Source organism: Eucalyptus grandis, chromosome 7 (assembly GCF_016545825.1).
Source record: "Eucalyptus grandis isolate ANBG69807.140 chromosome 7, ASM1654582v1, whole genome shotgun sequence".
NCBI classification, from domain to species: domain Eukaryota; kingdom Viridiplantae; phylum Streptophyta; class Magnoliopsida; order Myrtales; family Myrtaceae; genus Eucalyptus; species Eucalyptus grandis.
In genome coordinates, this window is record NC_052618.1 from 44,874,629 (window position 1) to 44,944,622 (window position 69,994).

The 69,994-nt window shown below is 40.9% G+C and overlaps 6 protein-coding genes and 1 pseudogene across 8 annotated transcripts in view; 5 read left to right on the forward strand and 2 right to left on the reverse strand.

Annotated features, from left to right (window-relative positions):
• LOC104453667 (plant UBX domain-containing protein 2) overlaps nt 1-4,768 on the forward strand; it is a 5,210-nt gene extending 442 nt beyond the window's left edge. Inside the window, 4 exon segments of the mRNA XM_039316282.1 lie at nt 1-746; nt 749-972; nt 1,858-2,136; nt 4,088-4,768. The exon segment at nt 1-746 is cut by the window's left edge and continues 442 nt beyond it. Of these exon segments, the coding sequence (XP_039172216.1) occupies nt 65-746; nt 749-972; nt 1,858-2,136; nt 4,088-4,321 (1,419 nt within the window). The 5' untranslated portion in view covers nt 1-64 and the 3' untranslated portion in view covers nt 4,322-4,768.
• A 7,663-nt stretch (nt 4,769-12,431) lies between these two features.
• Nucleotides 12,432-16,668, forward strand: LOC104453668 (protein TIFY 6B). The gene is made up of 7 exons (XM_010068279.3): nt 12,432-12,761; nt 14,019-14,218; nt 14,581-14,855; nt 15,301-15,391; nt 15,481-15,808; nt 16,056-16,113; nt 16,335-16,668. The coding sequence occupies exons 1-7, from the start codon at nt 12,671-12,673 to the stop codon at nt 16,450-16,452; spliced, it is 1,161 nt and encodes a 386-aa protein (XP_010066581.2). The 5' UTR covers nt 12,432-12,670; the 3' UTR covers nt 16,453-16,668.
• Nucleotides 16,669-19,575: 2,907 nt separating this feature from the next.
• Nucleotides 19,576-23,264, forward strand: LOC104453669 (protein TIFY 6B). 3 transcript variants are annotated; one of them, XM_010068281.3, is made up of 6 exons: nt 19,576-19,967; nt 21,013-21,166; nt 21,473-21,560; nt 21,662-21,989; nt 22,453-22,510; nt 22,890-23,264. In XM_010068281.3, exons 1-6 carry the CDS (start codon nt 19,877-19,879, stop codon nt 23,008-23,010), a joined length of 840 nt encoding a protein of 279 aa, XP_010066583.2. In that variant the 5' UTR covers nt 19,576-19,876; the 3' UTR covers nt 23,011-23,264. The 3 variants fall into 3 exon arrangements, with proteins under 3 accessions (XP_010066583.2, XP_039174276.1, XP_010066582.2); XM_010068280.3 differs by having other exon boundaries at nt 19,579-19,967; nt 21,464-21,560; XM_039318342.1 differs by lacking the exons at nt 22,453-22,510; nt 22,890-23,264 and adding an exon at nt 22,374-22,393 and having other exon boundaries at nt 19,577-19,967; nt 21,464-21,560.
• A 4,132-nt stretch (nt 23,265-27,396) lies between these two features.
• Nucleotides 27,397-31,937, forward strand: LOC104455631 (annotated as a pseudogene).
• Nucleotides 31,938-36,879: 4,942 nt separating this feature from the next.
• On the forward strand, nt 36,880-41,391 carry LOC104453670 (glucan endo-1,3-beta-glucosidase 3). Its single transcript, XM_010068282.3, has 4 exons — nt 36,880-37,295; nt 39,181-40,434; nt 40,808-40,835; nt 40,966-41,391. Exons 1-4 carry the CDS (start codon nt 37,235-37,237, stop codon nt 41,120-41,122), a joined length of 1,500 nt encoding a protein of 499 aa, XP_010066584.1. The 5' UTR covers nt 36,880-37,234; the 3' UTR covers nt 41,123-41,391.
• Nucleotides 41,392-41,756: 365 nt separating this feature from the next.
• Nucleotides 41,757-43,334, reverse strand: LOC104453671 (protein PLANT CADMIUM RESISTANCE 2). Its single transcript, XM_010068283.3, has 4 exons — nt 42,958-43,334; nt 42,605-42,676; nt 42,308-42,520; nt 41,757-42,070 (listed from the first exon to the last, which is right to left on the reverse strand). The coding sequence occupies exons 1-4, from the start codon at nt 43,181-43,183 to the stop codon at nt 41,994-41,996; spliced, it is 588 nt and encodes a 195-aa protein (XP_010066585.2). The 5' UTR covers nt 43,184-43,334; the 3' UTR covers nt 41,757-41,993.
• Nucleotides 43,335-46,171: 2,837 nt separating this feature from the next.
• LOC104455638 (receptor-like protein EIX2) lies at nt 46,172-49,491 on the reverse strand. Its single transcript, XM_039317848.1, has 4 exons — nt 49,173-49,491; nt 48,951-49,034; nt 46,639-48,653; nt 46,172-46,374 (listed from the first exon to the last, which is right to left on the reverse strand). The coding sequence occupies exons 1-4, from the start codon at nt 49,489-49,491 to the stop codon at nt 46,366-46,368; spliced, it is 2,427 nt and encodes an 808-aa protein (XP_039173782.1). The 3' UTR covers nt 46,172-46,365.
• Nucleotides 49,492-69,994: the final 20,503 nt, after the last annotated feature.

The following is a 69,994-nucleotide window of genomic DNA, read 5'->3' on the forward strand; positions in this document are numbered from 1 at the left end:
TCTGTTCTTGAAATCTCTTGTGGCGTGATCTTTTCTCGCCACGACCGTCTCCATTTGCGCAGCCATGGACGACGTGAAAGATAAAGTCAAGGGGTTCATGAAGAAAGTCAACAACCCTTTCTCCGGCGCCTCCTCCACCGGCAAATTCAAGGGCCAAGGCAGAGTCTTGGGCTCGTCTTCGTCTGGTCCCACCAATCCGATCCCTGCACGCCCTCCTCCTCAATCCGTCCAGAGTCAGCCGAATCCACCCCCACCTCAAGTCAGTAATCCTAGACCTTCTCAGCCCCCTAAAGCCGCTGTTCCCGATCGGGGCAAGCTCGTCTCCGCGCGTAATGCGGAGCCGGATCGGAAGCCGGTTAACGGGTTCGATCCGTTCGGTTCTCTTATCACTACTGGGAAGAGATCTCAGAATGGGTATTCATTGAACATTGTGGAGTGCCCCATTTGCAATAGATCTTTCCAGTCTGAAGAGGAAGTTTCTGAACATGTGGATAGCTGTGTTGCTGAAAGTCGGGTCGAGTATGATAATGAAGTCGGTGCGCAGGGTTTGCCAAGTGATGAAGCGGAGGGGAGGAGTGAACTGGAGGCCTGCGTTGGCACTTTTGTGTCAGCGAAGCCGCCGGAGAGTTCGGTCGATGTCGTGCTTAAGTTGTTTAGGAATATAGCTAGGGAACCGGAAAATGCAAAGTTTAGAAGGGTAAGATTGAGCAATCCTAAGATTAAGGAAGCAATTGGAGATGTTGCAGGAGGGTTGAGTTGTTGGAGTTTGTCGGGTTCCAGTTAAAAGAAGAGGATGGGGAGATGTGGGCCATGATGGATCAACCTGGCGAGGAGCAAATACGGTTAGTTAATAGGGCTGTGGTTTTACTGGAACCGAAGAAGTTTGAAGAAAGTAAAAGATTGATGATGCCCTGCAGTGGTCCTTCCATAGTCGACAAACCAATGGAAAAGGAGAGATCGATAGGCAGGTTTGTTGAATGTTTGTTTGATTGACCTTGTTAGCTCTTGCTGAGAAGCTTTTCCAGCGATGACTTTATCTGTTGTTCAAACTCTCTATGGCATTATATTTACTAATGTTGCTGCATCTGTCATAGTTTCCATGCCGGTTTGTTAAGCATATTTCATATTGAAACTGGAAAGTGAGGGAAAGAGTTATTGGCTGCACATCTAGGTTTGGGAATGGATATACCTACGTTGCTTACTTTTCTTATTTATGTTACGATAGGTTTTGCAGCGTGAAATTAGCTTCATCTGAGTATCCGACTAGAACTGGAAAATATTGGGAAAATTTGCTTATTGCTTAGTGATGTCAGTACATTAAGCTCAATATCTGTGTGCTTTGATATCTCCGTGGTGCATATTGGATTGTGATGGTAATATTTGACTCTAAAAGTTACTATGAGATAAGGGAAGTGAAGCTTAAATTTGAATAATGCTTCTGATGATTTGAGAGTACTTGATAAGTATGTGCCAATCCTTGGCTTTTAATGTCTGATATCGGCGCTCGTACCAGTTTAGGATGCAGAATCACTACGTACAATCCACTACGTTTAGTTGTTTCAGTTTATCTTTTTCTGATATTATTTTGCACGACTTCTGTTAGCAGAATGCTATTAAATTACCTAATAAGTGCTTGCCGGCCTGCGCTACATCATTTCATATCTTACATCAGAGTGAATGTAGACTTCACATGGTCTTGTGTCAGTGTTATGTCCCTATGTGATTGTACAATTTGTCAATAGACAGTAATACGGGTGCCCGTAATTGGGTGTATTAAATATTAGGGCCATTATTTCAGCTTTTGTAGTGCCCTTCCTTGGTTATTACTCTGACTTTGCTTTCTTCTATGCGATCTAGATTCGGGTGTTCTTTTCCGTGCCAGAAAATATAGCGGCGAAAATTGAGCTACCGGCTTCTTTCTATAATCTTTCAATGGATGAGGTGAGACGAGAAGCAGAGATGAGGAAGAAGAAGATGGCGGAGTCTCAGCTTTTGATCCCCAAGTCATACAGGGAAAAGCAGCTGAAGGCCGGAAGGAAGAGGTACACCAGAACCATCATCCGTGTTCAGTTTCCAGATGGTGTGGTTCTTCAAGGTGTCTTTGCTCCTTGGGAGCTAACAGGTTCTTTATATGAGGTTTGTCCTTGAAGTCACTCTTGCTTGAGTTTATAATTGTTGTGCACCATCCTTTCATTTGTGCATGATTGACTTGACTAGGCTACTGTCGAGGCAAAGATTGATGTCACCTCCTAGACGATGGATGTCTTGGTAGATCCAATGAATGCAAGATTTTCTTCCTGTAGTTCATGTATACAATTGTGTTGTGAAGGGGGTGAGCATGAAATGGCAGCTCTCAAGAGCAATTGATAAAAGGGGGAGGGGGGAAAGACAGTGGCTTTTGGTCTTTCCTTGAGATTACCTGATTGAACTTGTGTTTTCTGCTTATAATATGCGAAATTCTCTTCCTCAAGTCTGTATCTTTGGTCTACCTAGAGTATGATTTTGCCTAATGTTTCATTATTCTTTAAGCTCCTCTAACTTTAAACTAGCCTGTTCTTATAAAAATTGTGAGTCTCAGTACAAGTATATACCTTTTGGCACCCATCAAGAACTCTGCTTACCACCACCTAAAATTTGCTGCCATAGATAAACCACATGCTGGAGTTGGGTACCCGTGGTTTTCTAGTAATGATCCGTGATCGATAGTGGTCGCGTTTTCAGGGCTGAGATGATTTCCTTAACATACAGTTCATGGGAGGACATGATTGGATTCCATATTGTAAAAGAAATTACCTTTGAAATATTTACTAATTGGAGAATTTGCCTTGCTGTAATGTGAGTGTTGTCTGTTATCCTGGGGACTACCAGTATTAATACTACCTTGACCAACTTATGATCTGGGACATGTTTTTAGTTGTTGTGGGTGGATAGCTGTTTCCGATTGGTAGGCTCATTTCTTATAACTTCATTTAAAGGCCTAAGAGATTGTCTGGCCATTATATCCCTTTTTTACTTGAGGAAAGTTTGTTTCACAATGGCAACAGCACATCGTGAGGTGCTTTTGATGCAGTCTCCTAAATTCTTGATCTTGAATAACCTCCATCACTTTCTTCTTCCTTGCTGTCCTCCTTTGGCCTGCTACTATGATATTAAGTCCCTACCCTAATTGATTAAATCAGATGTTACCTGGGTTTCTAATGTTGCTGCGGACCTCTGGTTGATCTGCCATAGGTGTCATCTGTGGGTGCTGGATGGTTGACCGTTGAAATCTATAAATGAATTCAAGGCTCCAGTCCTAGGTCCTATAGAGTTTCTGAGCACACTATCAATCCAGTCAATGCTAGATTTTTAATTTTCTTGACTCGTTTTCAATAGTGAACCAATCACTGTCTTTGTTGTTCGGCCCTGCTGCCGATAGTGTTACTCATCTTTTGCTCAAATCTTGAATAATTTTCTTTCATCTTCCACAGCACCGTTAGAAGGTACTGCACCTTTTTCTAACTCTCTGCTTCACTGAAAGATCAGAACATTGTGTCCTGGTATTTAAAGTTTGACTCGGACACCATATGTTAAGATGAGCAAGTGGAGGATGCTTAAAGCAAACATCGTCTCATAGCAACAATTTTAATCCTTTTATGCAGTAACATTTATATTCTGGTACTTGTCTTGCAAATTGGTTCAATCATGTGGTTTCCATTTGCTTCCATGCCTCTTTGCATGGGCAAAGCATGTTCCTGTGTGCATCAGCATTCATGCTTGTGCACAGGCTTGTGCCACGGGAGACATCTGGTGGAGTACCCAAATTGAGTTCGAGCATGCAATTTCTACTCCATTTTATGGCTAAAATTCACTAGACAGTGACCAAAATTAGAGTGAGTTAGGCGAATGGGTAGCTTTCACCTGCTTTGATCCCTTGTGATTAACTGCTGATCGACAAAGGACTAGATTGTCACGTTGACCCAGTGTTTCTTTGCGCCCAGTGGTAATGATAGGTTATATCACTTCTTGTACGTTGTATATGAGTAATCAGGAAATTCGAGCTGGTGTATTTTGCTGACTCTAAGAGGATACCTTTGCTTTATCGCAGTTTGTAAACTCAGCTCTCAAGGACCCCTGCCTGGAGTTCGAGCTGATGCATCCCGTGCTCATCAAACGGCGAGTGATCCCACATTCCCCTGAGCCCGGCCAAAGAGCGACAACTCTCGATGACGAGGATCTGGTCCCTTCGGCTCTCATCAAGTTCAGACCCGTTGAAACTGATTCCGTGGTCTTCACCGGACTCCGGAACGAACTCCTCGAAATCAGTGAACCCCTTCAGTAGTCCCAACACCCGGAATCCCGAAAATTCGCCTCGACCCACTTGCAGGCAGCTGCCTGTGTCGCCGCTCCAGATTTGCCTGCTCTCGAAGGTGTAGCGAGTTCATGTGTTATCGTATGCGCTTTGCTTTGTTACAGACATAGTTGTTTGTACGTGATCCTTGGTGGAGGATGATGGCGTCATAATCGTGTACAGACCAAAAATCCTACCTCAACTCAACATTTTGTATTTACCAAGAAATCACTGTTCGGTGTAAGATGCAGCCGATTCATTTGGGTGGATATACGAGAGCCGAGAGCCAAACGCTAAAAACTTCCCATTCCCATTGTAATGGATAAGATATTCTGACTTGGAAGAAGAAAAAAGAGTCTGTCTTATTGCTCTGCTGTATACTCCAAAAACTCTAATTTGGCTTCAATTTAGTTCTCAATTACTCGGATTGTTCGATTATCCTAGACTCGTCTACTGAATTTGTCTATTAAGCGATGTATGGATTCCTGTCCAGTGTGTAAATGAGCACGTCAACTCGAATATACCCCCGAGAGCCTTGTTTGATTTATTATGCGCTGATGCTTTTGATGTAATCTCTCCAACTTTGCCTAAGTAAATGAATACTAAACGTACTTTTGACCAAAAAAAAAAACTCGAATATACCCCTCTTTGAGTACAGATCACTTCATAAACCGACTACACGAGAAGGGTCCTAATATCCATGACATTGTCCAATAAGAGTGTGCTCGAATAATTAAATATTTGATATTAGAATGCACATGTCGAGCCTTGGATTGCACGCATTTAATTCCATGTTAGGTAATCGAGGTTATCTGATTAGATTGTATAGGATAAGATAGTATTTCCAAGTATTCTAAATATGTTTTGGTACATTGACAAGACGCCAAGTAATGATATACCTTATCCGATTAGATGTTTGGTAGACTACCAAATAAAGTATCTATTAGAAATTGCGTTGGTAGGAATGAATCATCAGCAACAACCCCGCGAGGATGTAGACTACTTCATGGTGGTTGCCACCTTCGAATTTAGAATTTGTGTGCGCGTGTGAGAGAGAGAGAGAGACAGATCTCGAGTTGTGGCCTGAAAGCAACGACCGCCCACCGTCGCAGTTATATAATCTTGATCACTGCTCGATGGCTCCCCCCTGCCTTTGCCGCATGTGACCACCTCGACCGGTGGCCATGTCCATAACCATCTTGGATGTTCTCGTCTAGAGTGTGGTCCTAGTCAACAAAAACGATGAACTTATCCTATCCAAGGTTGTTTGTACCAGCTACCATTAGCAACCTAAATGTTTAGGCTCGGATAATTTCGTCTAGTGTGTGATGATTTATCTCTTTGCTCTTTAGGCATGATTGTTGTCGAGGATTGGTGAAAAAAAAAAAAAAAAAAGATTGAATTTTTTCATACATAACTAGATCTTGAGCACGTGTCATGTGCACATGTGGTCCACGCGAATACAAAAATCAATTTGAGGACTATATCAATCATGGAAACTTTTCGCATGTGAAATTAAAACTCAAAATTTACAAAATAACATCGCAACAACGTGGCGTCGCCTGAAAATTTGTGGATCATACTATGGATTAGTGGATAAGTGGCTGCGAGTTAGTGAATCAATGAGACAAAAATTTGCGGGTGATTATCGTGTATTAAATTGGTGGACAAGTTGCGTGCCCTTTTAACCGCTTTGATATTTTGAGTAGATACAATAAAAAAATGAAAGACGTTTTCTTAAATATGGGGATGGGCCCCAGATTCAAAAGTTCGATTTATAATGGACGTAGGGTGAGTTTGGGAACTACTTTTGGGGAAAGTCCTTGGGAAAATGCAAAAACCTTAGAGTTAAGGTGTTTTTTAAAATGCAACCGTGTTTGGTAAATTGTCTTTGAAAGCCCCTTTGTAAAGTACTTTGAACAAAATAATGTTTGGGGAATTGCATTTACAAAGATCTTTGTGATAAAAAAAATTGGCAAAAGAAAAATTAAAAAATTGACCGTGCAGGCGGGCCATCACGGCGACCTCCGGCGACTTCCGACTACCTCCGGCGACCTCGAATATGAGGCGGTGAGGTCGCGCAACGCCGTCGCGACCTCCGGCGACCTCGGATGGGGCGGCGAGGTCGCGCGACGCCGCCTCGACCTCGGCGACCCGGATCACGGCGGCGAGGTCGCGCGATCGCCGCCTTGACCTCCGGCGACCTCGATCCGGGCGTCGAGTCGCGGGAGGACCTCGCCGCCCGGATCCGGGTCGCGGCGGGATCGCTGCGACCTCGCCGCCCGGATCTGGGGCGGCGAGGTCGCAGAGGTCGCACGGCGCCACCGCGACCTGCATCCGTGGGCGGCGAGGCGGACCCATCTCGGTCGCGCTCGAGCCTCCGGCACCGGATCCGGTCGCGACCGGACACAACTAGGTGGGTCGCGCGGCCGTGAGCTTCGTCTGCGGAGGTCGCGGTGCGCGCGGCGGCGACGGTCGCCGTGACCGCGTGCCTTTGGCCACCGGAGCCTGCGACTTGCGGAGGTCGCCCGAAGCTCCGACGAAGATCACGTAGGTCGCGGCGTCTCTTTACGCCCGGAGAAGATGAACAAGGTGTCGACAAGGGCACGCATCCGAAAAATCCAAAAATTCGTGAGGATAATTTTGGAAAAAAAAAGTGTGAATGCGGGCGTGGCATGCCCGAAAATGCCGAAAGCCCAAGGCAGGTCTCCCCCTGCCTTGGGCTTTCAGCCTTCAAAATGCAAACTTTCAGCTAAGGATCTTTAGAAATTTTTTTCCCAAACGCCTGTTTTTAGCCCAAAGGGCTTTGGAAGCCCAAAGTAGCTTTGAAAAGTCGAATCCAAACGCAGCCGTAGATCGATACCCCACGGGACGGCTTATCTAGGGGACAAATTCTATGGACGATTCTAGGAAGATAACGAGGATAATACTCTCGAACAAAGCAACGGTCGTACCTATTCGCCGTGGGGTTGCGTTAAATCGCCTCGGCGCAGTAGAAACGCCAAAAGGCAGTCCCCCTTTCAAGAATATTAGGATTAACAGCACTTAATTGACCGATTTATTAATTCGGATATATTAAAGTTGTACTTAGCACATGGTTTTTGTCAATAAGATAATATATACATATAGCATAATGCCCTAAAAAAACGTTCTACTTTAATTCCGGTCCTAATTCTACCCTAGACTTTTTTTGTTAGGTACAATCCAAATTCTACGTTAAACTTTATTTTTTCTCATAGAAAAACCCTACGTTTAGATCTAATTCTAATTTTCCTCTAATCTTTTTTTTTTGTCTCATAAAATGTCATCTACTTTTATTTAAGTCTCAAATCTGTCCTCATCAACCCTCCGTTCACAATTGCCCTTAATGATCCACGTGGCATTTTGCAAAAAAAAATTTCTTCTAGAAATGAATTTCTATATTAGCAAAAACAATGTCTTCATAGATTTGAAATTTAGGTAAGAACTAGAGCAATTAAGATTCACTTTCTTCAACTGCTTTTACTTTTAAGAGTCTTCCTTCTATATTGCTCAGGGATCTTTGATTTAACGCTTGGTCTTCAATCTCTTGTGTTAAAAATTGTTATGTCTCCCAAGGTCGAAATGCTCGAATAGCTTGTGTTTCGGAGCCATCTCTTGGTTGTCAATAAGAAATTTTGGATAGATGATTAACGAGGGCAAATTTGTGGCTCAAACAAAAGTTTGTGGTTTTTTATGAAATTGAAAAAATTATTGGGTAAAATTGAGGTTGAAGGGTAGAATTGGGATAATATTCAAAGTTTGAGGATTTTTATGGGACAAGAAAAAGTTTAGGATAGAAATAAGATTGGATCCAAAGTTGAGGTTCTTATGAAAGAAAAGAAAATGATAGAATTTGGTAGAATTTGGACTAAATCTAAAATTGGGGTTTTTTTTTTCTTGGAATATTAGGCTATTTATAAATATGCATGACTTTGCAGGTATATTCTATATTATTTTGGTACATGTCGCCCACTTTCTTCCGAATTGAACACTTTGCTCAACTTTTTAGTTTGATATGGGTTAGTGGCCACGTGATTAATAAATTAGAATTATACAACAAGCGATCTTCGATCATTATCGTTGATTTCTTATTTTGACAATAATTATGAAGGATTCTTCATCAGATGTGACATGTTCCTTATTTTAAAATACCTTCATCGACGCCACATCCATAGAAACAAAGGGTCTTAGTCAATATATGTCAGCATAATAAGATTTACGTGCATTGATGAAACTAGTCAAGGCAAAAAGTCGAATTAAATATATGAAAATTTAAATGAATAGATAAGATCAATTGGGCTTTTTTAGGTTGTTTTATTAAATTGAGAGGCTATATTATTCATCACAAGCGGACGACAGATTCCAATTTGTCCTCAATTAAATATACACGAATTACAAACACCGGTACATTATTGGGTCTCGTCAAATTTATTTTTATTCCATGCTTAATATATTTTCCCCCTTTTTTTATATATATGCTGACTAGATAATTCACGTGCGTTAAGCAAGCCAATGCATCTTCCAGCCACGAAGCTGTTGCGGTAGTAAAATAATTTATTCTCTTGTGAAAATTGAGGAATATGAAAATAAATAAATAAATAAATGTTTAAAGCTGTACCGGAGAGGGTAAGTAAGCACGTGCGAACCGCCTTTAATTTTCGACCACACTTTCACGTGTGGACGTGGTCCCCTCCTGCTACCCGATATATCGTCAATTTCTCGCTTCCAATTTCTGCGACGAGAATGACGATATTTTGCGCTTTTTTCCCTTCGGACTGTTTTTGGAACTCTTCTTCTTTTGTTTCTTTTGTAATTTCGTGAGCTTAAAATGCACTAAAGCAGCTTAGATAATGTGTTGATTAATTGCATAGAACACCACACTACGTTAATAATTATTCATAAGTTACACCCGAAATGAAACTCGGCATTATTCCGAATTTGTAAAGGAAGCCTAGTTTGTATATAATTTGATAAGAGGGACAATCGTAGTTTTGATCAAATCCCGAAATCAATAAGACCAAACCAACCGTTTCTTAAGGATTCCCATAGGAAATAGGTCTGGTGTTCTGTTCCCAAAATTGGGAACTGACAATAGCTAGTTTAGTTTTTGGTTCTGCACAAAGAACTGACTAATCAGACCAGATTGGCCTGCCTTATTCTTGTTAAAAAAAAATTCCTTTTATTATGGTCGTTTATTGATTTTTAAGTGGAGCCCATGATATGTTCTGACACTTCTACGCTTCAATGATTAAATTTTGCCGGGGAGAATTAAGGAACGGATGGCATATACTATAGTTCCATCTCCATCTTATATTAGCAGAGCAATTTCGGATTGGTGTGTGCATTTAGGCGATCATTGCATAACAGCATATGCTAATTTGTACGTTTCCGAGTCCATCACTCAAAAGTCAATGCATGTATTATGAAAAATAGAAAAGAAGAATAGCCAATCCAATTCTCACACTGAAACTGATCTCTCCTAATCAATAAAACATATAAAAAATTATCAGGTTATAGATATGGTTTCATAGTTTGGTTCGGTTTCGAAAATATTAAATAAAACGAACCATGAAAACTGATTTGGTTTGATCTATGAACCATTTTTTCGAAATAGAACTATTAAACTGAATCAAAACACAAAAACAAAATGACTCGTTTGTATGTGAGCCATTCAAATCGATGGAATCCACAAAGTCCATCAAATTTAACAATATGGTGGATGCATGCAATTCATCAAGTTTATGAGGATTCATTTGTCATTGAAGAAATAGGAGATGATTAATTTTGGTGGGAATTGATGGTATGAAAGTCGAGCGTCTTAAATGGTATGACTAATGTCATTGTGAATTTTTTTTTTTTAAATACTTACAAAATTTTCATTCTTTAAACTAAGGCCCAACAACTCTTGTTGACTATTGGGTGAGGTGACGTGGCCTATACTTAAATCTAGGCAAGGACATCACGACCCTCATTCACAGTTAGGCAAGGACTCACGGCTCTCCCCGGTCACATGCAAGGGCCCAAATCTAAGCGAGAGCTACATGCCTTGCGCAATGGTCGACGTCCCTCTGCCAACCCTTAACAATAAATAAAATAAAAAATAAATTAAAGAAAAGGAAAAAAATGAATAAAAAATTAGAAATTTCATAATAATTAAAAATACTGAAAAAAAATTCACATGAGCATCATCCATTTCATGTGAAAAGGCTAGTGTTTATATCATCAATTTCAAATTAAAATTGATCGAATAAACTATATTGACTAATTTAATTTACATGAGTACAATAATTTGGGAACTTTTTTTACGCTCTTTTCCGAAATTAGCAAAGGCAGCATTTCTCATTTATTCCAAGCTTCAATCATATGTCATTGACAAGTGAGAAGGGACCACGATGGACTAGTCAGGAACGCATTTCTCTGTGATTTGATATTTGAGATGTGCGTTGTGCCACATGTGGCGTGTCTCTTTAGTCAAATATGTCGGGCAATTTGCAAGAAAAATACGTACGTGCCCACATGTTACATCAATAGGGAAATGCCTTAGTTGGGACCAACATGAATCGACTCAATAATGATTGAGTCTAGTATTCGCTAATGCACTGCTCATTTGGCACAACCAAGAATTCACTATTGGAAAATTTAAGTTCTGAATTTTAAGGGCAGATAATTGTAAGTATCAAAAATAGAATAAAAAAAGCTATTTGATGATAATTGAATTGTTGATTTTTGAGTATTTTAAGCTCTTATCAAACATAGAGAAATCGCCATTATCAATAGAATTTATCAATGCAGTCATGGAGTCCCAGATTTTTAATTTTTAGTAAATAATTGAGTTTTCAAGATGACCTGTCACTACTCATATATTTTTAGTGGAATGCATGTAAATGAACACTGAATTTCAATGTATCAAATTTTCCTAGAGATTCATCAATTGAAGATAACTTGAAAAAAAATTGTTACCTTCTCAGCATCTATTTTTATTTCAAAATGAAAGTCACTAACAATTTGAACATGAAGTATGTATTTTGAAACAGTAAAACAATTCACAATGATTTTATATTGCCATCTAAAGGAAAACGAGTTTCGTTGGAGAGTGTTACATAGGTCGATTCGATCGCTGCTTGAAGGAATTTTGTGTAATTGTATGGTGTCTTTTGTAACAATAATTCACCATGATTTTACATTCTTGCTCAAAGAAAAACAAGTTTCGTTTGAGGGTGTTTAGTAGACCGACTCAATCGGGAATTTTTTTTTTATAGTTAATCTTACTTTATTTCTATTTTAACTCTCACTTTCAGAATTTTGCTCTATCTTATTGATTTGAAATTAAATTGTTTTCATCCCGACCTCCTGACAAGTAGGGATTCGAACTCTTTACCTCTTCCTTTTATGTTGAATGGATGATTACTGATCTAAACTTTAGTGGTCGACTCGGTCAGGGTTTCAAGCCGAAAAGTTTCGGACAAAAACAATTCTGCCAAAATACAAGAAATGCCACGTCAGCGTCGCGTGTTCTTCACCCTCAAAAGCACGAGCCAGATCTCATGAACTTACGCACGATCGCGAGAGCTCCGCCCGTGACGATTTTAGCTTTTTATCCGCCCCGATGAGAGATTTTTCCTCACATGTCTCAAAACCATTTTCTCGCCCCCACCCCGCCCGCCCGCGCCGAGAAATCGGCGATCCGAACGAGAGAGACCCGCGCGGGGCGCCGATTAAATCGGCCCACGCGGTGACACGCGGCGGCCTCGCAGCGCGCGCGGGGGGGCGCTCCCGCTCCCGCTCCCGCACATGTGCGGCCTCCCGGCCGACAACCGGGGCGCGTGCCATTTCGCAATGTGGTGAAATTAATTGGGCGGCGCACGTGGCCGCACCACCGGCCCACCCGGTCATCCCCGACCGGCCCCACCGGTAGTCCCCCTCCCCCTCGCGAGTCGAAGGAGATCGCGGCCGACCACCTGTCCCCTCCGCGTGGGACTCGACGGTCCAGATCGCTCGGCCCGTTAAGCTCACGTGGGAATGCGACTGGATTTCCTGTGCCTCCTCTCCCCTTTCGTTCTCTCTCTCTCTTTTTCTCCCTGTTGAAAAACGGAGCAGCTCTGGCGAGTTTCCTTTTGCTCTGCCTTTCTCCTTTCCCTCTTTCTTCTCGCTCGGGAAGTTGAGGAATTCGCCTCGATTTCGGGTCGGGGTTTCTCGGGTTCCTCGGGTTTCGAGATTTCGGAGGTGGGTTCTCGTCCGAATCTGGTGGGTGGGGGCTTGGTCGGTGGGCGAGAGGTTGGTGCGCGGTTGGGGGCCAGCCGTGACCCGCGCGCGAGAGAGATGGAGAGAGACTTCTTGGGTCTGAGCTCGAGAGAAACGTTGAGCGTCGTGAAGGAAGAGGCTGGCAGGGAGGCCTGCGGAGACTCATCCGGTTCGTCGTCCCTTCCCCTTTCGTCTCCGACGATTCTTCTCCATACGTTCTTTTCTTTGGCTAATTGAGTCAAACTTCCCAGATGTTGATTTCCTGTTTTGAATTTTTTTTTGGTCCCGAAATGAGTTTGAATTCCGCTCGCACGGCTTGGACTTGAGGGCAATTTGCATGTTTTTTTTGGGTCCTTCAGATTAAGATGCATGATGCAGGGGGAAAAAGAGATGGGTGGAGAATTGGATGTTTTGCTTTAATTGTCGAGTTGTTCGTTTACGTCGATGGTTCAGATGTGTTGTTCGGGGCCGAGTTGTTCAGATAAAGATTGATGGTAAATGCGATAAATGTTGGCTTTCTGGTTATAATTTTCCATTTTTGGTATATATGGGTGAGTTCTTTGAGTGGCAGTTCCATAAATAGCGAATCCTTTATTCGCGCGTTCCCTGTGGTTGTGAGGAGAGAACTTTCACCCTTTAGGCTTCCCAGCTTGAATTTCGATCTTTTTGGTAATTTTCATGGGCATGGGTTCGATTCACCACGTGGAGTGAGCTTATCTCCTGATTTTCTGTAATTTTCTTTCTGGGAAAGCCAGATCCAGAAAGCTTCAGTGTGTTTTTATGGTTTTTTTCCTTTTTTTTTTGGTGGAAGTATTTGCTAGGTAGTTCTGTTGAGAGTATATGCCAGTGTTCTGTCAATCCAGCAGCTGATAGAAAGAACCAAGATATTGCTCAGTCCATTTATGGTTCACTCAGTTCATTTTATCATGAAAAAAGGATAGTTCTAGCTTACTGCGCATGACTTATATTGGAGTTCGTAGTCTTGTGGTCGGTCTGGAAGTTCATTTCTGGTGACCATTAGAACCATATATTAAACACATGATACAAGTCTTGGTCATGCGTGAGTAGATTTCAATGAGCTCAAATTAGCGTTTCTAGCACTAAAGCTCACATGCATGGTTTCTAATCAGGTCTTGTACATTAGAACCATCATATGATGCATAATCAAAGGTAATTCACATTGGGAAACACGTGATACAAGTCTTGGCCATGTGTGAGCAAATTATGGGCTCAAATCAATTCAAGAGGCTCAAATTAGAGGTTCTAGTCAGCCAGGATGCTCCTTTTGAAAGCATTTTTTCTTTTATTTTTGAGGGAATATTTGCATGGACATATTTGTAGTTCGTGAGAATGGAGTGGCGCGACTTAATGATTTTGGGGATTGAAGTTGATGAGCAATATGGCTTTCTTGCAATCTGTTCTGTAGGATTGAACAATGGTTCATCAGGAATGCGATGGCCATTCTTGAACAAGGTCTCTGCAGTTCCTCATCTGATGTCCGTTAAGGCTGCTCAGGATGAAAAGACCAAAAAGGTCAGCGAACCGATTGTCTCTTCTGGATCAACGCACATCCCAGTTGCAGATGTGTATGATTCGAGTCGAAGACGTACTGTTGTCGAAGTACAGGTATTCTAGTCTCCTTTCTCATACTCTTATAGGTGTGAATTCTGTTTTGTGAGTATTATGCTGACACCACATCCAGAAAGGTGTCATCTCAGTGTTTTTGGTTAGTTTAACTTGTAGATACTGGTTATCTCAGCTGTTTATTTATATAGCTTTTGGTTTTTTTGGTTGATTTGAATGGCCTTTTAGTTTTTTCAGCCAGAAAGTTGAATAGTTGGAAACATGGAACTCTTTTGCTATTTTTTTCTGTAACTGTTGCAATCAATTTTGCCAAAATCAAACTCTCTTTTAGAACTTCTGTTCAGATGGTCCTTCTGCCATGTGACTTTCGACTAATGGCTCGTACACTTTTTCTTTCAAACTAGAGTTCCTTCAATCGTCACAGACAAGGTGGCTCACAGTTTCCGCTGACATCTTATCCTCAACAAACTCATCCCCGGGATGCGAGGGCACTTCCCCTCTCAAATCAGGGAATTCCCACCTTAATAGGTGAGCCTTTCTTCAAGACTCACTTCACTGCCACTGGACAGGCTGTACCAGGTGGTATGATCACGCAAAAGCTACCAGGAGGTGTTCTTGTTTCTGCCCCAAATTCAGACCACCTTACCACTGCTTCAACAATGGGAACCGCTGAACCATGGTAACTGTCTTTGTGCTTAATAATCTCCTTGTTTTTAGCCTTCCACTTTTGCTCTAGATTTCCAGGGTCCTGAATCAGATTTTCATTTGATATTGAAGACTATGAAATCTTTAAGATTCTGCGATGTTTATAAATTAAAATGTTTTTCTTATAAAAGTGGGGAAGCAAAAGGTCCTTTTTTGGGGGCTGAAAGATACCAGAATTGATCTGGATTGAAAGACTGGTATACTTTTTTGAAACCATTGAAGCATCTTAATGAGATGGATCTGGATGGACCTCCAAAGAATGGGGCCTTTGGATGTGTTTCCTTTTCTTTGGAAAGTGGTCTTCCTTTTTCCAGCTAGGCACTCATGATTTTTTTAACCATGTAACAAGTATTCTTTTGGATTTAGGAGTTGAAACATGCTTGGAATTATATGCCTCTCATTGGCAATATCTTTTGCAGGAAAACTATCAAGCCTACTGTGCCTCCTTCTCAATTGACCATTTTCTACGCGGGTACTGTAAATGTTTATGATGATATCTCACCTGAAAAGGTGCTTTCTCTATCTTTTCTCTTGATTTCTCTACTCTTACCCTTAAGATAAGAAGCTTGATTTAGCTAAGTTGTGCGTGTGATGTGTAGGCCCAAGCAATCATGCTCCTTGCCAAGAATGGGGCTTCAATGGCTTCTAAGACGTCACAGGCAAAATGCTTTGTTCAAGTGCCTACCACAGCCAACATGGCTGGGGATCACGTAGATCTGAACCAGCCTACTACGCAACCCTTCTCTAGCCTCTCGAGTCCATTATCAGTATCATCACATCCAGCTCCTCAATCACGGGGTGGACCAACTGGCAGGGATGAATCAAAGGAAGGAAATGCTAAAGGAGTTGGCACTCCAAGCAAATTGGACGCCCCAAAGATGGTCAGTGTCATGGGATCTATTGCCGCAACGACCATGGTCCCATCGGGTAGGATTCTGATTCAAGGATTGTTTTATCTTTATTCTCTCTCTGCTTTATGAAACTCTCTTTCCATTTGGACGCTTGTTATTTCTTTCCAAGTCCTTTGCTCTTTTCCTGTTCTATCCGATGATCTTGCAAGGTGAATGTCTAAACTTTACTGATTCATGACACTTCATTATTTTTGTGTAGTGTTGGCTAGTAGAATGTCCTTGACAAAACTGTACTCTTAAGTGGAATTCAATTTTTCATGCAGCCATCCCACAGGCTAGGAAAGCATCCTTAGCTCGGTTTTTGGAGAAGCGCAAAGAAAGGTCGGGAACTTTATTAGTTTGAGTATATTACTTCATAGCATGGCCGAAGCTAAGGCTTTAGACAAGCCAATGCCGAATCCGAGACTCAAAAGATACTCTGCTCGGTTTGGCAGAATGATATTCTGTGACTTCTGGCTTTGGCTACGTTTGACTTGTCTCATTTGATTTTTTTGGGAAATGAAAGACGACGAAAGTGACCCTTGATTTCTGTGTAATCGTAGGGTGATGAGCGTGGCACCTTACAACCTCAGCAAGAACTCTCCAGAGCATGCCACCTCGCACTCAACCGTTATTGATCGCTCTCCAGCTCTTGCGATGGACAACGGGAGTCCTCTCTGATATATAAGTATATATAAGCCTTTAGGATTTTGGTTTACCTGTATGAATTGGATGATTTGGACATAGTCTGTTCTGTGATGTTCTGTTTTTTTCTTCTTCTTGTTTCTTATTCTATTAACTGGACTTCGTGTTGCAAGTTAATCATGTTTCCTTATGTAACCAACGAATAGTTGATTCAATTTTGGAATGAAAAACCTGGATGCTTGCTTCGACTAACGAATGCTGAAAATATAGTAAGCTTGTGAAAGGCTTGAGATCTTTCTTGTCTCTGCAGAAGCAGCTTAACTTCTGATTTGATGTTCTTTTTTCCGGCCCATTTTCACAAAGATGAACATTCACTCGAAAGCTTTATTGGGTCTTTAACAAAGTGTAGCATTCACTAATATCTAGTTAGACTTTGAGGTTAATGACATCGTTGGACATTAAAAGGGTTTGTCTCATGGCAACTGCTTCACAGGCGCATGACATGAGTGGAGATTCGGGACGGTGGACCAACACGTGTTTCGTTCTCATCTCTACCATCATTGTGTGGATGCCTTGTTTGTCGTGTCCGATGTTTTCTCCTCCACAGGATTTCTTTTTCTTTGAGATTCCTTTGGCAAGATCTTCTGGCATATTTTCAGTGGGCTTCATATTCTCACGAGAATTGTCCTCATGAATCATTATCACCGGAAGGTGTCGGTAAATGAACTGATCTGATATTACCTCTGTTTTGTCAAAAGTGGCCAGACAGAATCCTGATTTTTTCAGTATGGATGTGAGCTTCTTGATGGGTGCGCGCACACCATCACGTCCTAGCAATTACAAGTGAAAAGTGCACAACAACAACCTTGCAAGATATTTTATACTCCTTAAAACAACAGAAATAAAACGCTGGAAAACCTTGAAATTCTCTCATTTGAATCTCAAGAATGGAGGTGATGCGTGATGGGGTGAGTAATTCAAGAACAAAAATTTTCGACCTTCTCTCTTGATTAGAAAATAATCCTTTTGAAACTTCATCAATTGGTTATATAAGACATCTAAAATGGCCTCTCATTGATAGCTATCGATATACTACAAAGTATCGATAAATAATTAACATTATTCATTCAAAATAATCTATAGCACATAATGCTCAACGTCTTTATTGGCTTGAATAAACATCGATGGTTCTGAGTTGGTCGATGGAGTTACGTTGAATGCTCCCGTATCAAGAAGAGATGTCATTACTTACAAAAGAGGAGTGGAGCAAAGGATTGTTGCAACATGGATGAGTCTCGGGCGTTGGAGAGCGATTTCTAGTCTACATACTAGAAAAAGCTAGCCTTTTTGAATTGGCCATATACGGGAGAATTACCAAAAAAAGTCCTAAACCTATTGCACATGTCTTGCCAATTCAGTCTAAACTTTTTTTTTTTGGCTAATTTAGTCCTAAACCTTTTATAATTGTGCCAATTCAGTCCTTCCGGTCAAAATTGGCCGGCCGGAACTGACGTGGACGCCGGCCGGAGACAGCTGGCCGGCGAACAATTTTTTAAATTTTTTTTCGAATTTTTTAATTTTTTTCGAATTTTTTTTCGAATTTTTATTTTATTTTTGACCTCCTCCTTCTTCCTCTGGCCGGCCGGCGCCGGCCAGAGGCGAGGGCCGGCGAGGCTGACCTCGCCGGCCACTGGCGAGGCTCGCCCCCGCCGGCCACTGGCGAAGGCGAGCCTCGCCCAGCGACGGCGAGGCCGCCGTCGCCCAGCCAAGGCGAGGCTCGGCCTCGCCCAGCCATGGCGAGGTCGAGCCTCGCCAGATCTGGCGACGGCGGCCTCGCCGTCGCTGGGCGAGGCTCGCCTTCGCCAGTGGCAGGCGAGGCGAGCCTCGCCAGATCTGGCGACGGCGGCCTCGCCGTCGCTGGGCGAGGCTCGCCTTCGCCAGTGGCAGGCGGGGCAAGCCTCGCCCAGCGACGGCGAGGCCGCCGTCGCCCAGCCATGGCGAGGTCGAGCCTCGCCAGATCTGGCGACGGCGGCCTCGCCCAGCGACGGCGAGGCCGCCGTCGCCCAGCCAAGGCGAGGCTCGGCCTCGCCCAGCCATGGCGAGGCGAGCCTCGCCAGATCTGGCGACGGCGGCCTCGCCGGCCACTAGCGAGGCCGTAACCAGATCTGGCGAGGCTCGCCTCGCCATGGCTGGGCGAGGCTCGCCTTCGCCAGTGGCCGGCGGGGGCGAGCCTCGCCAGTGGCCGGCGAGGTCAGCCTCGCCGGCCCTCGCCTCCGGCCGGCGCCGGCCGGCCAGAGGAAGAAGGAGGTAAAAAATCAAAAAAAAAAAATCGAAAAAAATTAAAAAATTCGAATTTTTTTAAAAAAAATTATTAAAAAATTGTTCGCCGGCCAGCTGTCTCCGGCCGGCGTCCACGTCAGCTCCGGCCGGCCAATTTTGGCCGGAAGACTGAATTGGCAATTATAGAGTTTAGATGGCCAAAAAAAAGTTTAGGAAAGTTTACAATCTGATAGGTTTAGGGATTTTGAATTCTCCTTTCTATATACTTAAGCATCATAACTGGGTAATGATGCTACACACTCCATTTTCGTTTCTAACTCATCATTACATAATGTATAAATTGATGGGATCATTTGAGTAAAATGAAATGGAAACGATTTCTAGTGATTGGCAGAGGCCTTACGGCCATAAACAAATCCAAGAAATTCACGAGCCACTCAATCTGAAGCTCGGAATTACCTTCAAGCCACCGGTTCATCAATGGTCGAATCTCTTCAAAGTGTACCGGTCACACAACTCTCGCTGCTGCTCGATGGCACCTTTTGCATCACCTGCTTCAAAGAATTCACACGTCGTTTTCTCACGCAAGTGGGTCGACTTTTTCTTTCTGTGGCCGCAAAGGCGTCGTCAAGGGAAGAGAGAAGATATCGTCTCCCGCTCACATCACGTCACGTCTCCAAAAGAAAAACGTGCTCTCCATCCCCACCTTCTCCGTGCATGCGGGTTTGTTTCCAATGGGACAGCCCCCACGGATTCGTCGTCGTCCTCGTCAAATGTCGGACCAATCACATGGGCGCGTGTGACAGGTCGTTTTCCGTGCCATCTCACGTCAGTGGCCGGCTTGAACAAAAGAAAAATTTACTCCCCTTCGGTCAGTCGGTCAGCAGACCCTTCATCATTACAAACTTGTCCTGCGCTTCGAAGATCTTTGCCCTTTTTCACACTCAATCTAGGAATCATGTGGTCGAGCTCTGGTCGAGAAACAGGACATTCCTGTGAGTCCGTGACCCCACGCTTTTCTAGTACAAAGCCAAAGAGAATCTCTCTCTCTCTCTCTGGGTTTTTCAAGGTGAAGACTTTTATGGCCTTCAGTTTGAGAGCGGAGTGACTGGTTGCGGATTTCGGAGGTGGGTTTTGGCGGAATCCGTGTTTGGTGATGAGATTTTTGTGAAGCTGTAGAATGGAGAGAGACTTCTTGGGTTTGGGCTCAAGCGAACCGTCGGGTGTTGTGAAGAAGGAGGAGACGAGCACCGAGGCTTGCGGAGGGTCTGGTCTGTCACTTTCTTGAATCTGACAGTACCCCATTCTTGTTCAATTACAATCTCTTTCATTTGCTACTTGAGTTATATCTTCAGCTGGACTCCTAACATGGAATTTGTGAATAATTTGACTTTGAATTTAGCTTCACGCTTCATGATCTGGGGACAATTGAAAGAAGAGAGAATGAATTCTTTTTGCTTTATTATGACAGTTTAAGACTGATCAGTCTGAGTTGTTACTATGATAATTCGGATTAAGGTTGTTGGAATTAATGCGGAAATTGTTGGATTTTTCTTTTTTGGGTCTAATTTTCCAGTTTTGGTAGGAGGGGGTTTCTGAAGTGCCTAGTACGGTAAGGGTATGCATTTGAATGGCAGTTTCTTCAGTCTTCATGCCTAATTCTTAACGTGCCGGACGTTTTTGAAGTTGGAGAACTTTTGCCCTTTAGGCTTCTCACTTTCCCAGCTAGCATGTTAAATACTCGGGTGCCTTTGATCTTATCTGCTTATTAGTTTTGCACGCTTGATTTGACAGTACAGAGTGAACTTGTGTGACAGCAGACTGGCGTCTTTTCCTCCTTTTTTTTTTTTTTTTTTCTAAATCTAGCTGCTTATCGGAGATCATGTATATTGATCTGTCCATGTACAGTCTGTTGATTGCATATTATTCCGAGAAAAGTATCTCTCTACTCAATTAAAAAAGAATTTTCACACGGGGCTCGTGGCGGAGTTTCTAGCACTTCTCTAATTGGATTACCCTATGGCTCGGCCGTAATTAGTTGCCTACCTGGAGCAAATTAGTAAAGCAACCCACCACCATGGCCCTCACTTATATCCGAGCTCCCAATGGCATTAACCATCTTTAGTTTCTGAGTTGAAAGCATCGAAACGTCCTTGTCACTGGGTTAATCCTAGGGTGGGTGAGTTACTTGCACTTCACTAAGAAACTGTTCGTGACAGCAAATATTGTACTAGTGCTGAGTTGCATGACTGACCAAGTAATTAAAGATGCGGGGGTTGAACAAGATGGATGATATGGCTTTCTTGGGATCTCTAGGATTGAACAAAGTTTCGGGAGCAAGATGGCCATTCCTGGAGAAATTCCATGCTGTTCCTCATTTGAAGCTAGATCTACCGGGACATGGTCTTGTTTTCACCCCAAATTCAGGTCTTCTAGGCGCCGCTTCTACATTGGGAACCACTGAATCAAGGTAACTGCTTTTGTGATTGAACAAATTCTGTGTTTACTTAGCCAATTTGATAGGCTCAACTGCTAAGACGATAAATGATTCCATAAATGCTCTGGGTTGGAACAAAAGTGACTCCTATAGACAATTAAGCAGCTTTCAAGCTGAATGTGTTCACAGCTCCTATCTTTCGTCCACTTATTCCCGATGGATGGTTTTATTTTTTTCAAGCTATATATTTGCAATTTATTTTCACTCTACAAGCATGATTTTGATTCAGAGCTTGAAGATGCTTAAACTAAATTTTACTATTGGAAATAGCTATTGCAGAAATGCTGCCAAGCCTCACGGGTCTCCTCAGTTGACCATCTTCTACGCGGGGACCGTGAAAGTTTACGATGACATCCCTCCTGAAAAAGTGATCTCTCTCTCTCTCTCTCTCTCTCTCTTCCCCGACTCTATTCCATTTGTGTCTTTTCATGTGAAGATACTCAGTGAAATTCTTGGTATGATATGCAGGTCCAAGCTATTATGATCCTGGCTGGGAATGGAACTTCTAAATCTCCTAAGGCATCGCACTCAAAATGTTATGTTCACACGCCTACCACCGGGAATATCACTGGCAATCACGTGGTTCTGACGCAGCCTATTACACAGCCTTGCTCTGGCCTTTCAAGTCCATTCTCAGTGGCCTCACTTCCGGCTCCTCATTTGGGGAGTGGACTCACTAACAAGAATGGACCAAAGGAAGGTAACACTGAAGGAGTTACTGCTCTGAGCAAAGTGGACAGTCCAAAGATGGTCGGTGCCATGAGATCAATTGCTGCAACAACCATGATGTCGACTGGTAGGATTCTGATGTGCACGAAAGTTTTAGCTTGATGTCTCTTTCTCTGTGAAACTTGGTTTTCTCATTTCAAAGTTTTCTTTTTGTGAGGTAATGCTGCATGATATGTTGGGAATGCGTGGCATGAAGTGCAATGAAGTTGTATGTTGAATAAAACTGATTAAGAAAGAAGGGAGCTCAAAGTAGAGGAATCGTCTGGGGTTTTTATTCTTGATAGCCAAATGACGATAGATGTCTGTTTCCAGGGTTTTCATCATGTTTAGTCGAAATCTCTGACTTTCCAGTTTCCCTACATTGACTTCTCTTCCAAGCCCTTTCCCTTTCCCATGTCTTTGTAGCATATGCTCTTGAGACAATTTTTTAAATTGCGCCTCTATTTTATAGTTTAACATGTTGACTACTGGGACACAGAGATCATATTCTTGGATGTTTCTGCTCTTAGTGAAATTCGGCCTTTTTGCAGCCATCCCTCAGTCTCCTAAAGCATCCTTGACTCGGTTCTTGGAGAAGCGCAAAGAAAGGTCAGTTATGGAAGATTGCTTTGGAAGCAGATTATACTTCCTGTTAATTATCTCAGGTGTCTTATGAACTTTTCAACCATGATTGTCTTCAATTCATTCTGGCATGTGGCGTCAAAGAGCTGTCCTGAGCTCAAAATTTTAGTAATCTTGAAAGGCTTTTTTTTTTGGTGGCTCGACTTAAACGTATTGTCAAATGGCTTGTGGATTTGGCTTTGAATTCATCTAAACAAGTGCCGATAGAGTTACGACATTTTCCTTCAATTTGGGAGCTGATACTTTGCGGTTTCCGGTTTCAAATGCTTTCAGCGTTGCGTTCATTTGATTTTCCGCAAGTTGTATTGGCCACGAGAGGTGAGACTGACGTTTCATCCCAATGCAGGCTAAGAAATGCCGCACCATACAACCTCGGCAAGAGCTTGTCCCTGGAGTGTGCATCGCCGGACTCCAGTCCCATGAAGCTCTCTTCTGGTCCTGCTCTGGACAAGCACTGTACTCGGTGATGCGTAAGGCTTTTAGGATTTTGATGTGCTTGATTTTTCTCGTTTGTGTAATGAAATGGGATGGTATTGACCTAGTTTGTAATGTCCCGGTGCAGTCCTTGTACGGCCTAAATAGTTTATCAGCGCTGGTGCTTTTTGTAACCTAATCACGAGATGAATAGTCTGTTAATTCGTGCAACGAAACAAGGTGCTTGATTTGAATTACTCGAACGACTCCTGTAAAATCTTTTCTGATACATATCGGAATTCTGTGATGGAACAATGTATCCTTCGAAGAATGGGCCTCTGAAGCGCCATTTCCGTTCCCAGCTTCACCATTCGCGTTGTCCCAGCATCCCACTGCGCACATCGAAATGGGGTCGGACGGATCTATCAATCGTACTACCAACATGTATTGTCTGAACCTGTCATGTGTAGTAGTCGTTAAAAGATAGTGGTCCGTCCTGATTGTAGCCTCTTATCTTTACCATCCTTGAGTAATAGAGAAGCTTTCGTCAACCTCAAAATGGTTCTTCAAGTCTAGATCTCCTCATCTTGTTTATCGTCTGTAATGAAATCCATTCAGGACATTTCCAAAGTTTTACATGTTCTTGCGGTGCGGTTTTCAGCGGGTTTGGATATGGTATGACCCCAAATATATAACCCCAAATTTGAACGCATCATTGGCCACGCACATAGACCTTTATCTGATACATTTCTTAAAAAAGAAAATCACGATTTGTATTAGATCCACAGTCGATGTAATAAGATGATGGGCCTGGATGAGCCAGTCCCTTGAAAAAGAATCATCGGCTCATGCCTCTTGGTTGAGCTTTGGCCACCCCATGATTGATCGGTTAAATATGAAAGATCTTTTCTGGACACGTGGCATTCAGAGAATTGGCCACGCTTTATAGCAAATTAAAGTTTCATGAGTTTTGTAATGCAGAAGTCGATAGAAGATTTTAGAGAATAAAAAACCGCATAATTATTTGTTTAGTGAAGACTAGAATTTGGGTTTCCTGACAAAAAAGAGAGAGACTATTTTAAATGAAATGATAGCTTAATTAGAAAGTCACTCCAAACAAAATAAAACCAAACCATACAAGACCATTCTATTGGGATGTTTCTTCATAAATTTTGGGTGTCTTTGTTTCACTGCAATTTCATGATAAAAGAAAATATTTTTATGAAAAATATTTTTATAAAAAATAATTAATTTTCATTTGTTTGGTAGTTTAGGAAAAGTGATTTCTTTCTTCTCAAAAGAGGAAGTCGTTTTCCCACAACTTAAGCTTATTATTTTCAGTCCATGAAAAAATGTTTTCCATAAATCAATTAGTCTTCTGCTATCCAAACATCAAAAAGCTGGAAAATTATTTCCTGGAAACAACTTGTCCTTCACGAAAAATGAATGTTCAAAAAAATTTTTCCTAAAAATGATGACATTTATTGCTTGAAATAGTTAGTCAATGGATTTTTTTTTTTACTATCAATATAATAAATACTTAAATAGTTTTGTGGACGATAAAAATAATTTTCATTCATTCCTTTTTATAAGTAATACAAGCTATCATTTTCGAAAAATATTTTTCAAATTATTCATTTTCCTTGAAACTAATGAAGTTTTGAGTTATTGAGAGATTTTTTGTTGTTGCTATTTTTCATATTATATTGGAAAATGAAGACACATAGTCTTTCAATTTAGATTTGTTTAGAGCAAATTTCACTTTTTCTTTAACAAATCATAGTCCTCTCCTAATATCACATTTTTACTTAATGCTAAATAGCTTACATGTATTATTGTATTTGTTTTTCTTAGTTAAGAATTCTGATGGAAAAGAGAGATATAATATTTCTGGGCATTATCAATTGAAGAATACATCAATTTATATAAGCTTTATGGATGACTTTTTAAAATAATAGAAGATCGATTACAATTAAGGGAAATATACAAAATCTCTTAAGTATATCTCTAACGTTCCTATTTTTCAAAAAACTTAAAATGTCTTCCCACTTTCAAATGTTTGAAGGTGGAAAAGAGGGGAAAAGAAAGAGCACTTTATAAAAGTGTTGACAAGTACTCTAAACTTCTTCCTATCATTTTTAGCCAATCAGGATGAGTAAGATTCAAGTGGGCAATTCCCACTCTAAAACTGGGAACAATCTATTAAAGACTAGTTCTGAAAATTTGGAATTGAAAACTACTTGTTGGTTCTATAGATTCACTTGGGAATCGGATTGTCGATCTAGTCTAGGTTCACAAGTAAGTGCAAGGAATCAGTTCCAAATCCCAACAAAATTGCATCCATCATCAGTTAATATTATGGTGAATCTAGTTTCTATATGGGTGCTTCTTTGCAAGAGAAAATGTAAGAATAATAAAAAAATCTGCATGGAGCTCTTGCTTATCAAACACGAACCATCTCTAGCTTATCATTTGACAGAAAGCCAAATATCAGACTAAGTCAACCAAAATAGAATATACGCAGTAATGCTTAGTAGCTGCGACTGGATGTTATAAGAGATGCATTTGTGAGTTAGTGGCAGGGGAGAGAAACAAGGAGAGGTACATATCAAGAAAAGCAGCATCTAAGTAGGAGACATTAATCTCGACGGAGACACCCGAAATGGAGGTGAGAAAGACTGTAGGGTAAATGGTAGCATCTTAATGTGTGTTCCATTTTGAGGACCATGAGACGCAAATAGGACCGCAGGGCAAATGGCAAAAGGTAGGCGAGAAAGACTCACTTCCATAGAGAGTGAGCTGGAATTTTTTTTTTTTTTTTAATATATACCTATTTGGTGGTGGCTTCAACCCTAGAACCATGAATTGGCCTGGTACTCACCAATTCCAGTAAATTGAAATTGGGGACCAAACTAGTCCCCATGGAAACCACTAGTTCTAGACTGGTCCAATCCAATTCCTGGTGGTTTTGGTGTGAAAATAAAACAGGCCTCACGTCGTTACCCAAGCTTTCACATAGCCAATTCACGTCTCTTTTCTGGTCTAGACAAGCAATGTAGAACACTATTCTCAAGGCTAATATTCACAATTTTGGGTCCAAGCGAGTTGAGCTAACCGTAAGGCTCATAAACAAAATCTATAACTAGTAGGGGGTGTGCAAAGGAAAAACATAACAATTCTTGATTTGATTTGAAGCGAGACTCTAATAATTCAATGGGGTTGCTCGAGAGTTAAAGAGGGAATCTAATATCTGAACCGTTGAGCACTTGTGTTCTTAGAAATGGGACTAAACCAAAAGTTTCAAATCAGGAAAAATAGTTTGAACCTTGGTCATCATCATGTTTGAAATGCTTTTGTGCACTTAGAAAGCTAACCGCAACTAATCTCTTATAAAGCATAGGTAAATTTTCAAATAAGGATTTGAAGTGAGACCACTTTTCAAAAAAGGGTCCAAAGTAAACATTGTCTTAAATAAGAACATAAAGTGGCTAATTTAATCTTAAGTAAAGGCTTGAGCAAACACATGATGTCAAGTGATTGTCAATGATGTCGGTATAAAGGGCTCAACAAAGACTTTCATGATGTCAAGTGCGTTGGAAATGGTTTTGTGCACGTGCAAAAGGAAGAACAATGGACAAAGAAAATGATAAAAAGAAAATCAAAAAGTAAATAAGAGAAAGAAAGCAGAAAAAACCCGACATCATGCCTTTAGAGAGTGGCATGTGAGATACACATGCTCTCTTAGGCTCCTCTTTTAGATTAAGTAGCCATTTTGAGCCTTTATTTAAGATAAGCTTTACTTAAGACCCTTTTTTTTTTTTTTTTTTTTTTTGAGAAAATAGTCTAATTTTAAGTTTTTATTTGAAATTAAATTAATATCACAAAAATTCAAATCGATATATCTACAATAAATTTACCAAAAACCAATTTTTTTATCATAAAAAATTATAAACTAGTATACATGAGATAAATTCATAAAAAATGTTAAATTATTATATTTATAATAAATTTACTCTCCATTCATTTTCAATAAATTGGATTAATATCATAAAAAATCACACACTAAATAAAACTTTAAATTAGTACACCCATAATGTTTCTTGTACTTAGCAATTTTATAATGAAATTTAACCAAAATTAATGAATAATAAATTTATTTTAATATTAAAAAAATTATTATAAATATATTAATTTATGATTTGACGTGGTATTTACTATTGAAACTTTTCAAAAGCGTATTAAAATGGGCATCGGTAAAAGCTCGCGGCACTGCTGAGTCAAAGTTCGGTCCACGTCAGCCTTCGGACGGTGCCCTGCATCGGACAGGACAGGAGTGTATCTCCTGAGAAGGAGAGGAGACCCCGCACGCACATGGGAAAAAAATTCGGCAAAAATAAAAGAAAATAAAAGAAAGGAACAGTTATTTCCGCGCAGTCCGGTCCTCGCCCCCGGCTCTTCCTTTCTTGTTCTTTCTCGCGTGAACCTCGAAAGGAACCTCCTTCGCTCTGGTCTTGTGGCCGTCCATGGCTCTGGCGCTTCTCTTCTTGCTTCTGTTTCCAGTCTCCCTCGCTTCCGCGGATGAAGGTGAGCTCGTCAAGCTCGTGGCCTTCGTCTTGTTCCCGTTGCCTTCCTTGGAACTCTTGTCGGTGGTGTTCTTTGTTGTTGCTATTTTCAGCTAAATGTTCTCTGTACTGCTGTTTTTGCGTATGTTTTTGTCTCTTTCCACAGTGGGTTTTGGTTCTAGTGACGGAAGCTTGCCGTTCTTTTTAGTTCTTGAACTTCAATCTGTTCTTGATTTAGTCGGTGTGGTGCTTTGCCTGAAACTACTTGCCCAGCTACGACTGATATTTAAGCCGTCTGCTTCATAGCTTGTGTTCAGCGATTAATCACCCCAGTGAGCCTCTTTAGTAGGTGCTTCTTGTTTTGCTACAAGGATTTAAAAAAGAATAGTTGGTACAGGTTCAAGTTCCAATCATCCTGCCTTAAATAAGATCTGGTCTGGGAGAGAAAAAAAACAGAGAACAATTATTAGAGAGTTGGGGAGGTAGGGGAGGGTGTTCACGGTGGGTCGTGACTTTGTTTCTCTCCTCGGACCAAAATATTCTTTTTTAAAAAAAAAAAGGACCAATTTGGTAATATTCTCAAGAATAACTGATTATAGAATAACTGATTATGTTCTTTTATTCTCCGAAATAAAAAAAGAATATAAATTTATTTGGTAAATTTTTTATTCTTTGTTCTAGATTTTGAATGGGAATTTTTTTGAATTTTTTGAATAGAATAACAAATAGAAAAAAATAGCCTTTTGTTCTAAGAACAATTTCAAGAATCAAGCTAATTTTTTTTTTCTTCTTTGCTTCTTCTCTCTTCTTCTTTTTCCTCCGGCTGGTCACTAACCACCGTTGGATGCCACCGCTGCCACTAGCGGCAGCTATGGCCAGCGATAGGCGGCAGTGGTTGCTAGCGACCAGCTTGGGGGAGGTTCGCCAAGCTCATTGGACGTTCGCTGAGACCTCACCTAGCCACGGCAAGTCTCAGCCTCGACTAGGTGGTGCAACGTCAGCCTCACCCTGGCCTAAGCCGGTTGGGCGAGGTTGAGCGTCGTTGGTGGCTAGCCAGCCACAAAGAAAGAGGAAGAAGAGACAAGGAAAAATGAAAATGGAAAAAGAAAAAGAAAAAAAAGGGAAAAAAAATAAGAATTATACCAAAAGTATTTCTATTCCGGAAAAAGAAATTTTGTGCGGTTATTAAATATATGTTTTTGCTCTGAAATTGTTCTCGACAATAAAATTGGAAAAAATTATTTATGATAAAAAATTATTTTTGAAAACAGAATAATTATGAAACGCATCTTAAGTTTCCAACTATAAACCTCAGGCAAGAAGTTATGTTTGGAATCATCCCTTGTTGCGTCCCAGCTCATATGGCAGTCCCTAGATGGCTCAGCGCATAGGTTCATTCATGACTTGCGTCTTGACCAAAGTGCCCTTTAAAGAGTGTCGGTCGAGTGGCAGGACAAATTGTTTTCTAATGGGGTCTTCTGAATCTCATTCAGAGGGTTCCTTGTCAGCAAAAGAACATGTAGCTGATTTGGACTAGGATGCACGTATGGTCCCAATCTCTTTTTCTTTATTTGGCACGTCTTGTTTATTTTCTGAGGGATACCATTCAATAGACGGATCTGGCATTCAAGAGGTTGTTGCCACTCGTGTGCTCTCATATTTGTTTCATATCCTTCATTCGATTCATATGTAGTAATTCTGATGATGCTGGTGTTTTAGTCGGCTTGGCGTTGTTTTGGTGTGATGCTGAGAAAATTGCACGACATACACTACATCCAATTTTCGGTTTTTTCACGATAGGATAAGATGGTTGGTGCTGTTGAAATTGGAAACTTGTTTACTGGAGAAGCAGCTGGAATTGGCAAGTATGAGTGTGGCCCAGCCAGATGAGGAGGGAGACTAGTGATATCTCAACTACCCACCATAAAAATTTTTTAATTACATTTTATGGCTTTGTCAAGGTATGTTCTCTGCAAGAAAATTTCTAAATTAGATGCTCAGGTCAAACAATCATTAATTCCATGTGAAAGTTTTGGATTTTAGCGTATGTCTTCTCTTTGAGTATGCTGGTCATGGAGCCTGCTCTCTCGTATGCTTCAATTATCCCCAGATCTCTATCATAAAACTGGATTATAATAGATTAAACAAAGGAAGAGTGTACTGACTTTCTCACATTTGTACGCAATAATGTCATTCTCTACTCTCACCTATTGTCTTTGATGTCATTTGATGGAACGGACTTAGCTCCTTATTGCTCTGCTATGTCTATTTTTTTACTGTTAGTTGGTTCATTTGCCTTTGTCAAGAAAAGAAGGAAAAATTAAAGAAAAGTGGAGTCCACAACTAATAATTGTTGCTCTTCATCGGATACGGTGTATGGAGGACAAAAAGGGTGTCTGCAACCATATCTATCATACGTAGACATGAGGATGGTGTATACAATGTGTACATATGGTCATTCCCAAATGTTTTACTCTATTTCACTTCCTGGGCTAGTTAAGCCATTCGCACTCATCCTTATTCTTGGCGTGGCATACTTAAAATGCATTTGTTATATACTTCTGGTCCCTTCATTGGTGTGAACATAGGCACTGACCTCTCCGACATGCCGAGCCCAACTCAGGTGGTGGCGCTTCTAAAAGCTCAGAACATACGACATGTTAGGCTTTACGATACTGACCACGCCATGCTTCTTGCACTTGCTAACTCTGGCATCGGCGTCACTGTTTCTGTTCCTAATGACCAGCTACTTGGCATCGGGCAGTCCAATGCCACCGCTGCCTATTGGGTAGCTCGGAATATCATAGCCCATATCCCCGCTACTAACATCACTGCCATTGCTGTGGGATCTGAGGTCCTAACGACCCTTCAGAATGCCGCCCTCTGCCTGTCTTGGCCATGAAGTTCATCCACTCAGCGCTTGGCGCTTCGAATCTCGACAGTCGTATCAAAGTCTCAACCCCACATTCTTCCTCCATCATTATCGACTCCTTCCCACCTTTCAAGCCTTCTTTAACCGCACTTGGGATCCGGTCATGGTCCCATTGCTTAAGTTTTCTTCAGTCTACTGGATCGTACCCATGCTCAATGTCTATCCATACTACGACTACATGCAGTCAAATGGCACAATTCCACTGGACTATGCCCTCTTCCGTCCTCTTCCTCCGAACAAGGAAGCTGTCAATTCTAACACGCTCCTCCACTACACCAATGTATTTGATGCCGTCGTCAATGCGGCTTATTTTGCCATGTCATATCTAAACTTCACCAACGTCCCCATTGTGGTGGCCAAGTCTGGTTGGCCCTCCAAGGGAGACTCCTCCGAACCGGATGCAACTCTTGAAAATGCAAACACTTACAACAGTAACTTGATCAAGCACGTGCTTAACAATACAGGAACGCCAAAGCACCCGGGCGTGGCAGTCCGTACATACATTTATGAGCTCTACAATGAGGATCAGAGACCGGGCTCTGTATCTGAGAAAAATTGGGGCCTGTTTGATGCCAATGGAGTGCTGATTGGTGCGGGAACGGTGTTAGCAAATGACACAACCAATCAGACCTTCTGCTTTGCAAAGGATGGTGCGGACAAGAAGATGCTCCAAGCGGCATTGGATTGGGCTTGTGGGCCCGGAAAAGTAGACTGCTCACTGTTGTTGCAGGGGCAAGCTTGCTGAACCAGACAATGTTGTTGCATGTGCAACTTATGCTTTCAATGTGTATTACCAAAAGATGGGGAAAGCTTCAGGCACCTGTCATTTTGGCGGCATCGCTAGTCACCACAACCAATCCAAGTAAGAAGTAGCTTGATAACATTTGTCCATGTGTCTGAGTCATTCTGAGGAAAGATCTTATCACCAGACTTAGTAATCACAGTTCACTGAATAGAAAAATTGAGGTGTTGTGGTCACTGGACAGTTAATGGCATGCCATAATGCCACAATACCACAAGGTGATAGGGCCAATCTGCTGGTTTAACCTTGACATTTTTTGTAATGTGATGAGCTATTAGTATGTCTGTCCTGAACTCTATTACATGCGCATTGCGTATGAGCATATAGAGGTCGAGGAATCTGCCTTTTTCTTTTTCTTTTCCCCTAATTTATGTTTGATTGGTGCAGGTCACGGTTCATGTATATTTCCGGGAAGGTATGTGATGTGCTACGTTTTTATATGTTCTCTCTGTCATCTTTTAAATTTGTTGCAAAATGTCATCTTCAACAATACAAAATTGTTGTTATGCATCTGCAATATTCTGAATTACCTGTATGTTGCTGCAGCGGTGGAAGAAATGGGACTTCCGTTAATGACCATTCTAGCTCCATCGTCTAATTCAACGACTTCTGGCTGTCCCTGGAGTGTGCGACTCCTGACTCCAGTCCCATGAAGCTCTGTTCTGGTGCTGCCATGGACAAGCCCTGTACGCAGTGATGTGTAAGGCTTTTAGGATTTTGACGTGCTTGATTTTCCATTTGTGTAATGAAATGGGATGGTATTGACGTAGTTTGTAATGTCCCGGTGCGGTCCTTGTACGGCCTAAATAGTTTATCAGCACCGGTACTTGTAACCTAATCACGAGATGAATAGTATGTTCATTTGTGCAACGAAATAAGGTGCTTGATTTGAATTACTCAAATGCCTCCTGTAAACTCATTTCTGATTAGATATCAGAATTCTGTGATGGACGATGCATCCTTCGAAGAGTGGGTCTTGAAAGTGCCATTTCCGCTCCCAGCTTCACCATTTGCATCGTTCCAGCATCCGACCGCGCATATCAAAATGAGGTCGGACGGATCTATCAATCATGCGACCAACAAATATTGTATGAACCTATCATGTATAGGAGTTAAAGACGGTGGTCCGGCCTGATTTTAGCCTCTCGTGTTTACCGTCCTCGAGTTGTAAGAGAAGTTTTCATCACCCTCAAAAGGGTTCTTCAAGTTTAGATCTCTTCATCCTGTCTGCTGTCTGGAATGAGATCCGTTCATAACATTTCCAAAGTCTTGCATGTTCTTCCGGTGCGATTTCGGCAGGTTCGGATATGCTACGACCCCAAATTCGAACCTTAGCTTTGGCCACCCGCACAGAGCTTTACTTGATGCACATAGATAACGCGGTTAGCGTGATTGTGTATTCTCCAAAAAAAAAAAAAACTATTTTTAATAGATCCATGGTTGATGTAATGAGATGATGGGCCTGGATGGGCTAGTTCCTTGAAGAAAAATCATCTGGACACGTGGCAACCACAGAATTAGCCACGCTTTTATATCAAATTAAAGTTTCACCACTTTTGTAATGCAGAAGCTGATAGAAAATTTTCGAGAATAAAAACTGCATAATTATTTGTTTAGTGAAGACTAGAATTTTGCTTCTCTGACAAAAATGAAAAAGAAAGAGACCATTTTAAATGAAACGATAGCTAAGCTTGACATTTACTCCAAAAAAATAAAACCAAACCATAAAGACCATCCTATTGGTATGTTTATTCACAAATTTTGGGTGCCTTTATTTCATTGAAAATTTTATATAAAAAAAGAAAATATTTTTCATGAAAATTGTTGTAAAAGAAAATGATTGGTTTTCATCTGTTTGATGATTTAGGATGGCTAAATTTGACATTTACTCCAAAAAAATAAAGCCAAACCATAAGGACCATCCTATTGGGATGTTTATTCACAAATATCAGGTGCCTTTATTTCATTAAAAATTTTATAATAAAAGAAAATATTTTTCATAAAAATTATTGTAAAAGAAAATGATTGGTTTTCATCTGTTTGATGATTTAGGATGGCTAAGTTTGACATTTACTTCAAACAAAATCAAACCATAAGGACCATCCTATGAGGATGTTTATTCATGAATTTTGGGTGCCTTTATCTCATAAAAAATTCATAATAAAAGAAAATATTTTTCATGAAAATTAGTTTTAAAGAAAATAATTGGTCTTCATTTGTTTGATAGTTCAGGAAAAGTGATTTCCATTTTGTCAAAAGACGAAGTCGTTTTCCCACAATCTGAGCTTGTCATTTTCGTTCCATGGAAAATGTTTTCTAGTAAATTGATTAGTCTTCCGTTATCCGAACACTAGAAAATTGGAAAAATATTTCTCAGAAACCATTTGTCCTTTTGCAAAAAATAAATGATATGAAAATATTTTCCTATCATTTGAAATAATTAGTCAATAGAAAATATTTTCACTACCAACAATAATTAATGTTTAAATAATTTTGTGGACAATGAAAATATTTTTTGTCCATTCATTTTTTGTAATAATACAAGCTATTATTTTTTGAATTTTTTTTTTCAAATTATTCATTTTCTGCAAAATAAATGGAGCCTAGAGTTATTGAGAGATTTTTGTGTTGCTTTTTTCATATTATATTGGAAATTGAAGAGACGTAGTCTTTTATTTTAGATTTGTTTGGAACAATTTTTACTCTTTCTTTTAAAAAAAAAAACAAAATCTTACGTCTCTCCCAATATCACATTTTTATTTAATACTAAATAGCTAACATGTAAAATTGTATATATTTTTCCTAGTTAAGAACTGTGATGAAAAAGAGAGATATAATACTCTATACATTATCAAAAAAAGAATACATGCATTTATTTATAAACTTTATGGGATGACTTTTAAAATAACAAAAGACCAATTACAATTAAGGGAAATATACAGAATCTCTTAAATATATCTCTAATGTTCCTATTTTTCAAAAAAGTTGAAATAAGTCATCACATTTCGAATGTTTGAAGGTTAGGTGGAAAAAGAGGAAAAAGAATGAGTACTTTATACAACGTTGCCAAGTAGACTCTAAACTTCTTCCCATTAAGTTTGGCTATTAGGGATAAGTAAGGTCCGAGTGAGCAATTTCTACCCTAAAACCTGAAAAATTAGAATCGAAAACTGCTTGTTGGATAATAAATTCATCCAGGAATTGGACCGCTAGTCTGGTCTGGCTTCTGAGTGAGCCCATGAAACCACAATAAATTCCCTACAAAATTACATTCATCAAGTAATATCATGGTGAATTTAGTTTCAATGTGGGTACTTCTTTGCAAGGGAAATTGTAAGAATAAAAAGTAAATCCACATGGGATCTGGCTAATCAAACGTGAAATGATACTCTGATTTTAGAATGAATGCTCCCAACTGGACATTTGGTTCCATCTCTTGCTTATCATTTGACAGAAAGCCGAATATTAGATTGACTCAACCAGAATAGAATATACGCATTAATGCTCAATTGAGAGCCTCGCATCAAGAAAAGCAGCATCTAAGTAGGGGACGTTAATCTCGACAAAGACACCCGTAAAGGAAACTGTACGGTAAATGGCAGCATCTTAATGTGCGTTCTATCATGTGTTTTCTATTTCGAGGACTGCGAGACGCAAGTTGGGCGGTACGGTAAATGGCAAAAGACAGGCGAGAAAGACTCACTTTCATTGAGAGTGAGCTGGATGTTATTTTGTTTTATATACCAGTTTGGTTCGGGTGGACAGTTCCAAGTCTGAAATCATGAATTGACCTCGTACTCACCGGTTTCAATAAATTGAAATCAGGAAATAGACTAGTTCCCATGGAAACAGCCAGTTTTGAGCCTGTTCGATCCGGTTCCGAGCAGTTCTCGATTCTTTTACATACCTCTACCGATTATAGATTTTGTTTATGAGCTTTACAGTTAGCTCGACTTGCTTGGGCCCAAAAGTGCGGATATTAGCTTTGAGATTAGTGTTGTATATTGCTTGTCTAAGCTGGAAAAGAGATGTGAATTGACTATGCGAAAGCTTGGGTGACAAAGTTAGGCCCGTTGGATCAAATCTAGTAGGCTAGATTTCAACAGTTTTGAAAATAAGCCAAACCACGAAAAAATAAAAATTCCCGATTTGAGTTGGAGCAAGACTCTAATGATTCAATGGGGTTAATCGAGGGTTAAAAAAGGGAATCTAGTATTCGAAGTTCGAACCGTTTAGCAATGATGTTCTCTGGAATGGGACTAAACAGAAAGTTTTAAATTAGCTGCAATGGTTTGAACCTTAGTCATCATTGCATTTGAAATGCTTTGTGCGCTTAGGAAGCTAATAGCGACTAATCATATGAGAAGAGATTACCGTGGAAATGCTTACGAAGCATAGGTAAATATTCAAATAATGATTTCAGGTGGGACCCCTTTTTTAAAAAAAGGGTTTAGAGTAAATGTTGACTTGAATAAGGGTATAGAATGACTTGGTCTTGAACAAACACATGCATCTCACATGTCACTTTATCAGGGGATTTCTCATCTCAGCACAACATTGATTCAACGATGGATAGAGGAGCCGTTGTTGATGATGCCGATATAAAGGGCTCAATAGAGACTTTCATGATCTCAAGTGTGATCTATCATTGGAAGTGGTTTTGTGCAAGTGTAAAAAGAAGAACAATGAACAAAGAAGAAGATAAAAACGAAAAATTGAAAAGTAAAAATGAGAAAGAAAACTGAAAAAACCAGGCGTCATGCCTTTAGAAAGTAGTATGTGAGATGCATATGCTTGCTTAGGCTTTTATCGAACTAAGTAGGACTTTCAAGCCTCTATTTAAGATTACTTGAAACCATTTTTTAAGAAAATAGTCCAATTTTAACCCTTTATTTGAAATCGAGTTAATATTAAGAAAAACGCTATATCCGTCACACATTTAAAAATTTATAATAAATTTACTCTCGATTATTTAATATTAAATTGAATTAATATTACTAAAAATCACAAAATTAGGTAAAATCCCAAATTAATACATTCGTATCTTTCAACTGTTACATATCATCAAACTCAGTAATTTAACAGTAGATTTTAACAGAAATAACAGAAAATAAATCTGCCATATATGTATTAATTTGACGTTATTTTGAAGTAGATTTGTTATACATACACTGATACATGATTGTTGGTTATATTAATCCTATGAAACTTTACCAGAAGCATTTAAAAATGGGCATCGGAAAAAGCGCGCGGCACTGTTGAGTCAAAGTGTGGTCCACGTCAGCATCGAGTGCTTCCTCGCGTGGGGCCCCGCGGACCGTCCCCTGCGTCAGACGGGACAGGAGCACCTCTGAGAAGCCCCCGCATGGGAAACCCTGACCTGACAGCCAAAATTGCCCCAACCCATATTAATTAAATTCGGCAAAAAAAAGAAAAAAGAAAAAGGAAAAAGAGAAAAAGAAAGAAAAAGAAAAGGAAAAGTTATTTTCCCGTAAGTCCCTTCCTCACCCCTCGCCGTGCGCCTGCAACTCGATCTCCGCCGTCCGTTCCCCTGACGCGGGTCCGGACTCCTCTGCCCCTCATCTCGTCCGTCCTTTGATCCTCCGCCACCTCCCAAAACCCCGCCCTTTCCTTCCTAAACCTCCCCTCTCTCTCTCTCTCTCTCGCTCGCTCGCACTTTCCCATTTCACTTCTGGTCTGCACCGCAGCTCGCTTCCCTCTCGCCCCGGCTCTTCCTTTCTTGTTCTTTCTCGCGCGAACCCTCAAAAGGAACCTCCTTTTTCTCTCTCTCTGGGCGCACTTTTCTCTGTTTGTGCGGTGAAGCGTTCCCCTTTTTCTCCTTTCCCTTTCTGGGTTCTTTATCTGTTCCGGGTGTGGCCTGGATTTCTCCTCCAAGACTGCTTTTTGCTTGTTGGGGGGTCGTGGGTGGGTTCTTTATGGTTTCGGTGGATTGAGGCGCTCGCTCTGGTCTTGGGGAATCCATGGCTCTGCTGCTTCTCTTCTTGCTTCTGTTTCCGGTCTCCCTTGCTTCCGCGGATGAAGGTGAGCTCGTCAAGCTCGTGGCCGTCGTTTTGTTCCCGCTGCCTTACTTTGAACTCTCGTCGGTGTTTCTTTGTTGTTGCTATTTTCAGCTAAATGTTCTCTGTGCTGCTGTTTTTTCGTATTTTTTTGTTTCTTTCCACAGTGGGCTTTGGTCCTAGTCATGGAAGCTTGTCGTTCTTGTCAGTTCTTGAACTTAATCCGTTCTTGATTTAGTCGATGTGGTGCTTTGCCTGAAACTACTTGCCCAGCAACAACTGTGATATTGAAGCCGTCTGCTTCGTAGCTTGTGTTCAGCGATAAATCACCCCACTGAGCATCTTTGGTCAGTGATTCTTGTTTTGGTAGAAGGATTAAAAAAAAAAGAACAGATTTTGGTGCAGGTTCAAGTTCCAATCATCCTGCCTTGAATAAGATCTCATCTGGGAGAGAAAAAAAAAAAAAAAACAGAGAATTTTAATGGGGAGTTGGCGGTGGGGGGAAGAGGGCGTTCACTGGTGGGTCGTGACTTTGTTTCTCTCTCCTCGGACCAAAAGAGTTATTTTTTTATTTTTTGTTTTTTCCTTCTAGGGAGAGCAAAATAAGTTTTCCACGGTAGACCTCAAGCAAGTTATGTTTGGAATCATCCCTTGTTGCGTCCCAGCTCATATGGCAGTCCCTAGATAGCTTAGCGCGCGGGTTCATACATGACTTGCGTCTTGACCAAATTGCCCTTTAACTTTACTCTAGAAAGAGGGCCGGTCAAGTGGCAGGACAAATTGTATTCTAATGGGGTCCTCTGAATCTGATTCAGAGGGTTCCTTGTCAGCAAAAACATGCAGCTGATTTGGACCATTAGGATGCACGTATGGTCCCAATCTCTTTTTCTTTATTGGGCGCGTCTTGTTTGTTTTCTGGGGGATACCATTCAATAGATGGATCTGGCATTCACAAGGATTTAGCCACTCATGTGCTCTTGCATTTGTCTCATATACTTCGTTCGATTTATATGTAGTAATGCTGATGATGCTAGTGTGTTAGTTGGCTCGGTACTGTTTTGGTGTGATGCCGAAAAAATTGCGTGACATAAACTCTGTCAAATTTTCGGTTTCTTCACGATAGGATGAGATGGTTGGTGCTGTTGAAATTGGAAACTTGTTTACTAGAGAAGCAGCTAGGGTAGTTAAGTATGAGTGTGGCCCACCCAGTTCGGAAGGGAGACTAGTGATGTCTCAACTACCCACCAGTAAAAATTTATTAATTACATTTTATGGCTTTGTCAAGATATGTTCTCTGCAAGAAAGTTTCTAAATTAGATGCTCAGGTCAAACAATCATTAATTCCATGTGAAGGTTTTGGATTTAGTGTATGTCTTCTCTATGAGTATGCTGATCATGGAGCCTGCTCTCTCGTATGCTTCAATTATCCCCAGATCTCTATCATAAAACTGGATTATAATAGATTAAACAAATGAAGAGTGTACTGGCTTTCTCACATTTGTACGCCATAATGTCATTCTCTACTCTCACCTATTCTCTTTGATGTCATTTGATGGAAGGTAATTTGGAACTTCAGTTTTCTAGACTTAGCTCCATATTGCTCTGCTGTGTCTATTTTTTTACTGTTAGTTGGTTCATTTGCCTTTGTCTAGAAAAGAAGCAAAAATTAAAGAAAAGTGGAGTCCACAACTAATAATTATTGCTCTTCATCGGATACGGTGTATGGAGTACGAAAAGGGTGTCTGCAAGCATATCTATCATACGTAGACATGAGGATGGTGTATACAATGTGTACATTTGGTCATTCCCAAATGTTTTTCTCTATTTCACTGCCTGGACTAGTTAAGCCATTCGCACTCATCCTTATTCTTTGGTTGGCATCCTTAAAATGCATCTGTTAAATACTTCAGGTCCCTTCATTGGTGTGAACATAGGCACTGACCTCTCCAACATGCCGAGCCCAACTCAGGTGGTGGCGCTTCTAAAAGCTCAGAACATACGACATGTTAGGCTTTATGACACTGATCACGCCATGCTCCTTGCACTTGCTAACTCTGGCATCCGCGTCACTGTTTCTGTTCCTAATGACCAGCTACTTGGCATCGGGCAGTCCAATGCCACCGCTGCCTATTGGGTAGCTCGCAATATTGTAGCCCATGTCCCTGCCACCAACATCACGGTCATTGCTGTGGGATCCGAAGTCCTAACGACCCTTCAGAATGCCGCCCCTGTCCTTGTGTCAGCCATGAAGTTCATCCACTCAGCGCTTGTCGCTTCGAATCTTGACAGTCGTATCAAAGTCTCAACCCCCCACTCTTCCTCCATCATTATTGACTCCTTCCCACCTTCTCAAGCCTTCTTTAACCGCACTTGGGATCCGGTCATGGTCCCATTGCTTAAGTTTCTTCAGTCTACTGGGTCGTACCTCATGCTCAATGTCTATCCATACTACGACTACATGCAGTCTAATGGCGCAATTCCACTGGACTATGCCCTCTTCCGTCCTCTTCCTCCGAACAAGGAAGCTGTCGATTCTAACACGCTCCTTCACTACAACAATGTATTTGATGCCGTCGTTGATGCGGCTTATTTTGCCATGTCATATCTAAACTTCACCAACGTCCCCATTGTGGTGACTGAGTCTGGTTGGCCCTCCAAGGGAGACTCCTCCGAAGCGGATGCAACTCTTGAAAATGCAAACACTTACAACAGTAACTTGATCAAGCACGTGCTTAACAATACAGGAACGCCAAAGCACCCGGGCGTGGCAGTCAGTACATACATTTATGAGCTCTACAATGAGGATCAGAGACCAGGCTCTGTATCTGAGAAAAATTGGGGCCTGTTTGATGCCAATGGAGTGCCGATCTATATCTTGCACTTGACGGGTGCGGGAACGGTGTTAGCAAATGACACAACCAATCAGACGTTCTGTGTTGGAAAGGATGGTGCGGACAAGAAGATGCTCCAAGCGGCATTGGATTGGGCTTGTGGACCTGGGAAAGTAGACTGCTCACTGTTGTTGCAGGGGCAAGCTTGCTATGAACCAGACAACGTTGTTGCACATGCAACTTATGCTTTCAATGCGTATTACCAAAAGATGGGGAAAGCTCTAGGCACCTGTGATTTTAAAGGGGTCGCTACAGTCACCACAACCAATCCAAGTAAGAAGTAGCTTGATAACATTTACCCATGTGTCTGCGTCATTCTGAGGAAAGATCTTATCACCGGATTTAGTAATCACAGTTCACTGAATAGAAAAATTGAGGTGTTGTGGTCAGTGGACAATTAATGGCATGCCACAATGCCACAAGATGATAGGGCCTATCTGCTGGTTTAACCTTGACATTTTTTTATGTAATTTGATGAGCTATTAGCATGTCTGTCCTGAACTCTAAACATTTTTTTGTAATTTGATGAGCTATTAGTATGTCTGTCCTGAGCTCTAATACATGCACATTGCATATGAGCATATAGAGGTTGAGGAATCAGCCTTTTGCTTTTCCTTTTCCCCTAATTTATGTTTGATTGGTGCAGGTCATGGTTCATGTATATTTCCAGGAAGGTATGTGAATTACTACGTTTTTATAGGTTCTCTCTGTCATCTTTTAAATTTGTTGCAAAATGTCATCTCCAATCATCCAAAATTATTATTATGCATCTGCAATATATTGACTTACCTGCATGTGCTGCAGCGGTGGAAGAAATGGGACTTCCGTTAATGGTACTATTCTGGCTCCATCGTCTAATTCAACGACTTCTGGCTGTCCTCCCCAGTATTTCTTTGATGTTGGTTCGATCACAAGCTCGTTGATCATCACCATTTTGCACCTGGCGTTGGTTCTCTTGTAAAGTTATGGACTCGATATTTGTGTCATATTGATTGATGCCTTTTTAGATCTCTCTTTGAAACATTTAATTACAATTCTTCGATGACAACTTGTGGTCTACCCAATTTTGTGGTTCGTGAAGTGGCAACACGGGTGGGCAAATCCAGGCATTTGAGCGGCGACTAGCTAGGTGACTCTTCAATTTTATTCTGTAAAAGCCAACAAAAGGAGTTGTTGGTGTAACTATCTTCTTCCTAAATTCGATTTTGAATTGATTCTTTGAGATGGACACTTAAAGGGCGTCTGAAAGTCAGCCAATTCTGGCCATGTAATCAATAGGCTAGGATTAGTTGCCTCGTTTTCTCATCAACACAGCTAAACTAGTTAAGTTTCTTTTCTTTGCTGGAATTTCAAGCGAGCAGCATTACTCTGATGGATAGTTACTAAGAATCGGCACTGCTCGGAGAAACTTCCAGAAGGAATTGCCTTCATTTTGCGGCAATTTTGGTAAGTGATTGTTTGCCTTAACGTGTTATGATTGTTGTGATGGTGCTTCCGAGGGAACTCCGAATGTCAGAACTTGCATACCTACAAAATTTCAATGCGGTGTTGCCCGCAACATGAATGTTTCTACGCTTCTTGAGGATGGTAAGTCCTGTTGTCAAGCAAGCTTTTAGTATATTGATGTACTGGTAATATGCATGGTACCAAAGCGATGGACGCTCCATGTTTGATTATACTGTCAAATGAAAGAAAAAATCGAAGGGAAAAAAGAAAAGAGGCCCTCAGGACAGAGGGCAGTGATCCTTCGAGGGCTTTTACTAGTGTAGACTCTCCAACATAGAGTTCAAATTTCTGGAGCATCCAATCCAAGTTGAGGTGATCTTGAATCTCTACCTCATCATGCCCCCAGGAGGGACTGGAGCCATTGGGATTCCTCTGTTCTGCCTTTCCATGTTCATTTGCCATCCTAAACATGATCACGAAAAATGAAGTTTAGGAATGAAATCATCGGTCCGTTTGTTTCTAATAATCTCCATCATCGGAAGAACCCTGTTTAGTTTACGGCATTACTATGATACAATGCTCGTAATTTAGGACTATTTACTGTATGATAATTGATTGTCTCAAATTGTTATGGACATCGGCATTTTCGGGGAAACATCATTTCGTGCAGGTTAATCAAAAGGAGGAGATTTATGCCTACCAATGGACATGTCGAATCCGCGCCTTTCGAGCTCGCGGTACTCCTGGGTTAAAGCACAGGATTCGCAGCAGAAATGGACTAAGCAATCGGCGCAAGGATCCTCTTGCAGCTGGTATTGCTGTCTCATCTTGGTGCGGTAGAAGCAGGAGTAGCAGCAGGCGCACCCGGTCAACAAGGCGATCACTGTGTAAACAGCTCCGTGCACAGGGCATGCTGCAACAAAAACCGATCTGAGTGAGCAAGTCTAGTAATGTCGATCCTTCTTCGATTTGTGCGAATGTGATTGATTCTACTTACAAACCGATCCGTGATCAGCAATCTCCGCGATTCGCCCGAATGTGATGCAGGGGCACCAAAATGACAAGCAACCTGTGAGATTAACAAGATATGAACCTTCATGAGCCATAGATAACACCAATTTATCTCTGGATCCACTTAAATTCAACTAATACCAAAGTTGTATAAGATCATTCGAGTGCTAAATTCTGATAACCCCGCGACAATAGGCAATTGCAATCTCCAGTCTATAAACTGTCCGACTTTTCCTCGTAGATGTCGCCCAGTAGTTGTATACATGGCATAACTGTTCTATCAAGTGTTAATCCATCTCTAAACCAAATGGGTTGCGAGGAAAATTCCGGAGGACTTACAAGTTGGAACGTCGTCGAAGCAACTGAAAAGCCCGGAGGACCAAGGCATGTTGTTAATGGGTCGAGCTTGAAGACCCGCAGGGGGCAGAGGATTGTTCGGGGCCCCGAAATTCGCATAACTTTGGTTCATGGGTTGCACCGGAATGCCATCCACGGGTGGCGGCGGTGGCGGAGCGGAGGCACCGGGCTTCTGTGGGTAGCCATCAGATGCGTTCGAGGAGTACATAGCTTCAATCTGCAACTACAGATACCGGCTCCAACGATCAAAGAAGGATGACACGACACAGCGAAAGATCGAACGAGGAAGTGAATCGGGCAATGGCTAGAGAGGGTTGAAAGATGAGATGTTAGGTGAACTGCACATGATGTATACGTCCTATTTCTATGCATCTAACACTAATATATTTGCGTAAAAGAGGGGTTTCGTCAGTGAATGCTTTCACCAGAAGCGGCCGTGACCAAGGAAGTCGTCGATCCGCGTTCGAATCTGTTTGCTGGTCGCGGCAATGACGAAGCGCCAACTTTGACGGTTGATGGTTAGTTGAAAAGTAAATGCTTTGTTTAAGCTCTAAGCCATCGTCGTGCGATTAAGCTACGTATAGACTTATAGTTTAGTGCGGTGGGAAACGTTGACAATGGTGTAAATTGAGACCAGGTCAGGCAGTTTCGTATGTAGTTTCATTTTTCTATCGTGATTTTTTGGGACCAAGATTGGGTTCTAGAGTTGGACGCGACTTCGCTCTCGTGATACGACTGTCACACTTTCACATGGATCGCGACCTCGTTTGTTTCTAGAACACCAAACGTAGTTTCGAAAGGGGTTTGTCACCTATAATTAGGTGCAATGTTGTTATCAAGACAGCACAGGGCTCAGCAGCTTTTGTTACGTTCCTTTTGGGATTCCGAGGTGAATGTCGGGAGAACTCCATGGAAGAGATGGGTTAGAGATCTCGGCCCCAGGTGAAGGGATAACTGATTAATTTTTCCGACCGGCCTAGATTGGATTTGTTGGATAGTGTGGACGGCCATTGATTGTATGGGGTTGTCTTTTAGTCTGTGAGAAATGGGTCGGGATTGTTGAGAAGATGCTCGATCTGGTGAGGGCATCGCTGCTCTCGCTAGTGGCCATTGACCCTTGCCCAGTCTCATTTAAAAAAAAAAGAAAAATATTTAAAAATTACAAAATTGTCCACGTTCATGCTGGTGATATCATGTAGGACGCTCAACGTTCACATTAGCGATTTTTGGCAAAAATTAGTTATATAGACTTCATTGGTAAATTATCAAAAGATTCAAAATTCAATGGGTCAAAACTAAAATGTTTAAGACTAAATTGACATAAATACAATAAGTTTACAATTTTTTTTCCTATTTTCATCACATCGGCAAGTGCAAATATTGTCAAGTTGGGCTATCCATCGAGTTCTGACTCGCGACTTACCTTGCTGATAAAATTAATGAGGTATTTGGTGGGATTGGTTTACTTACTTAGGTAAATGTCCATTTCATAGAAGAACATATAGGCTTATTTTTATTTTTTCAATGTGGATATCCTTTCGTATATTGACTAGATTCTTCGCTCATGTTGGATGAGCTTTTGCGCATTGACTTATTATGAGGCGATTGAGTGAAATTTTATAAAGCCGCTTTATTCACAGGAAAAAGAAAAGAAAAGAAAAGAGAACTTGTATAAAGCCTGGTGTTCATGAGGAGAATTGAGATAGCTTATACAGGGTAAATGCCCTCTTGCTTCTGACCCTGGTCACGTCCTGATATGTTCTCCTCCTTTCTCTTCATTGAGCATCCGATCGAGGAACGTTTAGCCAAATTGTTCGGATTGCAACATCAATCCAACTATGTATCTAGAACATCTATAGCTTGGTGTCGAAAATTCATGTACGTGATTTCACAAAATGCATACCATTTCCTTCTTCGAGAAGGGCAAACAACAAAACTTATGCTGATAGATCGAGCATGTTACCATTTACTTTAAAGGTGAAAGCCGATGGAGTATAATCCATGTAATATCTTTTCGATATGGTAACCGGCTTCTCCCATGTGAAGGGTGATAAGATGATGAAAACAATGTGCACAAATCTGGTATGGATTGCCGAAATCAAGCTTATAATTAATTCATGTCATGCTATATCTATATGATTCAACCTTCTAAAAGTGGGAGTTTGTGTATGGAGTTAAAGAATACATTCCATGCCAACGATGGACATGGTCGACTCAAGGAAAATGGACATTGGATCCAAGCTATTTTTATTTCCTATTCACATGTAAACAAAGGATAATGATACAAATGTCATTAAAATTTGACCCGATGTGCAATTTAACCCCCATGAACTTTTAATTTGTTCAATGTAGTCCCTAACTTTAGGCCAATATCTAATGTTGTTCCCGAACTTTTAGTACATGTTCATTATAGCTCCCGAACTATACACAAATATTCAATATTGTCCTTCTATTAATTTAAGATCAGTGACAACATTGAACATATATAAAAAATTTAGGAATCGCATTGCATATTCAGCTAAAATTTAGGGATCATATTGCATAATGGACCAATGTTCAGAAATCATTTGTGTTATTTTTCCCGTAGACAACAACAACAATAAAAAAATCAATCTAATGATAACTCAATCAGCTTGGTATCGTCATGGCCGGCATCCTTGACCGGCCACCCAGAACTTAGGTTATCTTAGTCCCCATTTAAATCGTGGCCAAAAGAGAGAGTTCACATTACTATAGAATTTTATCATTTGTATGCATTTTGACCGAATTCATTATCGTTATACCCTGTTTAGCAAAAAGCTCGTATATTAGTAAAAGGCTAGAATTCGACCAAGTCAGCTAGGGATGAGATTGATGCAATGGCGGGGAAGCGAGGCAAGCATCGCATTGCATTATATTGTCTAGTTTTCGGCAATCTTTTTTTCCCACTTGAATTAGCAATAGCTGACGCGTGAATTGGCAATGAGTTTTCGTTATGTATCAGATCTTTATTCATGAAGTTTTTTCGAACTGCTGGTGTTGAATTTGGACCATGCACCGAAGAGAGAAATGTTATGTTTTTATGTTATATGATTGGGATCATATTGCGGGAACTTTTTGACTAGGAGCTGATAGCCCTAGAAAGGGACATCATGTCTGCAGAAGTTGTAGCACTGCATAAGGGTTTAGCAAATGGCTTTGTTTTGACGTTTGAGGATTTTGCTAGCTTTATGTAATACAAAGAGTTCGTTACGTACATAAGCTACTGATACAATGTTTCTAATCATGAAGAGAGGAACTTCTAAGTTTATGATACAAACATATGTCTGTCTATCGAATCTGATAAATTTCTTCAACTCTCACGAACGCTACTTAATGCTTGGGGTTGTGCCTGAGGTCCATATTTGGTAATCAACTCTCCTGCAACATGTCATATACATAATCAAACTTTACCTGTTGACTACAAGAAGATCAAAGAAGCTGCTCAGATTTCATACCAAGGTTAGCATGGAATCATGTATTGAATAACTGTGAGCATGTGTTAGTGTGCTTACTAAGTAGAGAGAGAGAGAGAGGTTAGCATGGAACCATGTATTGAATAACTATGAGCATGTGTTACTGTGCTTACTAAGTAGAGAGAGAGAGAGAGAGAGAGATTCCTATGCTGGTCCTACAAGTAAGTACCTGAAAAGCTCTTTTGAACTGAAGCGTGGTAATCATCCCTAATATCATCAGCTTTTCAATGATCTTATCTATTGCTTGAAAGTAAGATATCCTCCAAGACTGCTTGAAATGCAATGCACTACAAAATCCCAAGAATCCAATTGCGAATCCCGGCCCCAGGCCCGCATAGAACCAATTATGGATGTCCAGATTGCCTTCATTAGGTTCGCCTCCATTATGAAAATCACCATCTCTAGGGCAAACTTTTGAAAGAGGAGCTCCACAAAGTCCGTCATTACCGCGATACACAGATTCATCATCCACAGTACGTAGATGACTGCTTGAAGGAATAGGGCCTGATAAATTATTGAATGAGAGATTGAGACAACTTAGAAAGTCTAAGCTGGATATGCTAGGAGGGATTCTACCAGAAATCCCGTTGTTGGATAGGTCAAGGGATTCTAAGTTTTTGAGGTTGCCAATGTTTGAAGGGATTTTCCCACTCAAATTGTTTTGAGAGAGGTTCAAATTCTGAAGTTGGACGAGCCTAGTCAACTCTTTTGGTATTTCGCCATTTAAATTGTTTGCAGATAAGTCAATGGAATGGAAGAAATGGAGTGTCTTGTCGTATAGTCGGGTAGTTCTCTTTGCATGAACCATGACGTAAATGATTGTCGGATATGACCAAAGGGAGTCTGTCGGATCTATGCCTTCAACCATAGATAACAATCCATTAAAACACAGCGGAATGCTTCCGGAAATGTTGTTCCGTGCTAGGCTTAAAAACCGAAGAGAATCAAGTTGGCAGAGTTGCGTGGGAATGCCTCCGGTGAGACTATTGTTCTCAAGATTGATGATGCTTAATCGTTTAAAACGTCGTCCAAATGGAGGAATTTCACCAGTGAAGTCATTATCACTTAGATCAAGCAACACAAGTTCAGTTAGGTTTGACAAACATTGGGGAAGCACTTTGTCGAAGCCATTTTTATGCAGGTTCAGAACTGCTAATTGCTTAAAATGGCAGAAATAGTTAGTAATCTGACCTCTTAACCTGTTGTCACCCAGCGAAATCATTTCCAATGCTTTCAACTTTTTCAGACATAAGGGTAGTCTCCCGGATAGTTGGTTCTTTGACAGATCAAGATGAATTAGGTTCTCCATCGCACATAGTGAATTTGGTATGCTGCCGCTGAGATTGTTACCCTCAAGATAAAAACGTATTAACCGTGGCATCTTGTTTCCGTCCATTCTGGAAATGGGGCTTAGAGAGGGTATTGTCCCGGATAGTTGGTTCCTTGCCAGATCAAGATGATATAGGTTCTCCATCGCCCATAGAGAATTCGGTATGCTGCCGCTGAGATTGTTATCAGCAAGACCAAGCAATCCTAACAGTGGCATCTTGTTTAAGTCCATTCTGGAAATGGGGCCTTTGAGCGTATTGTTAGTGAGATCAATATGTTCAACGTTAAGTAAAATGTCAGAAAGCCAATTGGGAACTTCATCTGAGATGCGTGCATTGGCCATGCGCAAGTATGAAATATTCCTCTGTGTTTGAAGCCACAATGGAAATTTTGGTCCCACATAACAATCTGTCACGCCAATGTACTGAAGTTGGAATGGAGGAACCCAGGCGGGATCAAAGCTTAAAACAAGTTCATTAGACGAAATGCCCAAAAGAGTCAGGCTCGTGAGATTTGCAAAGTGCGATTCACTAACAACTCCGTTCAAAGAATTATTTGTTATGACCAACACTTCTAGATTAGATAGTCGCCCAATACTTCCTGGGATGTTCCCACTCAATTTGTTGTCTCTGAGACGTAACTCTCTTAGAAATGATAGCTCCCCCAGACTTACTGGAATAGGTCCCGACAATGAGTTTCCTGACAGACTTAGGTACTCGAGCTTGCTAAAGTTGTAGAACCAGGGAGGAATAGTAGAATTTATGGAATTGCCTGATAGATCCAGGAATCTTAAAGAAGTGAAGTTGACGGATAGAGACTCCAAAGGACCATGGAGATGAAGTTTTAAACGCCAACCTTAATTCATGCAACTTGTAGAGACAGAATTTGACCCAAATTATGAGACACATCAAGAAAGGAAAGTTCTTGATTATTATCAAAGAGTGTCCTGGGAAATGTGCCTTTCAAATGATTTTCTTGCAAATCGACACCGAAAGATTTTTCAAGAGAACAATCCTTCAACTGAAAGAAAAGAAAGCATATTAACGGAACTCAACCAATCTGTGGCATTCCCAAGGTCATTGCCAGAGAGGCGAAGGTATTTCAAGGAAGATAATTTCGACACCCATTGGAGGTTATCAGTTGTTAAATAACCCCAACCCTCGCCAAAACAAGCAAGATCCAGATACTGCAAGTTGGACAGGTTACCGAGGTGATGAGGTATGTTTCCGTCAAAACCTGCGAATGATAGATTAAGATACTCTAGTCTCTGGAGAGTACCAAAGAATAGGGGGATTTTTTTCTTGGAAAATTTGTTGAGGCTGAGGTCTAGATACTTCAAATGCTTCAGTTCAGCCAAAGATGCATGGATTTTACCTGCCAAGCTGCTCTGATCCGAACCTATGATATCTCCATAGATGTCGGTCTCCAAGCATGGATTACGAAGATCAAGTTTGAAAACATGGCCAGTCTTTTTGCTGCATTCGACTCCTTTCCACTCACAACAGTCCTTACTAGTCCACGATGACAAGCGTTTAGAATGGTCGATGAGACCTTGCCTGAATTTCAAGAGAGCTTCTCTCTCTGTACCAAAGCAGCTCACATTGGTGAAAGCTTCGGAATGGCCAAACTCAAATGATTGAAACACGAGAAGAGTCCACAATATGAGGGGTGCAAAGGCAGGGGCTGATGCCATTGTTTTCGATAATATGGGATTAGGAAATGCAGTGTACTTCCTCCGTTTTATGGTGACATGGGTCTTGGGAAGGTCTTAATTGAACTTCATCAAGAAAAGGACATTACTCGTTTCCTACTTATTTGATTTGGCCATCACTCTTGATCAACGTTGTCACACCCCAAATCCTAATAGAAAAAGGGAATGGCACGGCTGTCATTCGGATTCTATGCGACAAACATATTTATTAATAACTCAAAATATATCAAATCTTCATCACTTTAAGATGTGAGTTTACAAATTCATAGAATAGATAGCACAACTTAAAATGCCTATGACCAAACAACAAACATTACTCGAATTGTCAAATTCGTGATTCTATCAAATATTCGAGAAAAACGTTAAAATCAAGTAAAACGCTACCTCAACTACAAAATGATTAAACTACGCCTAAATGCTAACAAAACAACTTATACGTATTAACAAATCACATATCCAAAACAATTATTCAAGGTATTCGCAAAGCAAAACTTGAACGTGAAATCCTAAAATTTCACTCCAACTAAACTGTTAATTCAAATCAACTTTCACAAAATCTCATGGTTCTACAACGACATAATTTATATTTTCCATGAAATCCTGGAGCTCCACAGCTCGAGAATCGAACTTTGTAGCTCAATTTTCACTAAATTTTGACTTTGAGCCATTATTTTGAAAACTACTATGATTAGACAAACGAAGGGCACAAATACTTACTGGACGTTGCGATATGAAGTCGAATCAGCTTGGCGAAGCGTCTATGGCGTGAATGCACAAAACCCTCACTCTCTTTTCCTTTTCTTCTTCTTTCCCTTTTTCTCTATCCTTTCTTTCCATTTGTGTGAGTCTCGGCCCGTCGGCCCGTCTTTAAAAGCTGAAGGTGTCCACTATTCCTTGTTTTTGTTGACTCAGTCAACTTCTTCTTTTTTGCTTTTTTTTTTTGCTTTGATCTAGTCAAAGTCCATATTTACAAGACTGCCATGTATTTATGTAAATTATAAATCACGAATTCAACTAACGGTTTAAATTTTTATATTAGTTAGTCGTGATCTTACAAAATTTTACATTATATTAGAGTTGATGATCCCGGGTTCAAATCTTATCAAGCCCCATTTGTCTCCCCAATAAAATATGTCCGTGCTTAGTATTAGGCAAAAGGATTAGACTAACCGTGAGGAGGAATGTTATAATATTTATGTAATAAACCATGTTTTCATTTAGTAGCTTAAACTTTTAAAACAGTTGGTAGATGTCTCACAAAATTTTTCAGAAACAAATAAGAAATGCTGTGAAAAGAAAATAGCAAGAATGATAGAGAGATAAACTAAACATTGGAAAACTTTGGCCGAAAGCTGTTGTAGACAATGCGAAACCTTTAAAGATTTCATTTTCACTAGAACCTACCAACGTGTTTCTTCTTTCATGTACCAATCATTTGAGACGAGTCTATGAATGCTTTATGACCTCTTTTTGTTATGAGCATTTGGTAGTTTCCTCTTTTATAGTTCTTTTAACAAACAAAAATCTAGAAATGACTCGGACCACTTAGATCAGAGAATCAAATCAAAATAAAAGCAACTCGGCATTCTCGACATCAAATTCGTGACGCACAGTTGTCACCGAAATCTTCCTGATTTGGTTTTGATTTAGGCTGCGACTGAATGTGTGGATCAATAGTTTTGTGCTGGCGTTCCACTTTCTTTTATTATATGGCCGACTGTTGGTCCTCTGAGTGCTCCACCTTCTTTTAGCTTGTTCTATTCTCCCCGAGATGATGCATCTCGTGTTTTGCAAAATTGATCATCCGCTTGTCTTTTGACGTGTTTTCTTTCTTCAACACATCATATGCTTACACATATCAATCGCTAATACTTTTTACATAGCGAACCGGCCTCCTTTTCTCATCCAAGTGTAACTTTTTGGACTACTGCCGCATTCAGACGGAGGTGATCATCCATGTCTTGACAAAGAGTACATGACCAAATCGATATACACGTGCATTGTCCAAATCACTTACAACATGTTAATCTTAGGTCAAAATCACTTTTCTCGAGCTTAATTAAATGAACCAAGACATGGTCAAAGTGGACGCGCACGAATTTTATATTAGTTAGTCGTGATCTTACAAAATTTTACATTATATTAGAGTTGATGGTCCCGGGTTCAAATCTTATCAAGCACCATTTGCCTCCCTAATCAAATATGTTCGTGCTTAGTATTAGGCAAAAGGATTGGACTAACCGTGAGGAGTGTTATAATATTTATGTAATAAACCATGTTTTCATTTAATAGCTTAAACTTTTAAAACAATTGGTAGATGTCTCACAAAATTTTTCAGAAACAAATAAGAAATGCTGTGAAAAGAAAATAGCAAGAATGATAGAGAGATAAAGTAAACACCGGAAAACTTTGGCCGAAAGCTGTCGTAGACAATGCGAAACCTTTAAAGATTTCATTTTCACTTGACCCTACCAACGTGTTTCTTCTTTCATGCACCAACCATTTGAGACGAGTCTATGAATGCTTTATGACCTCTTTTTGTTATGAGCATTTGGTAGTTTCCTCTTTTATAGTTCTTTTAACAAACAAAAATCTAGAAATGACTCGGACCACTTAGATCATAGAATCAAATCAAAATAAAAGCAACTCGGCATTCTTGACATCAAATTCGTGACGCACAGTTGTCACCGAAATCTTCCTGATTTGGTTTTGATTTAGGCTGCGACTGAATGTGTGGATCAATAGTTTTGTGCTGGCGTTCCACTTTCTTTTTATATGGCCGACTGTTGGTCCTCTGAGTGCTCCACCTTCTTTTTAGCTTGTTCTATTCTCCCGAGATGATGCATCTCGTGTTTTGCAAAATTGATCATCCGCTTGTCTTTTGACGTGTTTTCTTTCTTCAACACATCATATGCTTACACATATCAATCGCTAATACTTTTTACATAGCGAACCGGCCTCCTTTTCTCATCCAAGTGTAACTTTTTGGACTACTGCCGCATTCAGACGGAGGTGATCATCCATGTCTTGACAAAGAGTACATGACCAAATCGATATACACGTGCATTGTCCAAATCACTTACAACATGTTAATCTTAGGTCAAAATCACTTTTCTCGAGCTTAATTAAATGAACCAAGACATGGTCAAAGTGGACGCGCACGAATTTTATATTAGTTAGTCGTGATCTTACAAAATTTTACATTATATTAGAGTTGATGGTCCCGGGTTCAAATCTTATCAAGCACCATTTGCCTCCCTAATCAAATATGTTCGTGCTTAGTATTAGGCAAAAGGATTGGACTAACCGTGAGGAGTGTTATAATATTTATGTAATAAACCATGTTTTCATTTAATAGCTTAAACTTTTAAAACAATTGGTAGATGTCTCACAAAATTTTTCAGAAACAAATAAGAAATGCTGTGAAAAGAAAATAGCAAGAATGATAGAGAGATAAAGTAAACACCGGAAAACATTGGCCGAAAGCTGTCGTAGACAATGCGAAACCTTTAAAGATTTCATTTTCACTTGACCCTACCAACGTGTTTCTTCTTTCATGCACCAACCATTTGAGACGAGTCTATGAATGCTTTATGACCTCTTTTTGTTATGAGCATTTGGTAGTTTCCTCTTTTATAGTTCTTTTAACAAACAAAAATCTAGAAATGACTCGGACCACTTAGATCATAGAATCAAATCAAAATAAAAGCAACTCGGCATTCTAGACATCAAATTCGTGACGCACAGTTGTCACCGAAATCTTCCTGATTTGGTTTTGATTTAGGCTGCGACTGAATGTGTGGATCAATAGTTTTGTGCTGGCGTTCCACTTTCTTTTATTATATGGCCGACTGTTGGTCCTCTGAGTGCTCCGCCTTCTTTTTAGCTTGTTCTATTCTCCCCGAGATGATGCATCTCGTGTTTTGCAAAATTGATCATCCCTTGTCTTTTGACGTGTTTTCTTTCTTCAACACATCATATGCTTACACATATCAATCGCTAATACTTTTTTACATAGCGAACCGGCCTCCTTTTCTCATCCAAGTGTAACTTTTTGGACTACTGCCGCATTCAGACGGAGGGGATCATCCATGTCTTGACAAAGAGTACATGACCAAATCGATATACACGTGCATTGTCCAAATCACTTACAACATGTTAATCTTAGGTCAAAATCACTTTTCTCGAGCTTAATTAAATGAACCAAGACATGGTCAAAGTGGACGCGCACGAATTTTATATTAGTTAGTCGTGATCTTACAAAATTTTACATTATATTAGAGTTGATGGTCCCGGGTTCAAATCTTATCAAGCACCATTTGCCTCCCTAATCAAATATGTTCGTGCTTAGTATTAGGCAAAAGGATTGGACTAACCGTGAGGAGTGTTATAATATTTATGTAATAAACCATGTTTTCATTTAATAGCTTAAACTTTTAAAACAATTGGTAGATGTCTCACAAAATTTTTCAGAAACAAATAAGAAATGCTGTGAAAAGAAAATAGCAAGAATGATAGAGAGATAAAGTAAACACCGGAAAACTTTGGCCGAAAGCTGTCGTAGACAATGCGAAACCTTTAAAGATTTCATTTTCACTTGACCCTACCAACGTGTTTCTTCTTTCATGCACCAACCATTTGAGACGAGTCTATGAATGCTTTATGACCTCTTTTTGTTATGAGCATTTGGTAGTTTCCTCTTTTATAGTTCTTTTAACAAACAAAAATCTAGAAATGACTCGGACCACTTAGATCATAGAATCAAATCAAAATAAAAGCAACTCGGCATTCTAGACATCAAATTCGTGACGCACAGTTGTCACCGAAATCTTCCTGATTTGGTTTTGATTTAGGCTGCGACTGAATGTGTGGATCAATAGTTTTGTGCTGGCGTTCCACTTTCTTTTATTATATGGCCGACTGTTGGTCCTCTGAGTGCTCCACCTTCTTTTTAGCTTGTTCTATTCTCCCCGAGATGATGCATCTCGTGTTTTGCAAAATTGATCATCCGCTTGTCTTTTGACGTGTTTTCTTTCTTCAACACATCATATGCTTACACATATCAATCGCTAATACTTTTTACATAGCGAACCGGCCTCCTTTTCTCATCCAAGTGTAACTTTTTGGACTACTGCCGCATTCAGACGGAGGTGATCATCCATGTCTTGACAAAGAGTACATGACCAAATCGATATACACGTGCATTGTCCAAATCACTTACAACATGTTAATCTTAGGTCAAAATCACTTTTCTCGAGCTTAATTAAATGAACCAAGACATGGTCAAAGTGGACGCGCACGAATTTTATATTAGTTAGTCGTGATCTTACAAAATTTTACATTATATTAGAGTTGATGGTCCCGGGTTCAAATCTTATCAAGCCCCATTTGCCTCCCCAATCAAATATGTCCGTGCTTAGTATTAGGCAAAAGGATCAGACTAACCGTGAGGAGGAGTGTTATAATATTTATATAATAAACCACGTTTTCATTTAACAGCTTAAGCTTTTAAAACAGTTGGCAGATGTCTCAAAATTTTTTTCAGAAACAAATAAGAAATGCTGTGAAAAGAAAATAGCAAGAATGATAGAGAGATAAAGTAAACACCGGAAAACTTTGGCTGAAAGCTGTCGTAGACAATGCAAAACCTTTAAAGATTTCATTTTCACTAGACCCTACCAACGTGTTTCTTCTTTCATGCACCAACCATTTGAGACGAGTCTATGAATGCTTTATGACCTCTTTTTGTTATGAGCATTTGGTAGTTTCCTCTTTTATAGTTCTTTTAACAAACAAAAATCTAGAAATGACTCGCACCACTTAGATCACAGAATCAAATCAAAATAAAAGCAACTTGGCATTCTCGACATCAAATTCGTGACGCACAGTTGTCACCGAAATCTTCCTGATTTGGTTTTGATTTAGGTCGCGAGTGAATGTGTGGATCAATAGTTTTGTGCTGGTGTTCCACTTTCTTTTATTATATGGCTGACTGTTGGTCCTTTGAGTGCTCCACCTTCTTTTTAGCTTGTTCTATTCTCCCCAAGATGATGCATCTCGCATTTGGCAAAATTGATCATCCGCTTGTCTTTTGACGTGTCTTCTTTCTTCAACACATCATATGCTTACACATATCAATTGTTAATACTTTTTTACATGGCGAACCAGCCTCCTTTTCTCATCCAAGTGTAACTTTTTCGACTACTACCGCATTCGGATAGAGGTGATCATCCACGTCTTGACGAAGAGTACATGACCAAATCGATATACACGTGCATTGTCCAAAAATTGTATCCTCTTGTAAAACCCTCTTCTCACCTCTTAGAATGGTGCATGGTAAAAAATTTGGCATGGACATTGAACATCAATTGCACCATGTTAATCTTAGGTCGAAATCACTTTTCCCGAGCTTGATTAAATGAACCAAGACATGGTCAAAGTGAACACACGCGAATTTTATATTAGTTAGTCGTGATCTCACAAAATCTTACATTATATTAGAGTTGAAGGTCCCGGGTTTAAATTTTATCAAGCCCCATTTGCCTCGCCAATCAAATATGTCCGTGCTTAGTACTAGGCAAAAGGATCAGACTAACCGTGAAGAGGAGTGCTATAATATTTATATAATAAACCACATTTTTATCTAACAGCTTAAACTTTTAAAATAGTTAGCAGATATCTCACGAAATCTTTCAGAAACAAACAAGAAATGCTTTGAAAAGAAAATAGCAAGAATGATAGAGAGATAAAGTAAACACTGAAAAACTTTGGCTGAAAGCTGTGTTAGTCAATGTGAAACCTTTAAAGATTTCATTTTGACTAGAACCTACCAACGTGTTACTTCCTTCATATATCAACCATTTGAGACGAGTCTATGAATGCTTTACGACCTCTTTCTTGTTATGACCATTTGGTAGTTTCCTCTTTTATAGTTCTTTTAACAAACAAAAATCTAGAAATGACTCGGACCACTTAGATCACAGAATCAAAATCAAAATAAAAGCAACTCGGCATTCTCGACATCAAATTCATTACGCACAGTTGTCACCGAAATCTTCCTGATTTGGTTTCAATTTAGGCCTCGACTAAATGTGTGGATCACTAGTTTTGTGCTGGTGTTATACTTTCTTTTATTATATGGTCGACTATTGGTCCTTTGAGTGCTCCACCTTCTTTTTAGCTTGTTCTATTCTTCCCAAGATGATGCATCACGTGTTTTGCAAAATTGATCATCCGCTTGTCTTTTGACATGTCTTCTTTCTTCAACACATCATATGCTTACCAATATGAATTGCTAATACTTTTTTACATGTCGAACCAGCCTCCTTTGCTCATCCAGTTGTAACTTTTTCGATTATTACCGCATTCGGATAGAGGTGATCATCCATGTCTTGACGAAGAGTACATGACCAAATCGATATACATGTGCATTGTCCAAAAATTGTATCCTCTTGTATTGGAACCCTCTTCTCAGGGGTAAATTTCCTCTTAGAATGGTGCATGGTAAAAAATTCGGCATCGACATTGAACATCAATTGCACCATGTTAATCTTAGGTCAAAATCACTTTTCTCGAGCTTAATTAAATGAACCAAGACATGGTCAAAGTGGACACACACGAATTATATGCTAATTAAAATCATATCTTTGACTTCAAGTATCGACACTAGTTGCAACAATCAAAGCTAAACCCTTAAATCTACATCAATTTCTCAATATGCATTTGTAAGGTACAATACACACACCCCATGTTAATTAGAAAGAGATGCACGATAACACTCAATCATATATGCACCTGAATCTAGTTCAGGTAGTTTCATATATAATTCCATTTTTCTATCATGATTTTTTAGACCAAGATCATATTTTAGAGTTGGACATGACTTGGCCCTCGTGACTCGACTGTCGCACTTTTACATGGATCGCAACCTCGTTTTCTAGATTCCAAACGTAGTTTTGAAAAGGATTTGTTTCCTATGATTAGGTGCGATGTCATTATCAAGACAGCACAAGGCTCAGCAGCTTGTTTAGGTTCCTTTTGGGAATGCAGGTGAGTCTAGGAAGAACTCCATGGAAGAGATGAGCTAGAGAACTCAGTCCTTTTTTCTTGTTTGAAAAAAGGACTCGGTCTTGGGGGAAAAGATGATTGATTAATTTTTCCAACCGGCGTAGATTAGATTTGTTGGATGTGGATGGCCACTGATTATATGAGGTTGTGTTTTATTATGTGATAAATGGTTGGGATTGTCAGAGAAGTTGCTCAATATGGTGAGGGACTCACAGACCTTACTCAATGCTGGTGGTGACATGTAGAATGTTCAATGTTTACGTTAGTGATTTTTGGCAAAAATTAGTCCGATAGACTTTACTGACAAATTGTTAAAAGATTTAGAACTGAATTAGTTAGATTGAAAAGTTTAAGACTGAATTGATACAAGTATAACAAGTTTAGGACTTTTTTTTTTGGTAATTATCTTGATTTTCATCACATTGGTGAGTGCAAATAATGTCAAGTTGGGCTATCCATTGACTTGTGACTTACCTTGCTGATAAGATTAATGAGGTACTAGATGGGATTGTTCTACTCAGGCAAATGTCCATTTCGTAGAAGAACATATAGGCTTATCTTTTTTTCCAATGTGGATATCCTTTCGTAAATGACTAGATTCTTGCTCACATCGGATGAGCTTTTGCGTATCGACTTATTATGATGTAATTGAGTGAATTTTTAGAAAACCACTTTATTCAAAAGAAAAGAAAAAAAGAGAACTTGTATAAAGCCTAATGTCTCATGAGGAGAATTGAGAAAGTTTATTGTGGACTCTTTAATACATTTGTCATTGGGGGTAAATGCCCTCTTGCTTCTGACCATGGTCAATGTTGCGACCTCTTCAGAGCCCTCCCACCAGCATGGAGGTTGATGGCTGGCATTAACTCTAGGCTTAGCCTAGGCTTTCCCAAGCTCACCAATTCATGACTTATGGTCCGAGTTTTTAATTTGCAACATTTTTATTTAGAAATCGTTACTAATCAATTTGTGGTGAGTCGATTAGAAACCCAAGTAATATATTAAGAAAAAAAATTATTCATGCGTAACCAAAAAAATTAGATTCATGGACTTGATTATACTAGTTAATCAACTAATACTCTTTCAGTACCTAAAAACATTAAATAAAGCATTTGTGTAGCATTTTATACCAATCATGAGTTTTAGGATTCAATTCCTAACCACATTAAGGAAATAGCAATCCATGCATCATCAGTGCGGAATTGGAGAAAAGGAAATGTGCAAACGATTGGAGAAAAGGAAATGTGCAAACGGCAATCCGACATTTACTATCAAGGATTTAAGCACAATTTATTTTTGTTTTCTTATAAGGATTTTCACATATTTAAAGGAACAAACACTCAAAGGCTATTTTATAGGTTTTTCTGATTTTTTTTGGAGATAATATTTTTTTGGGGATTTTCTATTTTTATAAAAAATTAATATAAAATAAGGATATATATACTTTCAAAAAAGGGTCGGAACCGACCCAGGTCGCCAATCCCACGGCTGGACTGGGTGTTATACGTGAGCCCAGTCCGGTCCCCCAACCACTAGCCCACTCGCGAAATGAAAAAGGGACCCGGCCTGAAGCGAAGCTAACCCTAGATTAAGCCAGCCCAGTTTTATCTCCTATCCAAAGCCCACTTTCAATTAAAAGAAACGCCCAGCCCACAATTTAAACTAAACCAAAACCGGCCCATCAAAGAAAAACCCTAGCCCGAAAACCAAAAAGAACCGGGTCGGTCAAACCCGCGAACCAAACCGGCCGACCCGACTCGCGCTTGTCGCCCGGCTCCTTCCGGCGTCGACGGGGATGGCCGAGATAGGCGGCGCCGCTCGCCTCGGCCGAGCCACACGCCCTCTCTGGTGCCGCCTCGGCCGGCCCAGGTCGAGGGTTTGACCTCCGCCTGGGGCAGCCGTCCACCAGTCGGCATGAACACCGCCGGCATCCTCGGCTGAACATAAACCGAAAAAGGCGACGTCGGCGAACAGGCTCGAAACGACCGAACGGCCAACACTCAGGACACCAACCATCTCGTGAGGAATTCGACTCGACAGGATGATGCCTGGGCGGCTCGTTACCGGGCTGAAACGACGAAACTAAAACCAGATCTCGTCGGGGCAATTCGTCGAACAAGTGGAGCGCGCACTGGAACGAGGGGTTCTTGGCTCGAATGGGACCGGAATCTGCGTCGGGACCTCAGCAAAGAAGCGACGACCACACAGCGGCCGAAGCAAGGACGGTCGGGGCCGGAGTCAGCGCGAGCCGGACGGCCGCGAGCTCCGGCCCGACGTGCCCGAAAGGAGGGTAAAACGGGGTCGGGGGCTTGCCGGCTTGAATCGAGGGCGTCGGCTGAGTGCGGTTGTCGGGCGGGGGTCGTCGGGGCGGAGCTCGCGCGCGGCCGAGGTCGGCTGAAGCCTTCTCGCTCCGATCTCCCTCTCTCTCGGCCTCTCGATCTCACCCGAACCCCCACTCTTTCTCTCTCGGTGCATCTCTCTCTCTCTCTCTCTCTCTCTCTCTCTCTCTCCCCAAAGCTCCCTCTCGAATCGACAGGGGATTTCAGCCGCCGGTCCTTGGCAACGCCGACCGGCCCTGGTGTGGCCGAACCGGCGTCCCATCCTATCTTCTCCACGGACACCTACTCGGCATTGAAGTCGTTCGCCAAGACGTCCCCATGCGTCCGGTTTCTCGCCGAATCTCACGCTGCTCCGTTCGGCGGCATTGACGGCGCTTGCGAGATGTCTCCCCCCAAGTCGCCGGTCTAATGAGTTGTGAACAAATCTCATGTTCAGGGATGAAGACTAATCTTGCTTCAAGTTAGGGCACCTAAATCTCCAAAAATTCATCTGTCTTATGGAAAATAACAAGGAAGATCGTTTTGTTCACGATTGGCAACAAATAATTTTCCAATTGCAGTATACAGATCCTCTGAGCTTTTCTTGAACAAAACCATCAGCTTTGACATGGACGCTTTTGACAAGGCTTAATAAAGCTTCATCCATTTTACCTCAATCCTCTCCCCATTGATCTAGACAGCTTCGGACTACACCAACAGCTAACTCCGCCGGCTTCCCTCGCCGCCCTAGCCGCCGGAGCAGCCTAGATCGGCTCCGTCCAGTAGACCCACGGAGTGGGTTTCAGCATCTTCGGGCCCACTTTTGGGCCATTTCTCGGCCCCGAACCCGAGCCGTGCTTTGGGAACAATCGTTCCTTGCGCCGCCGCCGTCGGATTGATCCGATTTGCACGCGATTTGGTGAGTAATCTCACTAATCCTGGATTAGTTGGCTAATTATGCTTAAGGTTGATTTAGATTTAATTATTTATGTTTAGGTTGTTAGATTAGAATAAATTAGCAATTATTAGTCAATTGTGATGCGATTTAGATAAATTGATTGTGTAATTAGCAAGTAGACGTGGTCTACTAATTATTGGAAGTGCCTCGGGATTTTTCCTGACCCTTAGTGGGCTCCAATTAGGCTTTTCGGGCCTAAGTGGATTTTTTTTTTGTATTTAAATATTAATTTTCGGAATTAAATTAAATAATTATTTATTTTCCGAAAATTCAACTGAGATGGCCTGGAACCGGAAAATTATGCCGATGACCGTGGTGAAGTCCGTTTATTTAATCGGCTTTATTTTGAGCTAAATCAATTTTTAATATTAATTATTTAATTTTCGAAATTAATTAATTATTTATTTATTTTTCGGAAATTAAGATTTTGATGGCCGACGACCGAAATCTCGTGCTGATCATCGTGGTGCAGCCCGTTTATTTATTTGAGCTCCATGTTATATGGAATTGAATAAATTGTGATATTTTAGGGATTTACCCTAAATTGATTGGAATTGATTGAGATTGAATTGTTGATTGGTAAATGGCCAATATGTTATTCATCATTGATAATGCTTTATTGAGTTGATTTAATTAATTGATTGAGAAATCGTTGGGCATTGGTTGCCTCGGTATTGAAAGTAGATTGATAATCACTTGAAAGAGGACACGTGGGCTCTAAGTGGAATTTGAATGTCACCCGGAAAATGCACGTGAGTTCAAGTGGTTGAATATGTCACATTGGCGAAGAGGTCGCCGAGAGAATGCACGTGGCTCCTGAGACTTGGTATGTCGTCCCGGAGAATGCACGTGGCTTCCCAAGGGATAGAGTTTGGCATCTAAAGGGCACATGGCTCCTGATCTCGATGCGTCACTTTGGTAAGCGAGTACCTTAGAGAATGCACGTGGGCCTGTGCATCTAAAAGGACACATGGTCAAAGATCCGACGATGCGTCACTTTGGTGCAAGTTGCACCTTAGAGAATGCATGTGGGTCCAATATTCTAATGGCATCTAAATGGGCACGTGACTCCTAATCCGATGCGTCACTTTGGTAAGCAAGTACCTTAGAGAATGCACGGGCCCGGCATCGTAAAAGGACACGTGGCTCTAAGTGGCTTGATGTACCACCTTGGCGAAGAGGTCGCCTGTGAATGCACGTGGGTCCGAGGTTTGAGGCACGTGGCCGAGACTTGGAAGGTCGTCCCGAGAATGCACGTGGCCTAGCTTTTAAGAGATTCAATGCTCTTTTCATTTTTTGTGGGAGAGATCCGTTTTCCCCTGGGCACTTTACCTTCTATTTAAGAGAGAAAGCAAATAATGAGACACATAAGGAGACCCTGAAAGGGAGATCGGTCTGGTTTAGAGTGGTTAGGGAGACCATTGACTACAACATTGCCATTGAGGGATCCACAGCTGACCGCAACAGTCCCTCAAGGTCCAAAGCACTAGACATACATTCATACAGAGTGCACAGGTTGAAAAAACCAGAGCGAAATATGAAGAGACTAGATTAAGAATCCCAGTTGCATCAAGCAATTTCTTGAAAGGAACACATGAAACCCTTGATCAGTCAATTCACTGACGAAGAACACTTCATCGAAACATTTACATTTTTTCTGGCCAGTTACATGGTATATAAGCTTACATCCATAAATACCTTATGTACACTGAATCATGAAATTCTAATATTCACATTGCCCCGACGGCACAGACAACCCAATATCATCCACCGATCCAACCTTAACAAATATAGCTTACCGAGTTAACACATTGTCGTCAATCTAATGGGAACCTTCTCCCTCGCGGCATCACCAACTCCCTCCACCGCTAAACTCCTCAGCATTTTCTTGAAGGCGAAATGCACGCAATTTGACAGCGCAATCCAACACATGACCTCACATACAAAGTCGAGCGCGACGCCGGAACCGGGACCGAACCGCGACGACGAATCGTCCTCCCAATTCGGCCCTCTGAAATTCCATCCGCCGCCGTCTCCTCCTCCTCCGCCGCCGCCGCCGCTAGGGCCGAAACCCCCGCCAAACGGATCGCCGCCGTAAAATCCGGAGTCCCCAACGTCGCCCCCTTCGTCGGGGCAATCTCCCGACAGCAACCTCCGCTTCGACCGCCGCTTCCTCTGGACGAGGCGGCGGGGCAGGGTCCTGCAGGCCGAGGATTTCAGCGAGCTAAGGGGTGAATGGGCCCTGGGCCCGCGCAGAAACGAGAAAAGGGGCTGGAGTCAGGCCCAGCCCCCAAAGCCAACGTTTTCTTCCTTAAAAAAAAAATTAATTAGTGATAATAATTTTTAAAAAAAAATTATATCTATCCGAAATGCAGTAAAATAAGTAAAAATAAAATTTAATTGATACAAATAATATTAATGCACATGTCATGTAAAAATATTTTTTGTTAGGACTGAATTGGTACCTAATTTTCCATATAATTCAATTCTAAATATTTAACCAAAATTTAAGTGTCACCAATCAAATCCTAAGATGTTCTCATCCTTTCTCTTCATCGAGCAGCTGATTAAGGAACATGACGCCAGATTGCTTCGATCGTAACATCAATTTAATTATGTATCTAAACCCTCTATAGTTTTGTGTTGTAAATTTATACGTGTGATTTGGTAAAATCTACGCCCTTTCTTTCTTTGAGAAGGGAAGATGACAAAATTAATACCGACACAATTGAACGTGTTGATTTTAAAAAGTCAAAGTCGAAGAAGTATGGTGCACATATTTTTCGATATGAAAACCATCTTTCCTATTTATACGTGTGATTTGGTAAAATCTACGCCCTTTCTTTCTTTGAGAAGGGAAGATGACAAAATTAATACCGACACAATTGAACGTGTTGATTTTAAAAAGTCAAAGTCGAAGAAGTATGGTGCACGTATTTTTCGATATGAAAACCATCTTTCCTCACGTGAAGGGCGATAAGATGATGAAAGCAACATGCACAGATTTGGTATGCAATGCCAAAACTAAGCTTATAATCAATTCATGTCAAACTATATCTATATAATTCGACCACTAAAAGTGGGAAATTTGTGAATGGAGTTAAAGAACATATTTGATGCCAACGATGAAAATGGTCAACTCAAGGAAAATGGATACTGGATCTAGACTATTTTTGTTTCTTATTCGCACGTAAATAAGGGATAATGATACGAATGATTTTGAAATTTTGCCCAATGTGTAATTTGATCGCTGAATTTTTTATTTGTTTAATATAATCCCTAAACTTTTTATTTGTTTAATGTAATCCTTGAACTTTTTGTACATGTTCAATATAGTGGTTAGCTATACACAAATGTCTAGTATCATTCTTCCATTATTCAAGATCAAAGACAACATTGAACATTTTCATATAATTTATAGATCAAATTAAATATGTACAAAAAGTTTAAGGATCTTATTGAATAAATTTAAAGTGCAGAGACCGCATTGCATATTGGGTTACAGTTCATAGATCAAATTAAACAAATTAAAAATTCAGGAATTATTTGTATTATTTTTCCCGTAATCAACATCAACATCAACAAATCAATCTAATGATAACTCAGTCAGCTTGGTATTGTCATGGCCGGCATCCTGACCGGCCACCCAAAAAGAAGAAAAAAAAAGGGAAGAAAAGGACTTCATGGTATTCACTTGATGTAAGTAGGCAATAGTTGTAGGAAAGGCAGTATTCTTGCATTAGGGTTTTAATGAAATTTGCTCAATTGTCCTCCCTGAGCTCAGATTATCTTAGTTCCCATTTTTATAGTGGCCAAAAGAGAGAGTTCACATTACGTTAGAATTTTATCATTGGAGTACACATTTTGACTGACTTTATTAATGCCATACCCCTATTAACAAAATATTCGTTCTTCTAACATAAAATACACGTCCGTGTACGTTCTTTTTTCACTTATTGTCTACATTTCACTATTTACATATATACAGAATGATATGATTGTGTCCTTCTACTTTATCATTAACATAGTACGAAATAATTAATTGGAAGCAATGAAGCCATGTCTACCGCGATGGATCTCCACTCGAGTGAGGGACAAGGGGAGAAACGAGATCATTTGCATTTATATTTTAGATATGATCACATGTTGAGTTCTTTGAAGAGCGATCGAGACTGTTCCACGGCTCCATCCTCGAGCAGAAAGAGCACAAATGGGGCTCTAGATGGAGTAATGAAACTAGGCCAATCTAACAGCGAGAAAATGTAAATTGCAAGAAATTGATACACTCCGAATTGAAGTTATATTGAATATAACGTAAAAGGACGTTACAAGGATAAGGTTGCAATAATCATTCTTGTTAAGCTTTCTGCCAATTCAGATGACCAAAAGAAAGTGACAGTGTAAGCTCCAGTAAAAGTTGCTGTGGTCATTCTTGTCACGCTATCTAACAATTCAGATGTTGTATTTGTTGAAATTTACTACATTAGAACTGATTTCGCAAAGTATTGTTGACACCTAAATTTTGGCGACCCGTTTATTCATTTATCACAATAAAATTTAGGAGTTAATTTTAATCCCTAAAAAAAATATTAGTTAATTAATTAATTACATAACATATAGATTTAGGTGTATTTGTAATTTTTGCATTTATTGGACCGGTGGCGGATGGGTTTGAATTAGTGGTTCGAGCTTTAAATTGTGACAAGACTAAACCCACGAAGCGAGCAAATTAGCTCAAGCCCGTTTTTTATTTTATAATTAAAAATTTCGTGAAAAATAGGAATTTGAAATTTTTGCAAGATATGATGAATTTTTTGGATGAGGCAGATGTGAAAGCAAATATTGCTTTTTGAAAAATAATCTTTGTGGATATGAATTTGGAAAAATTAAAACTCTAATCCTCGCCCTATAAATAAGTTATTTGCGTAGGGTTTCAGAGGGGGCCATACATATTGAATACACGGCCACATTGAGAGACGAGATCTGCTCTATCACCGCCTCCCAAGATCCATTAAGTCATCATTGTTTCTGTCATACTTCCACTTCCACGTTGCTCCTGCAATTACCGGTGCCCAACAATTTCTGGCCTCCTGTTCCAGCCTTCAGTTCTTCATCCACCAACGCACAGCCGTGCTCCGCCAGCATCACTCCAAACTTGACGACGAAGCTGCTGTCCAGACGTGTCATGAGCCCGATGCTCAGCAATTCCAGGCGAGTTCTTAGTCCAGCGAGCAATCCTCAGCAAAGTTCAATCACCGACGCAGTGAGATCAAAATTTCGTGGCTGTCTGTTGCTGCTTCGAATTCGCCATTGGTAACTCATCGCTAGCCGCCGTGAAAAGTTTCAGTCCATTGCCATCTGCAAGTCCCTGCACCGCGAGCTTTAAGCTGCTCCTCGCCACACGCGCGAAGAGGTTAGTGAAAACCAGGGAATTCTCAGCTGAACAAACCAAGAATTCTTGCACATACACGAACGGAATCTCGAACAAGGCAAAAGCATTTGGGGAACATACGCTACAGGACGTGGAGGTGGGGGGTCTCTTCTCTTCGGTTTTCGGGGTCGGCAAATTATAATTTTTAGAGCACATGAGGAATACACGTGAGAAAAATAGAGAGGGAGTTCGGCCGTTAGAGGAGTTATTTGCGTTACAATTCTCGTGGCTGGTCTGGGTCGACTTCATCGGAAGATTCACGATTGGCGCGTAATCACTTCTTAAGAGACGATCCAGAGAGGAAAAGAGAGCAACCAAAAGCATAGAAAAAGGAGAAGCCTTTGAAGCGGTGCTCTTTGTCTGGAGTGGTCCAAGGCGAGAGAGACAAAGGAAGCTTTTGCAAAAAAGACAAGAAAGGGGAAGCCGATCCTTCATCAATATCTTGCATTCCACTGATATTCTTTTCTTAATTTTTTTTTTTTTTTTTTAGGTTCTGCCCACATCCTCGTCATTGTAGAAAACGCCAAGGAGAGACCCCACATTTGAGTATTAACAATCCCGAGAGGCTTCACAGAGAGTGATCAGGGAACAAATATCAAATCTCGTTGATTCAAATTTATTGCCAAGTTTCCAGTGACGTCCTCATCAGTTGCGGTTGTGGTCCTTCGCCATATTGTCGCACCAAGCAAGTGCCCCCATGTGATCCTCTGAGCGCGCAAACATCCCACTCCCATGACCATCCTTCATTTTATTGCGTACGCCAAATGGCAGAGATGTGTGTGGTAATTGTGGGTGGCTGGCGAATTAGAAAATTACGTCGGCCGACACTAGGCTGATTTTCTTATTGTTTGGTACCCCAATGTCCGTACTTGGAATCTCGAGATTTTCACGACAATCAGAGTCGCCATTGAGTCGAGTGGGTTCGTAGTGGCTCAAAGAAAATCGACCATGGGTCATTTGCCTTAAAAAGTTCTAAAAACTACCCGATAATCTGGGTCACGCTAAAAACGCGCCGAATGAAAATTAACCGCAATTAAAGTGGGAATTTCGAAGTGAAGTTTTGGCCATGTCACAATAAATTTTAGGACATCGACTTAGTCTCGAAGATTTTGAGAGATCCCGAGACTTTTACGGAAAATGGGTTCGGACGTCGCGGAATTTGGATGGAAATTCAGATTTGATGAGGAAAATTGTCAATTGAGGCATTTAAATGCCAATTGATTTTGTAGGGGTCAAATGAGATTAAATCGAGCAAAGATTGGTGTCCAATTGAGAGGGGTTTGTGCTAAAATTCATGTCAATCCCCCTGCAGATTGAATGGCCGAATTTGGAGTTGTGAGAGGTGTTGGTGTGGCTTTAAATGAAGCCAGGGTTAATCTTGGCTTTGAAATGAACCTTGGAGATATTTCTTGTGGAAAAATTTGCATTGGTGGAGCCCAACTCTCAATCTCTATCTCCTTTCCCTCACACCTCCACAACCGGATAGCCTCTCTCTCCCCTTCTCATTTCTTGGTGCAGCACCTCCATGAATAGCTAATGTTGAAGACGGCAGCTCCTTCCTTTGAAAATTGAAGCCCACACGTTCCTCTTTCTTTACCGATTCTGCCAGCCACACGCCAACCCCACTACCGTTGGTCCCCTTCGGTCAGAGCCTTCCTCGATGGCCTCGTTTGTTGACTGAGCAGCACCCCTGAATCTCGAAGACTGAAGCTGCCCATTTTCAGCGTCGCACGCCAGCATCTCCAGCGAAGACCACTCATCTTCGGTCTTCCTTCGTGCCTTCAAATCAGTTCACCGAAGGCAGCATCAACCGGTCAACTGACCGAATACCACACGACCAGCTGCCCCGATGATTTCCACGAAGCCAGTGATTGATCACCCTTCGCAACTTCTCTCTCTATCTCTTGCGGATCGTCCCCAACAGCGTCCCAGTTCGGCCACGAATCCGCACGCCCCTGCTCCACCGCTTCTTGCCGTTTGTTGACTGAAGACCTTCAACCCTCCACGCGTCCGAGTCTGTTCTTGGCTCGGTCAACAGCGGCAGCAACCGAAGCTGCTTGGTTGACCGCAAAAGCCCCACCCGTGCATAGATCCGTCGCCAGCAGCTGCTTCTCACGTTCCCTCTCTAGCGCCATCACCGACGCTGCTTCAGTCTTCTTGTTCGGGGCCCAGCTCGTGCAAGCAGCTCCTTTGGGCCACTGAAACCAGCAGTCAACGAAGCTTCTGCACAAGCCCATAAGTCAGCCCAGTCGAATCTCACCAGTAGCAGCCCATCAGCAGAATTTTATTGAGGCCCATCTCCTGCAGTCTTCAAGCCCAGTCCAATCCAAGTGAATTAATTGGTCAAGCCCATTTCAGAGGCCCAACCCAGCAGGTCTGGCCCAAAAGCAAGAACAAATCTCAGTTGGGCTGAGATTTGTTGGGGCCAAGTCAAAAGGCCCGGTCCAAGCCCACCGGTGTTGTCGAAAATCGATTTGGTGCCGTCGTGTCGCCGTTGCGGTGATTCGATCTCCGTGTCCAGTGAGTTTTAGTCACTAAAGCTTTCTTAGTTTGCTAATTATACTTAAGGTTGGTTAGATTTAATTAAATGCAATTAGGTGGTTAGATTAGTTTAGATCAATTAAATTAGAGACTTAATGATGCATGTTAGGTGGTTAGAAATAGACATTAGCAAATAAACATGCCATGTTATTTATGGAGCGAGTCTCGGTAATTTTTCGGAGCTTGTCTCGGTATCCAATTCGGCATTATGAGCCTAAATTGGATTTTTATAATTATTTATTTAATTTTCGAAATTAATTATTTAATTATTTATTTTCAGAAATTCAACCGGATGGCCGGTGGCCAGGACCTACGTGCGATTGTCGTGGTGCAGTCCGTTTATTTATTTGAGCTTTATTTGGTGCTAAAGTAATTTATGAGTGAATTTAAGATTTATTCCTAAATTGAATCTGGAGAGGGTCGGGTGGGACCGTAAAGCCATTAGTTCTTGAGAGGGTCGGGTGGGACCGTAAAGCCACTAGTTCTTGAAAAGGGTCCGGGCGACACGAAATCGACTAGTCGGTCGATCGTCTTCGATCGGTGATGTGATTGTTTGAATGCCTGTTGGAGCTGTGCTAATATGCGGATAGAATCGAGCCCAAGGTAAGTCATCAACTCGTGCCATTTTAGGCAGCCTATAGTGTATTGGCTTTCTAATCGAGTCTTAGGGGTAGGACTCGCATTTTGAGACGTGGTGTCTCATTGGTTATTGAATATAACCATTTCGTTTGGGGAGAGGAGAAGGCAGGAAGAGGAACTTTGAAGGGGAGAAAGACTTTTGAAGAAGAAGATGATCCAGGAGAAGGATCTTAGAATATAACCCTATGTGGGTGAGATCCCATCCCTTTGTAAACCCCATAGATAGGTGTGAGACAAGTATGTTGTGAATAGTATTGTAAATATACTATGCGTTGTGCTGTTAATGAAAGTGTGGTTATGAATTTCAATATGAAAAATATGGCCTACTTTCCTATCCCATGTTTTATTATGCAGGGATTTATAAACTGGCTTTCGCATGTGCTTAATAAAAGAAAAGGTCGGCGATACATAGTCTTGGGATATCGCATTCTAAAATCGACCAAGTAGAAGGATGTGCACGAGTCCGAGGATCGGGGCGTGACAATAGCTCACCAGAAGCTGCCGCAATATATATGTATATCATAATTGCTC

Coding starts and splice junctions, on each gene's coding strand:
- LOC104453671 (XM_010068283.3), bottom strand. CDS start 43,183: ATGTACTCCTCGAACGCATCTGATGGCTACCCACAGAAGCCCGGTGCC. Junction 42,521..42,604: donor TGCTGATCACGGATCGGTTT/GTAAGTAGAATC, acceptor TTTTTGTTGCAG/CATGCCCTGTGCACGGAGCT. Junction 42,071..42,307: donor CGGATTCGACATGTCCATTG/GTAGGCATAAAT, acceptor GATCATGTTTAG/GATGGCAAATGAACATGGAA.
- LOC104455638 (XM_039317848.1), bottom strand. CDS start 49,491: ATGGCATCAGCCCCTGCCTTTGCACCCCTCATATTGTGGACTCTTCTC. Junction 49,035..49,172: donor GGATCAGAGCAGCTTGGCAG/GTAAAATCCATG, acceptor TATCATTCGCAG/GTTTTGACGGAAACATACCT. Junction 48,654..48,950: donor TTGTTTTGGCGAGGGTTGGG/GTTATTTAACAA, acceptor GCATGAATTAAG/GTTGGCGTTTAAAACTTCAT.
- LOC104453669 (XM_010068280.3), top strand. CDS start 19,877: ATGGAGAGAGACTTCTTGGGTTTGGGCTCAAGCGAACCGTCGGGTGTT. Junction 19,968..21,012: donor CGAGGCTTGCGGAGGGTCTG/GTCTGTCACTTT, acceptor TGGGATCTCTAG/GATTGAACAAAGTTTCGGGA. Junction 21,561..21,661: donor ATGACATCCCTCCTGAAAAA/GTGATCTCTCTC, acceptor TATGATATGCAG/GTCCAAGCTATTATGATCCT.
- LOC104453668 (XM_010068279.3), top strand. CDS start 12,671: ATGGAGAGAGACTTCTTGGGTCTGAGCTCGAGAGAAACGTTGAGCGTC. Junction 15,392..15,480: donor ATGATATCTCACCTGAAAAG/GTGCTTTCTCTA, acceptor TGTGATGTGTAG/GCCCAAGCAATCATGCTCCT. Junction 16,114..16,334: donor TTGGAGAAGCGCAAAGAAAG/GTCGGGAACTTT, acceptor GTGTAATCGTAG/GGTGATGAGCGTGGCACCTT.
- LOC104453670 (XM_010068282.3), top strand. CDS start 37,235: ATGGCTCTGCTGCTTCTCTTCTTGCTTCTGTTTCCGGTCTCCCTTGCT. Junction 40,435..40,807: donor AGTCACCACAACCAATCCAA/GTAAGAAGTAGC, acceptor TGATTGGTGCAG/GTCATGGTTCATGTATATTT. Junction 40,836..40,965: donor TCATGTATATTTCCAGGAAG/GTATGTGAATTA, acceptor CATGTGCTGCAG/CGGTGGAAGAAATGGGACTT.